This window comes from Triturus cristatus, chromosome 1_1 (genome assembly GCF_964204655.1).
Source record: "Triturus cristatus chromosome 1_1, aTriCri1.1, whole genome shotgun sequence".
In the NCBI taxonomy this organism is placed as follows: domain Eukaryota; kingdom Metazoa; phylum Chordata; class Amphibia; order Caudata; family Salamandridae; genus Triturus; species Triturus cristatus.
In genome coordinates, this window is record NC_140579.1 from 878,035,344 (window position 1) to 878,107,432 (window position 72,089).

Genomic DNA, 72,089 nt, shown 5'->3' on the forward strand with positions numbered 1-72,089 from the left:
AAGAAAAGGTTCCAAAAATTAGATTAGTTGTTCATATTTACTTTAAGTGGCCTTTCTTGCGTTGGGCGCCTTTTAAAGTAACTCATTTTTCACTTATCTCCTTCACTTGTCTTTCCTTTGTAGTTCCTGTCGTGAAGGAAGAAGACTGTGTCTACAGCGGAGGTCCGGAGTTGAGAAGCGGCATGAGCAGAAGTCCAGGTAAGCGTTTGTTTGCTTCTGCAATCAGGGAGTTCTCCGACGCGATCCTTCGCGGGAGACAAGCGGAAGGCAAAGCGCCTTCCAGAATGCTGGGTGCGGTTTAAATAGCTAACCGCACCCAAGCGTTCATACGCCTAACATCCTCAGCGCTCGCACGCTCCGTTACGTTTTGACGAGCGGTGCGAGCGCACAAACAGACCTTCGTTCCGACCTTCGTTCCGAGCATAAGGACAAATCCTAATCCCTTACGGCAAACTCAATGAATACAACAACCATGTATATCAGCAACTCTTACCACCCCCAGCTTACGAGAAACAGCTTACGAGAACAATGTATACAAATGAACAGCAATGCAGCATGATAATGGCAAAAAGGCATAAACCACAAATCAAATACACCTCATTCCTAAAAAATACACTACATACAATAACGAGGTGCTGGAGCACGGGAAAGGGGTGGGTGTTTAATACTCAGAAAGTACATGGAGTATTACCTGGGGTATGTACGAGGTGTGAGACCAGCTTTACAACTCTTGTGGTTTCTCTTGACAGTACTTCCCTCTCAAGAGCCCCCCTAACATCTTTGCAATTGGTTTGGGTTTGTTGGGGCACCTAATATGGAAAGCCTTAATTACTTTCGGTGCATTTTTAACATGGGTGAATGGTTCCCAAGTTCGTTCTTCTGGGCCATAACCTTTGCAGTCTATCAAATAAAACAGTTTTCCTTGAACCCTCTTTGAGTCTAGGATTGTCTTGACCTCAACTTCTGGATGTCCTTCAACAAAAATTGGAGGAGGAGGTCGAATGATACGAGTGTCAGGATGGTATGGTTTTACTAATGACACATGAAAGACTGGATGACATCGATATGTGGAAGGAAGAGTTAATCGAACACAGACCGGATTAATTACCTTGTCCACACAAAAGGGCCCGATAAACCTTGGATTACATTTCTTGCTTCCCTTAATTCTTAAGTTTCTGGTATTCAACCATACCTTATCTCCTTCAGAATATAAGGGTTGAACAGTTTGATGTTTATCAGCTGATTCTTTTTGACTTTCTTTAGCTCTGCCAAATGATACTGAGCTTCTGAATGAATTAAGGTCAATTTGAATATATAGTCATGTATAGATGGTACAGTGTCAGAAATTTTTACATCATCAGGAATATTTTTGGGATGGAATCCATAATTACAAAAAAATGGAGACATCTTAAGAGATGAGTGTTCTACATTATTGTATGCAAATTCTAGAGCACATAACAAATCTGACCAGTCTTCATCAAATGAGGTTAATGTACAACGAAGGAGTTGTTCTATGGTTTGATTTGTGCGTTCAGTTATTCCATCCGTTTGTGGATGATAACTGGAGGATAATCGCACTTCCATGTTCAAGAATGCACTCAACTCCTGCCAAACGTGAGAGATGAATTGGGAACCCCTATCGGAAATAATCACCAAAGGAATTCCATGCAGTCGAATTACATTAGACATAAGTACTTGCGCTAATTCCATAGCAGTCGGTAACTTCTTTAATGGGATGAAATGAGCCATACGAGAAAACTGGTCAACAACAGTTAAAATGGTGGAATACCCCTTTTTAGTTGGAGGAAGTTCAACCACAAAATCTAAAGAAATAGTATGCCAAGGTTGAGGTGGTATGGGTAACGGTCGTAAAAGACCACTTGGTGCTTGATGAGAAGCTTTATTTTGACAGCACACACTACATGTCTCAACAAAAGTTTGTATATCCTTGAACATGGAAGGCCACCAAAATCTTCTTTTAATTAACTCATACGTCTTAGTCACTCCTGGGGGAGCTGATAACAGGTTTTCATGATGTAACCGCATTACAGATTGTTGAGCATCAGAGGAAGGTACCAAGAGTTGGTCGTGAACAAACAGAAGTTTATCTCTTTCTTGAGCGAATGGATAGTCCTTCTTCCATTCTTTCAAGTCTTTTGATGCTAATACCTTCCTTACATCTGTAACTAGGTCACATACCAAAACACTAGCCTGAAAACAGGTTGTAGGTAGTACAGGATTAACAACAATCGTGTGTTCTGATTCCTTTTCTCCGATTCGAGATAAAGCATCAGCTTTCTGATTTTCTTTCCCTGGTCGATACGTGATTACAAAATTATAATCATTGAAAAATAAAGACCAACTTAATTGCCTAGCGGACAGTGCTTTAACAGATCTTAAGGCTTGTAAATTTCTATGATCTGTGTAGATAGTAATTGGATGACGAGCACCCAACAAGTGATGGCGCCATTCCTCAAAAACTGCTTTAATCGCCAATAATTCCTTGTCAGCTATGGCATAATTTTGTTCCGCTGATGATAGCTTTCTGGAGTAATAGGCAATTGGATGCATCTGTCCGGACTCTTGATCTCGTTGAGATAACACACCTCCAAGAGCGAACTGAGAAGCATCAGCTTCCACTATAAAAGGCTGTGTTGAATCCGGGTGACATAGAATCGGTGCTGAGGTAAATTTACTCTTTAAGACTTGAAATGCTTCTTCTGCAGAATCTGACCAATCAAATTTCACCCCCTTCCGTAAAAGTTTAGTTATGGGAGTGATTATTTGAGAAAAGTTCTGAATGAATCTACGGTAAAAATTTGCAAAACCTAAAAAACTTTGCACTTGTTTTACCGTAGTTGGACTGGGCCAAGAACGTACTGCATCAATCTTTTTTGCATCCATTTCAATGCCAGAGGGACTAATAATGTAACCTAAAAAGTCCACTTTAGAGACATGAAACAGACTTTTTTCCAATTTTACATACAACGAATTTGCAAGCAATTTTTGGAGAATGGCACAAACTTGTTTTACATGTTCATTCGGTTGAGTTAGAATAAATGAGAATGTCATCAATATATACGACACAACACACATCTATAAACTCATGTAATACTTCATTTATAAAAAACTGGAAAGGAGCTGGAGCATTACAGAGACCGAAGGGCATTACTTGATATTCGAAAAGGCCAAATTTTGTGCGAAACGCAGTTTTCCATTCATCGCCCTTTCGAACTCTCACAAGATGGTAAGCTCCGCGCAAATCCAATTTTGTATAAATGGTCGCCTGTTTGACTTGATCCAACAAAGTTGGAATAAGAGGTAAAGGGTACCTATTTTTAATTGTGATGTTATTCAGTGCTCGATAGTCGATGCACGTGCGTAACCCCCCCCCTTCTTCGGTATAAAAAAAAGAGCTGAAGAAACAGGGGACTTTGAATGTCGAATAAAGCCATTGGCTAAATATTCATCTAAGTATTGTCGTAAGTGTTCATTTTCCTTCTCAGTAAGAGCGTATATTCTGCTGCATGGTAACGTGGCTCCTGGAGTTAGGTCTATCCTACAATCAAAATCCCTATGAGGAGGGAGAGTATTCGCTTTTCCTTTATCAAAAGACATCAGTGAGGTCAGAATATTCAGATGGAATTCCTTCTAGGAGTAAAATGCTAGATGATTTATTTATAAAATCAAATCCTTGTACTACATCTTCTAAACGGTTCTCTGAGAAACAATGATCATGACACTGAACTGATTTAAAGGTGATGGTTTTTAATACCCAATCAATAACCAGATTATGTAAAATTAGCCATGGAATCCCCAAATTAACTGGAACTGTGGCGCGTGTATTATGTCAAAAGTGATTCTTTCTCTGTGTGTGGGGGAACAAATCATGTCTAACAATTCAGTCTGTTTTAAGATGGGTCCTGACGTGAGCTCGTTTCCGTCTACGGCTCTCACTATTTCTGGATGACTCTTGAACTCCGTTTTATATCCTAATTTAGACAAAAAATGAGTATCTATAAAATTTCCAGTAGCTCCGGAATCTATAAGAGCGTCAATGTCCCAAGAACAATCTGGATTGGATAATGCTGCCAACTTGACCTTCATGCACAGATGACGGCACCCAATAGGCGGCACTGTAGAGGCCAAACTAGAGTAATCACTCGACAAAGTGACCTCGTCTTTTATCGAGTGTTCTAGTTTTCCGACTGCACCTGTGCTAAAGCCACTTCGGAAACCTTTGTTTTTGGTTTATTGGGACAATTAGGACATTCTTTAACGAAATGTCCAGTCTTGCCACAATAAAGACATTGATTCAGTCTTCTCCACTTTTCTTTTTCTTCTCTAGAAAGAGGGCCCCGGATGGTGCCTATCTGCATAGGTTCTGCTGCCTCTGTTTTAAGAGGGGCCTCTCTGGAAGCTACTGGTTTGTCTTTACAAAGGATTAACTTGTGATCCGATTTCCCTCTTTCCCCTCTTCTTTCAGACAATCTATGGTTTAATTTTACCACTAGATCAATGAATTCGTTAATGTCCTCAGGAGGTTCCAGAATTTGCGTCACCATATCCTTTAACTCATCCTTTAAACCTCTATAAAAGAGGGAGACTCTTTTATCTTCTGTGGCCATCTTGCTTCAAGCACTAATCGATTGAATACCGAAATATAGTGAAGTAAATCTGAAGAACCCTGTTTTAAATTTAAGAGTTCGTTGTCTGCAGATTGAACAAAAACATGTTTTGCTAAAATCTTCTTCATAGCATGTTCAAAATTCTTGAAATTATATAAAATAGGGTCATTACTTTCAACCAGCGGAACAGACCAAAGAGCGGCATCTCCTCCTAAATATGATAAAACAAAGGCTACTTTTGAAGAGTCGTCGGGAAAAGCTGTCGTCTTGGCTAAGAAATGCAAATGGCATTGGTTCATAAATATGGAAAATTTACCGCTGTCACCATAAAATATCTCGGGTTGAGCAAGAGGTATTGGAACCGGTGTGACCACTTGAATCTGAGTTGGGGTGCTCGAGGAAGACGAGGCAGGATCAGAGAAGGCTTTCTGAAACTTTGCTGGTTTAAGCAGAGGCTTCTGTTGTACAGCACTTTGTATAACAGAGATGTCTCTTCGTAAAGCAGCATTTTCTCTTTTTAGTTCATTAAGCATGGCTGCAATGTCCTGTAAGGACACTTGTGAGTTAGGGTCCATTGCGTCCGGGTGAAATATTCTTTGTGGGCTTTGCCTTCTGTCAAAGCACTACGTCGTCTCTTACCTTGCGGCGTTTTCAGGGACGCAGTACAATTTCGCAGGGACGCAAGGGACCAACTTCCCTAATAACTAATTTAGAACTTGTAAGCTTAGAATATACTACAAGATTTTAGGATAGCTATTTGGGAGGAGGGCCGGATACTGGACGTGATGACGTGTTCAGTTGTCGACCTGCCATAACAATTACAGAAATTCTAAGTCTACTAGTTAGTCTCTTATATACAGAAGCATCATCCAACTATAGGGTTTTATCTGAATTAAACATGCCACTACAAAGCCTACCTGCGTACAACTCTTGTTGGGCCTACGTCCTAGTATTTTCTTTTGGAGTAGAAGACTGGGTTGGGCTTTTCTTTAGATGTTGTTCCAGCTTTAGAATCTTGATAGCATCTGCTGGCACTAAAAAATACAAGCACTTAGTAACCTTTCTTCATGACATATATATTTAGAGATCTAACTAAACGTTTCTCTTTTACGTACTCACTCTGTTAACAGGCACAGCATGATGAATTATTTTCTATTCTCTCCTGCATGTTCACTTCTTTTTCTTTGAGAACACAAAAGTTATTTTCTCTTAAAACAATATTTATCACCAAAACATTACAATGTAATCACCTATGCATTGTAGAGGTGTCAGCTGTTAAACAAAACCCTATAACATGTTTTTCTATGTCCATCACAATAATTATGCAAGTGTCCGAATTTGCAACGTCTTTTCTTGAAAGAAAAGGTTCCAAAAATTAGATTAGTTGTTCATATTTACTTTAAGTGGCCTTTCTTGCGTTGGGCGCCTTTTAAAGTAACTCATTTTTCACTTATCTCCTTCACTTGTCTTTCCTTTGTAGTTCCTGTCGTGAAGGAAGAAGACTGTGTCTACAGCGGAGGTCCGGAGTTGAGAAGCGGCATGAGCAGAAGTTCAGGTAAGCGTTTGTTTGCTTCTGCAATCAGGGAGTTCTCCGACGCGATCCTTCGCGGGAGACAAGCGGAAGGCAAAGCGCCTTCCAGAACGCTGGGTGCGGTTTAAATAGCTAACCGCACCCAAGCGTTCATACGCCTAACATCCTCAGCGCTCGCACGCTCCGTTACCTTTTGACGGGCGGTGCGAGCGCACAAACAGACCTTCGTTCCGACCTTCGTTCCGAGCATAAGGACAAATCCTAATCCCTTACAGCAAACTCAATGAATACAACAACCATGTATATTAGCAACTCTTACCACCCCCAGCTTACGAGAAACAGCTTACGAGAACAATGTATACAAATGAACAGCAATGCAGCATGATAATGGCTAAAAGGCATAAACCACAAATCAAATACACCTCATTCCTAAAAAATACACTACATACAATAACGAGGTGCTGGAGCACAGGAAAGGGGTGGGTGTTTAATACTCAGAAAGTACATGGAGTATTACCTGGGGTACGTACGAGGTGTGAGACCAGCTTTACAACTCTTGTGGTTTCTCTTGACAGTACTTCCCTCTTAAGAGCCCCCCTAACATCTTTGCAATTGGTTTGGGTTTGTTGGGGCACCTAATATGGAAAGCCTTAATTACTTTCGGTGCATTTTTAACATGGGTGAATGGTTCCCAAGTTCATTCTTCTGGGCCATAACCTTTGCAGTCTATCAAATAAAACAGTTTTCCTTGAACCCTCTTTGAGTCTAGGATTGTCTTGACCTCAACTTCTGGATGTCCTTCAACAAAAATTGGAGGAGGAGGTCGAATGATACGAGTGTCAGGATGGTATGGTTTTACTAATGACACATGAAAGACTGGATGACATCGATATGTGGAAGGAAGAGTTAATCAAACACAGACCGGATTAATTACCTTGTCCACACAAAAGGGCCCGATAAACCTTGGATTGCATTTCTTGCTTCCCTTAATTCTTAAGTTTCTGGTATTCAACCATACCTTATCTCATTCAGAATATAAGGGTTGAACAGTTCGATGTTTATCAGCTGATTCTTTTTGACTTTCTTTAGCTCTGCCAAATGATACTGAGCTTCTGAATGAATTAAGGTCAATTTGAATATATAGTCATGTATAGATGGTACAGTGTCAGAAATTTTTACATCATCAGGAATATTTTTGGGATGGAATCCATAATTACAAAAACATGGAGACATCTTAAGAGATGAGTGTTCTACATTATTGTATGCAAATTCTAGAGCACATAACAAATCTGACCAGTCTTCATCAAATGAGGTTAATGTACAACGAAGGAGTTGTTCTATGGTTTGATTTGTGCGTTCAGTTATTCCATCCGTTTGTGGATGATAACTGGAGGATAATCGCACTTCCATGTTCAAGAATGCACTCAACTCCTGCCAAACGTGAGAGATGAATTGGGAACCCCTATCGGAAATAATCACCGAAGGAATTCCATGCAGTCGAATTACATTAGACATAAGTACTTGCGCTAATTCCATAGCAGTCGGTAACTTCTTTAATGGGATGAAATGAGCCATACGAGAAAACTGGTCAACAACAGTTAAAATGGTGGAATACCCCTTTTTAGTTGGAGGAAGTTCAACCACAAAATCTAAAGAAATAGTATGCCAAGGTTGAGGTGGTATGGGTAACGGTCGTAAAAGACCACTTGGTGCTTGATGAGAAGCTTTATTTTGACAGCACACACTACATGTCTCAACAAAAGTTTGTATATCCTTGAACATGGAAGGCCACCAAAATCTTCTCTTAATTAACTCATACGTCTTAGTCACTCCTGGGGGAGCTGATAACAGGGTTTCATGATGTAACCGCATTACAGATTGTTGAGCATCAGAGGAAGGTACCAAGAGTCGGTCGTGAACAAACAGAAGTTTATCTCTTTCTTGAGCGAATGGATAGTCCTTCTTCCATTCTTTCAAGTCTTTTGATGCTAATACCTTCCTTACATCTGTAACTAGGTCACATACCAAAACACTAGCCTGAAAACAGGTTGTAGGTAGTACAGGATTAACAACAATCTTGTGTTCTGATTCCTTTTCTCCGATTCGAGATAAAGCATCAGCTTTCTGATTTTCTTTCCCTGGTCGATACGTGATTACAAAATTATAATCATTGAAAAATAAAGACCAACTTAATTGCCTAGCGGACAGTGCTTTAACAGATCTTAAGGCTTGTAAATTTCTATGATCTGTGTAGATAGTAATTGGATGACGAGCACCCAACAAGTGATGGCGCCATTCCTCAAAAACTGCTTTAATCGCCAATAATTCCTTGTCAGCTATGGCATAATTTTGTTCCGCTGATGATAGCTTTCTGGAGTAATAGGCAATTGGATGCATCTGTCCGGACTCTTGATCTCGTTGAGATAACACACCTCCAAGAGCGAACTGAGAAGCATCAGCTTCCACTATAAAAGGCTGTGTTGAATCCGGGTGACATAGAATCGGTGCTGAGGTAAATTTACTCTTTAAGACTTGAAATGCTTCTTCTGCAGAATCTGACCAATCAAATTTCACCCCCTTCCGTAAAAGTTTAGTTATGGGAGTGATTATTTGAGAAAAGTTCTGAATGAATCTACGGTAAAAATTTGCAAAACCTAAAAAACTTTGCACTTGTTTTACCGTAGTTGGACTGGGCCAAGAACGTACTGCATCAATCTTTTTTGCATCCATTTCAATGCCAGAGGGACTAATAATGTAACCTAAAAAGTCCACTTTAGAGACATGAAACAGACTTTTTTCCAATTTTACATACAACGAATTTGCAAGCAATTTTTGGAGAATGGCACGAACTTGTTTTACATGTTCTTCTGTTGAGTTAGAATAAATGAGAATGTCATCAATATATACGACACAACACACATCTATAAACTCATGTAATACTTCATTTATAAAAAACTGGAAAGCAGCTGGAGCATTACAGAGACTGAAGGGCATTACTTGATATTCGAAAAGGCCAAATTTTGTGCGAAACGCAGTTTTCCATTCATCGCCCTTTCGAACTCTCACAAGGTGGTAAGCTCCGCGCAAATCCAATTTTGTATAAATGGTCGCCTGTTTGACTTGATCCAACAAAGTTGGAATAAGAGGTAAAGGGTACCTATTTTTAATTGTGATGTTATTCAGTGCTCGATAGTCGATGCACGTGCGTAACTCCCCCCCCTTCTTCGGTATAAAAAAAAGAGCTGAAGAAACAGGGGACTTTGAATGTCGAATAAAGCCATTGGCTAAATATTCATCTAAGTATTGTCGTAAGTGTTCATTTTCCTTCTCAGTAAGAGCGTATATTCTGCTGCATGGTAACGTGGCTCCTGGAGTTAGGTCTATCCTACAATCAAAATCCCTATGAGGAGGGAGAGTATTCGCTTTTCCTTTATCAAAGACATCAGTGAGGTCAGAATATTCAGATGGAATTCCTTCTAGGAGTAAAATGCTAGATGATTTATTTATAAAATCAAATCCTTGTACTACATCTTCTAAACGGTTCTCTGAGAAACAATGATCATGACACTGAACTGATTTAAAGGTGATGGTTTTTAATACCCAATCAATAACCGGATTATGTAAAATTAGCCATGGAATCCCCAAAATTAACTGGAACTGTGGCGCGTGTATTATGTCAAAAGTGATTCTTTCTCTGTGTGTGGGGGAACAAATCATGTCTAACAATTCAGTCTGTTTTAAGATGGGTCCTGACGTGAGCTCGTTTCCGTCTACGGCTCTCACTATTTCGGGATGACTCTTGAACTCCGTTTTATATCCTAATTTAGACAAAAAATGAGTATCTATAAAATTTCCTGTAGCTCCGGAATCTATAAGAGCGTCAATGTCCCAAGAACAATCTGGATTGGATAATGCTGCCAACTTGACCTTCATGCACAGATGACGGCACCCAATAGGCGGCACTGTAGAGGCCAAACTAGAGTAATCACTCGACAAAGTGACCTCGTCTTTTATCGAGTGTTCTAGTTTTCCGACTGCACCTGTGCTAAAGCCACTTCGGAAACCTTTGTTTTTGGTTTATTGGGACAATTAGGACATTCTTTAACGAAATGTCCAGTCTTGCCACAATAAAGACATTGATTCAGTCTTCTCCACTTTTCTTTTTCTTCTCTAGAAAGAGGGCCCCGGATGGTGCCTATCTGCATAGGTTCTGCTGCCTCTGTTTTAAGAGGGGCCTCTCTGGAAGCTACTGGTTTGTCTTTACAAAGGATTAACTTGTGATCCGATTTCCCTCTTTCCCCTCTTCTTTCAGACAATCTATGGTTTAATTTTACCACTAGATCAATGAATTCGTTAATGTCCTCAGGAGGTTCCAGAATTTGCGTCACCATATCCTTTAACTCATCCTTTAAACCTCTATAAAAGAGGGAGACTCTTTTATCTTCTGGCCATCTTGCTTCAAGCACTAATCGATTGAATACCGAAATATAGTGAAGTAAATCTGAAGAACCCTGTTTTAAATTTAAGAGTTCGTTGTCTGCAGATTGAACAAAAACATGTTTTGCTAAAATCTTCTTCATAGCATGTTCAAAATTCTTGAAATTATATAAAATAGGGTCATTACTTTCAACCAGCGGAACAGACCAAAGAGCGGCATCTCCTCCTAAATATGATAAAACAAAGGCTACTTTTGAAGAGTCGTCGGGAAAAGCTGTCGTCTTGGCTAAGAAATGCAAATGGCATTGGTTCATAAATATGGAAAATTTACCGCTGTCACCATAAAATATCTCGGGTTGCGCAAGAGGTATTGGAACCGGTGTGACCACTTGAATCTGAGTTGGGGTGCTCGAGGAAGACGAGGCAGGATCAGAAAAGGCTTTCTGAAACTTTGCTGGTTTAAGCAGAGGCTTCTGTTGTACAGCACTTTGTAAAACAGAGATGTCTCTTCGTAAAGCAGCATTTTCTGTTTTTAGTTCATTAAGCATGGCTGCAATGTCCTGTAAGGACACTTGTGAGTTAGGGTCCATTGCGTCCGGGTGAAATATTCTTCGTGGGCTTTGCCTTCTGTCAAAGCACTACGTCGTCTCTTACCTTGAGGCGTTTTCAGGGACGCAGTACAATTTCGCAGGGACGCAAGGGACCAACTTCCCTAATAACTAATTTAGAACTTGTAAGCTTAGAATATACTACAAGATTTTAGGATAGCTATTTGGGAGGAGGGCCGGATACTGGACGTGATGACGTGTTCAGTTGTCGACCTGCCATAACAATTACAGAAATTCTAAGTCTACTAGTTAGTCTCTTATATACAGAAGCATCATCCAACTATAGGGTTTTATCTGAATTAAACATGCCACTACAAAGCCTACCTGCGTACAACTCTTGTCGGGCCTACGTCCTAGTATTTTCTTTTGGAGTAGAAGACTGGGTTGGGCTTTTCTTTAGATGTTGTTCCAGCTTTAGAATCTTGATAGCATCTGCTGGCACTAAAAAATACAAGCACTTAGTAACCTTTCTTCATGACATGTATATTTAGAGATCTAACTAAACGTTTCTCTTTTACGTACTCACTCTGTTAACAGGCACAGCATGATGAATTATTTTCTATTCTCTCCTGCATGTTCACTTCTTTTTCTTTGAGAACACAAAAGTTATTTTCTCTTAAAACAATATTTATCACCAAAACATTACAATGTAATCACCTATGCATTGTAGAGGTGTCAGCTGTTAAACAAAACCCTATAACATGTTTTTCTATGTCCATCACAATAATTATGCAAGTGTCCGAATTTGCAACGTCCTTTCTTGAAAGAAAAGGTTCCAAAAATTAGATTAGTTGTTCATATTTACTTTAAGTGGCCTTTCTTGCGTTGGGCGCCTTTTAAAGTAACTCATTTTTCACTTATCTCCTTCACTTGTCTTTCCTTTGTAGTTCCTGTCGTGAAGGAAGAAGACTGTGTCTACAGCGGAGGTCCGGAGTTGAGAAGCGGCATGAGCAGAAGTCCAGGTAAGCGTTTGTTTGCTTCTGCAATCAGGGAGTTCTCCGACGCGATCCTTCGCGGGAGACAAGCGGAAGGCAAAGCGCCTTCCAGAATGCTGGGTGCGGTTTAAATAGCTAACCGCACCCAAGCGTTCATACGCCTAACATCCTCAGCGCTCGCACGCTCCGTTACGTTTTGACGAGCGGTGCGAGCGCACAAACAGACCTTCGTTCCGACCTTCGTTCCGAGCATAAGGACAAATCCTAATCCCTTACGGCAAACTCAATGAATACAACAACCATGTATATCAGCAACTCTTACCACCCCCAGCTTACGAGAAACAGCTTACGAGAACAATGTATACAAATGAACAGCAATGCAGCATGATAATGGCAAAAAGGCATAAACCACAAATCAAATACACCTCATTCCTAAAAAATACACTACATACAATAACGAGGTGCTGGAGCACGGGAAAGGGGTGGGTGTTTAATACTCAGAAAGTACATGGAGTATTACCTGGGGTATGTACGAGGTGTGAGACCAGCTTTACAACTCTTGTGGTTTCTCTTGACAGTACTTCCCTCTCAAGAGCCCCCCTAACATCTTTGCAATTGGTTTGGGTTTGTTGGGGCACCTAATATGGAAAGCCTTAATTACTTTCGGTGCATTTTTAACATGGGTGAATGGTTCCCAAGTTCGTTCTTCTGGGCCATAACCTTTGCAGTCTATCAAATAAAACAGTTTTCCTTGAACCCTCTTTGAGTCTAGGATTGTCTTGACCTCAACTTCTGGATGTCCTTCAACAAAAATTGGAGGAGGAGGTCGAATGATACGAGTGTCAGGATGGTATGGTTTTACTAATGACACATGAAAGACTGGATGACATCGATATGTGGAAGGAAGAGTTAATCGAACACAGACCGGATTAATTACCTTGTCCACACAAAAGGGCCCGATAAACCTTGGATTACATTTCTTGCTTCCCTTAATTCTTAAGTTTCTGGTATTCAACCATACCTTATCTCCTTCAGAATATAAGGGTTGAACAGTTTGATGTTTATCAGCTGATTCTTTTTGACTTTCTTTAGCTCTGCCAAATGATACTGAGCTTCTGAATGAATTAAGGTCAATTTGAATATATAGTCATGTATAGATGGTACAGTGTCAGAAATTTTTACATCATCAGGAATATTTTTGGGATGGAATCCATAATTACAAAAAAATGGAGACATCTTAAGAGATGAGTGTTCTACATTATTGTATGCAAATTCTAGAGCACATAACAAATCTGACCAGTCTTCATCAAATGAGGTTAATGTACAACGAAGGAGTTGTTCTATGGTTTGATTTGTGCGTTCAGTTATTCCATCCGTTTGTGGATGATAACTGGAGGATAATCGCACTTCCATGTTCAAGAATGCACTCAACTCCTGCCAAACGTGAGAGATGAATTGGGAACCCCTATCGGAAATAATCACCAAAGGAATTCCATGCAGTCGAATTACATTAGACATAAGTACTTGCGCTAATTCCATAGCAGTCGGTAACTTCTTTAATGGGATGAAATGAGCCATACGAGAAAACTGGTCAACAACAGTTAAAATGGTGGAATACCCCTTTTTAGTTGGAGGAAGTTCAACCACAAAATCTAAAGAAATAGTATGCCAAGGTTGAGGTGGTATGGGTAACGGTCGTAAAAGACCACTTGGTGCTTGATGAGAAGCTTTATTTTGACAGCACACACTACATGTCTCAACAAAAGTTTGTATATCCTTGAACATGGAAGGCCACCAAAATCTTCTTTTAATTAACTCATACGTCTTAGTCACTCCTGGGGGAGCTGATAACAGGTTTTCATGATGTAACCGCATTACAGATTGTTGAGCATCAGAGGAAGGTACCAAGAGTTGGTCGTGAACAAACAGAAGTTTATCTCTTTCTTGAGCGAATGGATAGTCCTTCTTCCATTCTTTCAAGTCTTTTGATGCTAATACCTTCCTTACATCTGTAACTAGGTCACATACCAAAACACTAGCCTGAAAACAGGTTGTAGGTAGTACAGGATTAACAACAATCGTGTGTTCTGATTCCTTTTCTCCGATTCGAGATAAAGCATCAGCTTTCTGATTTTCTTTCCCTGGTCGATACGTGATTACAAAATTATAATCATTGAAAAATAAAGACCAACTTAATTGCCTAGCGGACAGTGCTTTAACAGATCTTAAGGCTTGTAAATTTCTATGATCTGTGTAGATAGTAATTGGATGACGAGCACCCAACAAGTGATGGCGCCATTCCTCAAAAACTGCTTTAATCGCCAATAATTCCTTGTCAGCTATGGCATAATTTTGTTCCGCTGATGATAGCTTTCTGGAGTAATAGGCAATTGGATGCATCTGTCCGGACTCTTGATCTCGTTGAGATAACACACCTCCAAGAGCGAACTGAGAAGCATCAGCTTCCACTATAAAAGGCTGTGTTGAATCCGGGTGACATAGAATCGGTGCTGAGGTAAATTTACTCTTTAAGACTTGAAATGCTTCTTCTGCAGAATCTGACCAATCAAATTTCACCCCCTTCCGTAAAAGTTTAGTTATGGGAGTGATTATTTGAGAAAAGTTCTGAATGAATCTACGGTAAAAATTTGCAAATCCTAAAAAACTTTGCACTTGTTTTACCGTAGTTGGACTGGGCCAAGAACGTACTGCATCAATCTTTTTTGCATCCATTTCAATGCCAGAGGGACTAATAATGTAACCTAAAAAGTCCACTTTAGAGACATGAAACAGACTTTTTTCCAATTTTACATACAACGAATTTGCAAGCAATTTTTGGAGAATGGCACAAACTTGTTTTACATGTTCATTCGGTTGAGTTAGAATAAATGAGAATGTCATCAATATATACGACACAACACACATCTATAAACTCATGTAATACTTCATTTATAAAAAACTGGAAAGGAGCTGGAGCATTACAGAGACCGAAGGGCATTACTTGATATTCGAAAAGGCCAAATTTTGTGCGAAACGCAGTTTTCCATTCATCGCCCTTTCGAACTCTCACAAGATGGTAAGCTCCGCGCAAATCCAATTTTGTATAAATGGTCGCCTGTTTGACTTGATCCAACAAAGTTGGAATAAGAGGTAAAGGGTACCTATTTTTAATTGTGATGTTATTCAGTGCTCGATAGTCGATGCACGTGCGTAACCCCCCCCCTTCTTCGGTATAAAAAAAAGAGCTGAAGAAACAGGGGACTTTGAATGTCGAATAAAGCCATTGGCTAAATATTCATCTAAGTATTGTCGTAAGTGTTCATTTTCCTTCTCAGTAAGAGCGTATATTCTGCTGCATGGTAACGTGGCTCCTGGAGTTAGGTCTATCCTACAATCAAAATCCCTATGAGGAGGGAGAGTATTCGCTTTTCCTTTATCAAAGACATCAGTGAGGTCAGAATATTCAGATGGAATTCCTTCTAGGAGTAAAATGCTAGATGATTTATTTATAAAATCAAATCCTTGTACTACATCTTCTAAACGGTTCTCTGAGAAACAATGATCATGACACTGAACTGATTTAAAGGTGATGGTTTTTAATACCCAATCAATAACCGGATTATGTAAAATTAGCCATGGAATCCCCAAAATTAACTGGAACTGTGGCGCGTGTATTATGTCAAAAGTGATTCTTTCTCTGTGTGTGGGGGAACAAATCATGTCTAACAATTCAGTCTGTTTTAAGATGGGTCCTGACGTGAGCTCGTTTCCGTCTACGGCTCTCACTATTTCTGGATGACTCTTGAACTCCGTTTTATATCCTAATTTAGACAAAAAATGAGTATCTATAAAATTTCCAGTAGCTCCGGAATCTATAAGAGCGTCAATGTCCCAAGAACAATCTGGATTGGATAATGCTGCCAACTTGACCTTCATGCACAGATGACGGCACCCAATAGGCGGCACTGTAGAGGCCAAACTAGAGTAATCACTCGACAAAGTGACCTCGTCTTTTATCGAGTGTTCTAGTTTTCCGACTGCACCTGTGCTAAAGCCACTTCGGAAACCTTTGTTTTTGGTTTATTGGGACAATTAGGACATTCTTTAACGAAATGTCCAGTCTTGCCACAATAAAGACATTGATTCAGTCTTCTCCACTTTTCTTTTTCTTCTCTAGAAAGAGGGCCCCGGATGGTGCCTATCTGCATAGGTTCTGCTGCCTCTGTTTTAAGAGGGGCCTCTCTGGAAGCTACTGGTTTGTCTTTACAAAGGATTAACTTGTGATCCGATTTCCCTCTTTCCCCTCTTCTTTCAGACAATCTATGGTTTAATTTTACCACTAGATCAATGAATTCGTTAATGTCCTCAGGAGGTTCCAGAATTTGCGTCACCATATCCTTTAACTCATCCTTTAAACCTCTATAAAAGAGGGAGACTCTTTTATCTTCTGTGGCCATCTTGCTTCAAGCACTAATCGATTGAATACCGAAATATAGTGAAGTAAATCTGAAGAACCCTGTTTTAAATTTAAGAGTTCGTTGTCTGCAGATTGAACAAAAACATGTTTTGCTAAAATCTTCTTCATAGCATGTTCAAAATTCTTGAAATTATATAAAATAGGGTCATTACTTTCAACCAGCGGAACAGACCAAAGAGCGGCATCTCCTCCTAAATATGATAAAACAAAGGCTACTTTTGAAGAGTCGTCGGGAAAAGCTGTCGTCTTGGCTAAGAAATGCAAATGGCATTGGTTCATAAATATGGAAAATTTACCGCTGTCACCATAAAATATCTCGGGTTGAGCAAGAGGTATTGGAACCGGTGTGACCACTTGAATCTGAGTTGGGGTGCTCGAGGAAGACGAGGCAGGATCAGAGAAGGCTTTCTGAAACTTTGCTGGTTTAAGCAGAGGCTTCTGTTGTACAGCACTTTGTATAACAGAGATGTCTCTTCGTAAAGCAGCATTTTCTCTTTTTAGTTCATTAAGCATGGCTGCAATGTCCTGTAAGGACACTTGTGAGTTAGGGTCCATTGCGTCCGGGTGAAATATTCTTTGTGGGCTTTGCCTTCTGTCAAAGCACTACGTCGTCTCTTACCTTGCGGCGTTTTCAGGGACGCAGTACAATTTCGCAGGGACGCAAGGGACCAACTTCCCTAATAACTAATTTAGAACTTGTAAGCTTAGAATATACTACAAGATTTTAGGATAGCTATTTGGGAGGAGGGCCGGATACTGGACGTGATGACGTGTTCAGTTGTCGACCTGCCATAACAATTACAGAAATTCTAAGTCTACTAGTTAGTCTCTTATATACAGAAGCATCATCCAACTATAGGGTTTTATCTGAATTAAACATGCCACTACAAAGCCTACCTGCGTACAACTCTTGTTGGGCCTACGTCCTAGTATTTTCTTTTGGAGTAGAAGACTGGGTTGGGCTTTTCTTTAGATGTTGTTCCAGCTTTAGAATCTTGATAGCATCTGCTGGCACTAAAAAATACAAGCACTTAGTAACCTTTCTTCATGACATATATATTTAGAGATCTAACTAAACGTTTCTCTTTTACGTACTCACTCTGTTAACAGGCACAGCATGATGAATTATTTTCTATTCTCTCCTGCATGTTCACTTCTTTTTCTTTGAGAACACAAAAGTTATTTTCTCTTAAAACAATATTTATCACCAAAACATTACAATGTAATCACCTATGCATTGTAGAGGTGTCAGCTGTTAAACAAAACCCTATAACATGTTTTTCTATGTCCATCACAATAATTATGCAAGTGTCCGAATTTGCAACGTCTTTTCTTGAAAGAAAAGGTTCCAAAAATTAGATTAGTTGTTCATATTTACTTTAAGTGGCCTTTCTTGCGTTGGGCGCCTTTTAAAGTAACTCATTTTTCACTTATCTCCTTCACTTGTCTTTCCTTTGTAGTTCCTGTCGTGAAGGAAGAAGACTGTGTCTACAGCGGAGGTCCGGAGTTGAGAAGCGGCATGAGCAGAAGTTCAGGTAAGCGTTTGTTTGCTTCTGCAATCAGGGAGTTCTCCGACGCGATCCTTCGCGGGAGACAAGCGGAAGGCAAAGCGCCTTCCAGAACGCTGGGTGCGGTTTAAATAGCTAACCGCACCCAAGCGTTCATACGCCTAACATCCTCAGCGCTCGCACGCTCCGTTACCTTTTGACGGGCGGTGCGAGCGCACAAACAGACCTTCGTTCCGACCTTCGTTCCGAGCATAAGGACAAATCCTAATCCCTTACAGCAAACTCAATGAATACAACAACCATGTATATTAGCAACTCTTACCACCCCCAGCTTACGAGAAACAGCTTACGAGAACAATGTATACAAATGAACAGCAATGCAGCATGATAATGGCTAAAAGGCATAAACCACAAATCAAATACACCTCATTCCTAAAAAATACACTACATACAATAACGAGGTGCTGGAGCACAGGAAAGGGGTGGGTGTTTAATACTCAGAAAGTACATGGAGTATTACCTGGGGTACGTACGAGGTGTGAGACCAGCTTTACAACTCTTGTGGTTTCTCTTGACAGTACTTCCCTCTTAAGAGCCCCCCTAACATCTTTGCAATTGGTTTGGGTTTGTTGGGGCACCTAATATGGAAAGCCTTAATTACTTTCGGTGCATTTTTAACATGGGTGAATGGTTCCCAAGTTCATTCTTCTGGGCCATAACCTTTGCAGTCTATCAAATAAAACAGTTTTCCTTGAACCCTCTTTGAGTCTAGGATTGTCTTGACCTCAACTTCTGGATGTCCTTCAACAAAAATTGGAGGAGGAGGTCGAATGATACGAGTGTCAGGATGGTATGGTTTTACTAATGACACATGAAAGACTGGATGACATCGATATGTGGAAGGAAGAGTTAATCAAACACAGACCGGATTAATTACCTTGTCCACACAAAAGGGCCCGATAAACCTTGGATTGCATTTCTTGCTTCCCTTAATTCTTAAGTTTCTGGTATTCAACCATACCTTATCTCATTCAGAATATAAGGGTTGAACAGTTCGATGTTTATCAGCTGATTCTTTTTGACTTTCTTTAGCTCTGCCAAATGATACTGAGCTTCTGAATGAATTAAGGTCAATTTGAATATATAGTCATGTATAGATGGTACAGTGTCAGAAATTTTTACATCATCAGGAATATTTTTGGGATGGAATCCATAATTACAAAAACATGGAGACATCTTAAGAGATGAGTGTTCTACATTATTGTATGCAAATTCTAGAGCACATAACAAATCTGACCAGTCTTCATCAAATGAGGTTAATGTACAACGAAGGAGTTGTTCTATGGTTTGATTTGTGCGTTCAGTTATTCCATCCGTTTGTGGATGATAACTGGAGGATAATCGCACTTCCATGTTCAAGAATGCACTCAACTCCTGCCAAACGTGAGAGATGAATTGGGAACCCCTATCGGAAATAATCACCGAAGGAATTCCATGCAGTCGAATTACATTAGACATAAGTACTTGCGCTAATTCCATAGCAGTCGGTAACTTCTTTAATGGGATGAAATGAGCCATACGAGAAAACTGGTCAACAACAGTTAAAATGGTGGAATACCCCTTTTTAGTTGGAGGAAGTTCAACCACAAAATCTAAAGAAATAGTATGCCAAGGTTGAGGTGGTATGGGTAACGGTCGTAAAAGACCACTTGGTGCTTGATGAGAAGCTTTATTTTGACAGCACACACTACATGTCTCAACAAAAGTTTGTATATCCTTGAACATGGAAGGCCACCAAAATCTTCTCTTAATTAACTCATACGTCTTAGTCACTCCTGGGGGAGCTGATAACAGGGTTTCATGATGTAACCGCATTACAGATTGTTGAGCATCAGAGGAAGGTACCAAGAGTCGGTCGTGAACAAACAGAAGTTTATCTCTTTCTTGAGCGAATGGATAGTCCTTCTTCCATTCTTTCAAGTCTTTTGATGCTAATACCTTCCTTACATCTGTAACTAGGTCACATACCAAAACACTAGCCTGAAAACAGGTTGTAGGTAGTACAGGATTAACAACAATCTTGTGTTCTGATTCCTTTTCTCCGATTCGAGATAAAGCATCAGCTTTCTGATTTTCTTTCCCTGGTCGATACGTGATTACAAAATTATAATCATTGAAAAATAAAGACCAACTTAATTGCCTAGCGGACAGTGCTTTAACAGATCTTAAGGCTTGTAAATTTCTATGATCTGTGTAGATAGTAATTGGATGACGAGCACCCAACAAGTGATGGCGCCATTCCTCAAAAACTGCTTTAATCGCCAATAATTCCTTGTCAGCTATGGCATAATTTTGTTCCGCTGATGATAGCTTTCTGGAGTAATAGGCAATTGGATGCATCTGTCCGGACTCTTGATCTCGTTGAGATAACACACCTCCAAGAGCGAACTGAGAAGCATCAGCTTCCACTATAAAAGGCTGTGTTGAATCCGGGTGACATAGAATCGGTGCTGAGGTAAATTTACTCTTTAAGACTTGAAATGCTTCTTCTGCAGAATCTGACCAATCAAATTTCACCCCCTTCCGTAAAAGTTTAGTTATGGGAGTGATTATTTGAGAAAAGTTCTGAATGAATCTACGGTAAAAATTTGCAAAACCTAAAAAACTTTGCACTTGTTTTACCGTAGTTGGACTGGGCCAAGAACGTACTGCATCAATCTTTTTTGCATCCATTTCAATGCCAGAGGGACTAATAATGTAACCTAAAAAGTCCACTTTAGAGACATGAAACAGACTTTTTTCCAATTTTACATACAACGAATTTGCAAGCAATTTTTGGAGAATGGCACGAACTTGTTTTACATGTTCTTCTGTTGAGTTAGAATAAATGAGAATGTCATCAATATATACGACACAACACACATCTATAAACTCATGTAATACTTCATTTATAAAAAACTGGAAAGCAGCTGGAGCATTACAGAGACCGAAGGGCATTACTTGATATTCGAAAAGGCCAAATTTTGTGCGAAACGCAGTTTTCCATTCATCGCCCTTTCGAACTCTCACAAGGTGGTAAGCTCCGCGCAAATCCAATTTTGTATAAATGGTCGCCTGTTTGACTTGATCCAACAAAGTTGGAATAAGAGGTAAAGGGTACCTATTTTTAATTGTGATGTTATTCAGTGCTCGATAGTCGATGCACGTGCGTAACTCCCCCCCCTTCTTCGGTATAAAAAAAAGAGCTGAAGAAACAGGGGACTTTGAATGTCGAATAAAGCCATTGGCTAAATATTCATCTAAGTATTGTCGTAAGTGTTCATTTTCCTTCTCAGTAAGAGCGTATATTCTGCTGCATGGTAACGTGGCTCCTGGAGTTAGGTCTATCCTACAATCAAAATCCCTATGAGGAGGGAGAGTATTCGCTTTTCCTTTATCAAAGACATCAGTGAGGTCAGAATATTCAGATGGAATTCCTTCTAGGAGTAAAATGCTAGATGATTTATTTATAAAATCAAATCCTTGTACTACATCTTCTAAACGGTTCTCTGAGAAACAATGATCATGACACTGAACTGATTTAAAGGTGATGGTTTTTAATACCCAATCAATAACCGGATTATGTAAAATTAGCCATGGAATCCCCAAAATTAACTGGAACTGTGGCGCGTGTATTATGTCAAAAGTGATTCTTTCTCTGTGTGTGGGGGAACAAATCATGTCTAACAATTCAGTCTGTTTTAAGATGGGTCCTGACGTGAGCTCGTTTCCGTCTACGGCTCTCACTATTTCTGGATGACTCTTGAACTCCGTTTTATATCCTAATTTAGACAAAAAATGAGTATCTATAAAATTTCCAGTAGCTCCGGAATCTATAAGAGCGTCAATGTCCCAAGAACAATCTGGATTGGATAATGCTGCCAACTTGACCTTCATGCACAGATGACGGCACCCAATAGGCGGCACTGTAGAGGCCAAACTAGAGTAATCACTCGACAAAGTGACCTCGTCTTTTATCGAGTGTTCTAGTTTTCCGACTGCACCTGTGCTAAAGCCACTTCGGAAACCTTTGTTTTTGGTTTATTGGGACAATTAGGACATTCTTTAACGAAATGTCCAGTCTTGCCACAATAAAGACATTGATTCAGTCTTCTCCACTTTTCTTTTTCTTCTCTAGAAAGAGGGCCCCGGATGGTGCCTATCTGCATAGGTTCTGCTGCCTCTGTTTTAAGAGGGGCCTCTCTGGAAGCTACTGGTTTGTCTTTACAAAGGATTAACTTGTGATCCGATTTCCCTCTTTCCCCTCTTCTTTCAGACAATCTATGGTTTAATTTTACCACTAGATCAATGAATTCGTTAATGTCCTCAGGAGGTTCCAGAATTTGCGTCACCATATCCTTTAACTCATCCTTTAAACCTCTATAAAAGAGGGAGACTCTTTTATCTTCTGGCCATCTTGCTTCAAGCACTAATCGATTGAATACCGAAATATAGTGAAGTAAATCTGAAGAACCCTGTTTTAAATTTAAGAGTTCGTTGTCTGCAGATTGAACAAAAACATGTTTTGCTAAAATCTTCTTCATAGCATGTTCAAAATTCTTGAAATTATATAAAATAGGGTCATTACTTTCAACCAGCGGAACAGACCAAAGAGCGGCATCTCCTCCTAAATATGATAAAACAAAGGCTACTTTTGAAGAGTCGTCGGGAAAAGCTGTCGTCTTGGCTAAGAAATGCAAATGGCATTGGTTCATAAATATGGAAAATTTACCGCTGTCACCATAAAATATCTCGGGTTGCGCAAGAGGTATTGGAACCGGTGTGACCACTTGAATCTGAGTTGGGGTGCTCGAGGAAGACGAGGCAGGATCAGAAAAGGCTTTCTGAAACTTTGCTGGTTTAAGCAGAGGCTTCTGTTGTACAGCACTTTGTAAAACAGAGATGTCTCTTCGTAAAGCAGCATTTTCTGTTTTTAGTTCATTAAGCATGGCTGCAATGTCCTGTAAGGACACTTGTGAGTTAGGGTCCATTGCGTCCGGGTGAAATATTCTTCGTGGGCTTTGCCTTCTGTCAAAGCACTACGTCGTCTCTTACCTTGAGGCGTTTTCAGGGACGCAGTACAATTTCGCAGGGACGCAAGGGACCAACTTCCCTAATAACTAATTTAGAACTTGTAAGCTTAGAATATACTACAAGATTTTAGGATAGCTATTTGGGAGGAGGGCCGGATACTGGACGTGATGACGTGTTCAGTTGTCGACCTGCCATAACAATTACAGAAATTCTAAGTCTACTAGTTAGTCTCTTATATACAGAAGCATCATCCAACTATAGGGTTTTATCTGAATTAAACATGCCACTACAAAGCCTACCTGCGTACAACTCTTGTCGGGCCTACGTCCTAGTATTTTCTTTTGGAGTAGAAGACTGGGTTGGGCTTTTCTTTAGATGTTGTTCCAGGCTTTAGAATCTTGATAGCATCTGCTGGCACTAAAAATACAAGCACTTAGTAACCTTTCTTCATGACATGTATATTTAGAGATCTAACTAAACGTTTCTCTTTTACGTACTCACTCTGTTAACAGGCACAGCATGATGAATTATTTTCTATTCTCTCCTGCATGTTCACTTCTTTTTCTTTGAGAACACAAAAGTTATTTTCTCTTAAAACAATATTTATCACCAAAACATTACAATGTAATCACCTATGCATTGTAGAGGTGTCAGCTGTTAAACAAAACCCTATAACATGTTTTTCTATGTCCATCACAATAATTATGCAAGTGTCCGAATTTGCAACGTCCTTTCTTGAAAGAAAAGGTTCCAAAAATTAGATTAGTTGTTCATATTTAGTTTAAGTGGCCTTTCTTGCGTTGGGCGCCTTTTAAAGTAACTCATTTTTCACTTATCTCCTTCACTTGTCTTTCCTTTGTAGATCCTGTCGTGAAGGAAGAAGACTGTGTCTACAGCGGAGGTCCGGAGTTGAGAAGCGGCATGAGCAGAAGTTCAGGTAAGCGTTTGTTTGCTTCTGCAATCAGGGAGTTCTCCGACGCGATCCTTCGCGGGAGACAAGCGGAAGGCAAAGCGCCTTCCAGAACGCTGGGTGCGGTTTAAATAGCTAACCGTACCCAAGCGTTCACACGGCTAACATCCTCAGCGTTCGCACGCTCCGTTACGTTTTGACGGGCGGTGCGAGCGCACAAACAGACCTTCGTTCCGACCTTCGTTCCGAGCATATGGACAAATCCTAATCCCTTACAGCAAACTCAATGAATGCAACAACCATGTATATTAGCAACTCTTACCACCCCCAGCTTACGAGAAACAGCTTACGAGAACAATGTATACAAATAAACAGCAATGCAGCATGATAATGGCTAAAAGGCATAAACCACAAATCAAATACACCTCATTCATAAAAAATACACTACATACAATAACGAGGTGCTGGAGCACGGGAAAGGGGTGGGTTTTTAATACTCAGAAAGTATGTGGAGTATTACCTGGGGTACGTACGAGGTGTGAGACCAGCTTTACAACTCTCGTGGTTTCTCTTGACAACCGTCTTCATACACAAACTGAACAGTCAGGGGTTCGATTGAACTCTGCGAAACACCACAGACCATGGGAGATCTTCGTGAGATGAAACCCTCCATCTTCAAAAGTTGATGATGGTTGACAGGAAGTGAGGAGTATCACAAAACCCCACACAGTATGTCTGGGTACAGCTAATCCTGTCTTGGTCAACTGTGTTGAAAGCCAAAAACATATCAAGAATAATGAGTAAAACAGAGTTCCAGCATCCACTATGCGATGGACATCATCCATGATTTTCAAAGTGGTTGTTTTAATTCTACATCCTGGGCGGAACCCAGATTAACAGCCAGTAAGCAGCCATTCTTTGACTGTGAAGTTGTCCAGTTGAGCTGCAGACCACCTTGCTATAGCTTTCCTTGGACAGTAGACATTGGAGACTATTCAATTGTAAAGAAATAGAAAGGATGTCCTAATGCTACCCTCAATTGCTGAGGGAAAATGTGTCATTCTTAGTTTGTCAAACAACAGAGGTAGCTGTGGCCATAACGGGCCATGCTAGTATTTTTGTAATATGTTCAATGAGGCCCATGGCCGCAAGTTTAACCATGATAGGATATATTTGTCTAGATAACGAGGGACCTTGTCTGTGCACATCTATGCGAACTCTGCTGAGAAATTTAAACTAAATTGTCTGGTCAAGGGGCAGCCACTGCATTGCACATCTCACTGGGGGCAGATTATCAGACTTGCCCAGCTCTATCAGTAAAAGGCTGCTGTGAGCTGTTCCCATAGTAAATGGGCACTATTATCTGGATTTCTACCATAGATGCAACAAAAACATAACTTCTTCCAGCCTATGGGAAATGTAAGAAATGGCAAGAGACATCTCAACACCTTCCACTTATGAAGCTGCTTCGGCTCTTGGGCAAGGTCTTGGCCATAAGAGGGAGTTAACCCTGTGGATCTTAACTTGGGTGACTAGTATGGTCACAGTTCCATTGATTATGGCCTATGTCTTGTTTACAATCTAGATTTCTATTTTGGTTGGATTACATTGTAACATAGTTTGGTTGATCCACAATCCAATCTCTGACACCTATGAGTACCTTTGCACTACCTAACTAGCACTTCCAGGGAACTCATCGATAAAGAGAAGGTGGACTTGTTGGAGTTGTGTGGTGGAGGGGAGGCACACTCATCTCCAGCTGGAACTGTTGAAGGTGATAAAAATGACTGGATCTTTGAGTCATGAACCTTGGGTAACAATAGCTAGCAAAACTGAAAGGAATTGCATCAAAGTACAGCATTTAGAAAACTTGTATAAACAAATAGCTCATTTATTTTAAAAAATAACTATTTACAAGTTCCAGAAATTGTTATCTGTGCAATTCATGGCTGTCTTCCCTTCACTAACTTGCGATGAAATTGATCTGAACCCGTATGAATGTACAGAGTACATTTTTAAAGTTTCTTAATAGTATAATCTGAATTCTCTCACAGGTGATGAGGATAGACAGCACAACATGTCTGCACAACACAGGAAACTTCACAGATTTCCATCTCCTAGGATTCTAGGTTTTTCCAGAACTAAGACCCTTCCTTTTCCTGGTCTTCCTTTTTGCGTACTTTGTTACAGGAAATGTCTTAATTGTAGTCAAAGTATCTACTGATCAGCATTTATATGTACCCATGTACTACTTCCTTCGGAACCTTTCACTCTTGGACATCTGTTACTCCACAAACATTGCTCCCTCTCTGCTGGGAGGTCTTTTGCCACAAGGAATCACTCTTTCTTTTAGTGGTTGCATTACTCAACTAACATTTTTTGGTTGGTTTGCATGTACTGAGTGCTTTCTTCTAACACTGATGGCTTATGATCGATCGATATGTTGGCATATGCTATCCTTTGCATTATACAACTCCAATGGACCATCAGTTATGTGTTTTGCTATCAATAAGTTGCTGGGTAGCTAGATTTTTCTTTTCTATAGTCTGCAACATTTTACTCTGCCAGTCAGAATTCTCTGGTTATTATAATCTTGAGCAATATTTCTGTGATTTGGCACCTGTCCAGAATGCTACTTGTTCCGATACTTCTGTGTTACAGATGGAAGTGTTAGTTATGTCTTTTCTACATATTCATTGCCATTCTTGCTAATCGTTGTGACTTACCTATATATAATTCTAGCCATACTAAGAATCTCTTCAAGCACTGGAAGACACAGGGCTTTCTCCACATGCAGCTCCCACATCTCTGTGGTGGCCATGTACTTTGGGACTCTTATTGCCTTGTATGTGGTTCCACAATTAGGACACTCACTGAGCCTAAACAAAGCCTTGCCTGTGCTTTACACTGTGCTAATACAACTGATCAATCCTATCATCTGCACCCTTAGGAACAAGGAAATAGTAGAAATTCTAAAAAAAAAACATGATCAAGAAAAAGCTACATCCAGGTTTCTGACAATGTGGAATTGATGTTCTTACATATTTTATGAAAACGATGAACCAGCAGGTGTTTAAATCTTCAGGTATTTAGGATTCATGCATTGATTACTCATGGCTTCCTCCCTCATGCGATTCTCGAGCTCAATCTCACGTGGGTTATGCAGTTCTCGATTCTGGAATGCCCATGTTTCAGCAACAGCCACTACAAAAGGCACTAAGTGCAACTGTTAGGCTTCTTGTTGATCCCTTCACGCAAGTTCCAGTGTCCACCTTGACAAACTATGCAAACCCAGCAATTGTAGATTGCTTGATCTTGTTTACAGTAATTTACCTGATATACAGCTTCAGTCTTCTTGAGCCATCCAGCTTCCAGTAGCATACAATTGCACTCAAGTTCATGATATTGCTTTGGCTAAAACCTATTATGGCAAAATTACATACACATAAATACATTAAATTACTACATGACAAATTACTGTCTTACAATTTCCTAGCCTATACAATTTGCAGTACACACTAGTGAGTGTGATACTTAAAAGTCAGAGATTGACCCTCATTGAAAAAATTATTAATTATAATTACCGTCAGACAGCAAATCTATGTTCACGCACAGGCACTACCTCCTGGTAATAATTTGCTATTATTCACACATCCTCACAACAGTGAACCCATCAAATCTGCTTGCCCGCTCTTTAAGCGCAACCAAAAATATACTGGTTACTTACCAGCAATCTTCATCACTAGGAATCCAGATATTCCCCAATACAGCCTTCATTAAAACCCCTCATCCCATCCCCCAGGGGAATGGGATTGATTATTCCATATCTTGCTATTTTTGTTTATTATTCAGCTTTTTCATCGCAGGAGGTTGTGGTGGAAGTGGCCACTTATCTAGTGGTTGCTTGGTAATAGCTGCCATATTGGGCGAACAAATTTCCATCAGCTAGGGAACAAGGTGTGCAAGCTGGAGATTTTGGGCCTGATTACGTCTTTGCCAAAGCCATGGTGCACCCGTCCACCAGATTAGGAGTTAAATCCTGGCCTGGCAGGCTGGGCTGCGGCAGTCTGACAGTGGTGGTCTGTTAAGCTCATAGAAGAGACTCACATGCAGGTCACCGCTGTCAGAGCACCAACTGCACCTTCCTGCATGGTGTGGCAACACTCACTAACAAATACACATACATTCATATGTACACGCACTCAAACCAAACAAAAAAACCCACATAAAACATACCTCACCAGCAGTTTTCCGACCGGGAAGCCTTGAAGGTCCAATGAGGGATTTCTGCCCTAAGCTCAGCCAATGAGGGGAGACAGCAGCCTCAATCTCATCACAGTGTGAGATGGTGTCAGTGAGGTTGCTGACTCCACCCCACTCGGTGAATGTGAGTGGCACTCGACCTTGGGGTCTTCAGTGATGCTTCCCCTTGTCAAGAGGGTGAGGGGGAGGACCTCGAGGCACTTTTGCTAGGCTAAGAAGGTCATTCCCACAGGGCTGTGAAATCATCAGCCATGCAAAGTTCAGCTCAGGCCGCCAGACCCCTGCACATATCTAGCTCCTGGTTGCCTGACCTAAACCAGAAAAGTGTTCATCAGGCTGACCTTTGTTCAGCATGACAGACACTCTTCTTGCCTGGAAAAAGGTGGGGAGCGTGGCCCCTCAGCCCATACAGATGAGCTGCTGCTGTTAACTGCTAGTCTGATGTTCAAATGTGTAAAATAGGGAACCGTCACTGATTACTCAAAATAAAGGAACACAGTAGAATCCGTGAAGGCTCTGAAAACATTCCACCTGTTACCTGAATGATATATGGAATTAATGGATCACCGTAGCCCTGTTGAGCCAATTCCTAGACTAACATATAAGACAAAATGGCAGGTTGGATATTATGTCCCTTGAGGAAGGTCGGAGGTAAATGGATGCTCTAGCTACCCATGCAATCTGGATCCTCTGTCATTTTCACATTTAGTACTTACTTGCCCAATACTGGCTGACCTGCAGGTATTGCTATAAAGCAATGATTTACTGGGCCATGGAGTTTATACCTTACCAGGAGCAATTAACGTGGATTATTTGTGTCTAACCAATAAACTATTGAGCAGATTTATCAATCTTTCACAAAAACACAATGCAGCAAGTCACCTTGCTACGCTGCGTGAAAAGGCAGAAATGCGCAATATTTACTATTATACAGCACATTCCTGTCCTTTCCTAGTACTGTCACACTTTTGACTGCCTCGCGTCAGTACGGGCACCCATGTTGCAAGGGTGCCTGCTTTGCAGGCAGGATTGTTTTTGTGTAGGAAGGAACACCTTCCTGCATAAGCCAATCCTGAGACGCATTTTCCTCTGTCTACGTGTGCTGCAGAATGCAGCACACATACGAATAGAAACAAGCATTTGCAATGCAATTGGTCTCGCCTTTGGAACCTTATATGTATTTAGCTATGCAGCACATTAGCCTGGGTGCTGAAACATCTACTGTTCGTTAACATGGAGGGAAAGTAAGCATCAAACTGCTTGCCACTTAAAGTATGGGAACACATGGAGAGAAATATTGCCTTTCAGCAGCAAATTGTTTAGTCCAAACCTCTGTTTTTAATATAAAATCAGAGCCTTCGGTGGTCATAACACGGAAAATACAAGATCTGAAAAAAATATTAATGTCCACGGGTGCTCGTGGAAGACAATTTCTATGGACTAGAATCTAGAGAATGCTAAAGTGATTGGTATTTTCCTGACCTCTGCTGGTCGTTTTCTATCAAGAAAGTTAAATAGAGGCAGTTGCCAGAAACATTTAAAAAAGAAAGTCCCTCAGCAGAAAGCAATTCTGGTATTTTACTGACCTCTACTGGTCGTTTTCTGTCAAGACAGGTAAATAGAGGCAGTTGAACAAGCAGAAAGCAATTCTGGTATTTTACTGATCTCTACTGGTTGTTTTCTATCAAGACAGTTAAATAGAGGCAGTTGAAGAGAAAAAAAGGTACCTAAGTGGAAGCAGACAAGCCCTAGGACTGATCTCCAGAGCCCACCAAGCACATACACATATAAGTATATACTAAAGTATATACAAGATGTTTCGAATGCTCTATCTAAAAAACGAGGAGAAATAAATATATTTCTTCTTGTTACTCCTCCTGTAGGGAGGGGTAGCATTTTGACGTGTTCCCACGTCTTCCACTAATGGTAAATCTGGGAATGCATCAAAATCCATGGGTGGATATGTGGGAACACCCACAGTCTAACAATGGAACGCATCCCTGCCACAGAGGAACGCAAGGCAGCGATTTACGCTGGCTTGCGTTACTCTAGATTTATCAAGCCATGCAGAGCCAAGCAAGGTGGCCTTGCGCGGCTTGATAAATCTCACTTAGGTTTTGCGTCACACTTGCGCCCCCATGTGTGGTGCAAGAGTGATGCAAAACCTTGATAAATATGGAGCTATGTGAGGCTAATGTGCAATTTATGTCTCAAGCACACATGGAACTGTTGAATAGAGGAGATGGTTGTGGAGTATATTGTACTGGACCTGTTTGGAGGGAAGGAGAGATGTTACAAGCTGAACATATTACCTCCTCATTCGTCTTCCCTGATCCAGTCCTTACATGCGAGATGGAGGGCCCTATTACAAATACAGCGGTCCATAGGACCGCTGTACTCACGGTGGCAGTCCTACCACCACCACACTGCGGGCCCGCCCACAGTATTACAAGTGTGCCGGTCAGACTGCCACAGAAACGCTGCAACTGCCGGATGTTCAGGATCCTGTGGCGGTCATGCAGCTGTCAGAGGAAAAATATGCTGGTGGGGCCGTAGTGGCACTGCCGAGCATATTTTGAGTTGCCTTTCTACCACCCTTTTTGAGCCTGCCATGAAAACGGTTGTGGAGAGGCAACAAACGTGTCCCTAATAGTGCCCCCTGCCGCTCCTGGGCCTGAGGGTGCATGTGGGGGGCACATGTAGTGCCCCCTGGATTTTCACCCCCAGTTCCTGTATAGGTGTGGGTATGGGTGTGTGTGGGTGAGTGAGTCAATGGGTGTGACTGAGGTGTACATTTGTGTGTGTGTGTGGGGGGGGGGGCCTGTCCCCTTCCCTGGTAAAATTACCAGCTGCGACTGGAAGTGAATGAATTTGTACCTTTCAAATGACTCTCCCAGATGGTTATCTAGCCTGCTTTTGAATCGCCTATTAATTAGCATAAAACCCCACCATTGTGCAGAAAGAGTATCCGGGTTACTATATTTTAATCTAAAAAATACAGTGGTACAGATTTAGCTAATAGTATTTCAGAACAATTTAATGGGGTAGGAAAGACACCATGAGTTGGTCTTACTGCAAGAAAGAAAATTGGAACTCCATCCTCTGGTTTGATTGGTTCCAATACACCTACTGCATTAATGATAACTATGCCCATGATCTAATTAGTGCTTATGAACTTGCCTCCCTAAAAGTGAGCATTAAATTATAAAGATTTTTCATTGAATGCCCCTTTGCAAACTATTGCTGAGTATGGCAAAATAGAGGTTATTCTACAGGAAACTGGCATTGTGCAAATCTTTAAATCCATTTCTAGTTTAATGAACCTTTTGTTTCTGCCTATTCCTGAGAGCTTCAGTTTAAAGTGGAGCGGCTACTACCTCCAAGTAACTATTTTCTTTGACTTGTTCTGCTGAAATTCATTTAAATGACCATGACACACCAGCCCCAAACAAAGTTCATAAAAACCTTTGCCATTCAGTCATTAATGAACCAAAAATTAATTCTAATCCTTTAAAGCAGTTAGCAACCTCTGTCGCCAAATAGGATTTGGTCTAGAAGGACCAAAGCTGCTCCATAGTGAGTGATAAACTGCTATTCCCAAGTTTAGGTGGGAAAAAGTGGAGTTTCTTCAAGACAGTGAAGTCGCATTGGTACTCACACCTTGATCTTTTTGTAACATCATTGAAGATATTTCCCCATTGGTCATATGGACATTTGTTTGCTGACTTGAAGCGATGTAAGGGAGAAATCCTTAGAAATACATTTCAATCTTGTGAAGCCAATATGACCCCACAATGAGGACCAGGAATCCCATGTTAAGATTAAAGGGATTCATTTTTTGAATATTTCTCAGCCCCGTATATAGACAAAATAAGGTTAAATTCACGAGATACAATAATGTAGTTTGGAGACTGAAGTATCTCAATAGGTTGAGGAGTAATAATATGAGATACAAAACAGTAACAGCCACAACAAGAATAAAGCACATGGTCGCAAACAGGTACTCCACAAAGAAACGTATCCCTTCTATTCTAAGAATAGATAGAGAACCAATTTACTAAAATTATTCCCACTCAGTGAGCATAGACAGTGTCAGCATGAAATCGAACTTCGATTGAAGTTCAATCGAACATTTAGAGGGTTCCACATAAAGCTTCACACTTCAGGGGATGCCCAACAAGAGAAAGATCAATTCCCTCTTAGAATTGGAAGAAGTCTGTCTAACTTGCTATGGAAGCACCAATTAAAATAACAGTAGCTTCAAAAACATCTTTACCTGTCCTTACGCCACCAGGAACTAACCAAGTTGTTGACTGTGGAAGGCATCAGCACACTCCCTTAAGGTTCTCATCTCATCAAAACTGAGACTGTAGCATTCAACACTGAACATCCACTATCTGGAAACATGATAAACAGAAGGCCTCCTTTGATCATTATTTCTCCAAGTCAGATGCCAGCTTTCTCTCTGCAGGCATCACTATCAGTCGTCTAATATAAACAATGAGTCTTTCTCTAACTTACGAGTAGCATGACAACGCACATGCAAAAAGAAAAAAACTGCCGATTTGCAAGTTTATCGTGGTGTTGAGCCGTCGAGTAAGTAACATCTGACATCTTGGGGAAGCCGGTGGCACTCTTTGTCTCGAGTCTCCTTCTAATGATTGACTTCTAGTGCCGAGGGAGAGATATAAGAGGCAGGACATGGGGGTCATTTAAAAACTATGTCCGTCACGGGTGATGCCTCACCTAAAGAGCTGTGTTCAGTTGTGTAGGCGGCTTTGGGAAGCTGCTAAGATGTGTAAATACACAGAAATATCTCCCAAAAGGAATGCTAAGGAAAAATCAGAAATACCTAACTAGACAGAAGTGTGCCTAGGTGAGAGCAATGGCAGTGGTGGGGTTCAGAAAGGCAGAGCCTGTGACAGAGCAGTGCCTCGGCAACGAGAGCACATTCTCTCTAGGGCACAGTGGGCAGTATGTATATGTTTACATGCACAACTTCACCTAAAACGTTGACAGCGCTGGGGTAGAGTCACATCACACTCGGGGTGGAACTTGTAGCGAGGAACATATCAGTTCGGTGTCTCTGATGGACATGCGGGGCTGGGACATCATCACGTGTTAGGTAAAGAGATTTTGTTGTGGTTGCTAAGTTACCAGGACTGCTTGTTTAGCAAGCATTCCTGGAATGTTTGTATTCCATTAGTCGGAGTTTGGCAAGAGGGCGGTTGGAAGAACACTGATGGAGCTGGTGGTGTTTTCTTGTGCTCAGGAGCTATAGAACCTCCGTGTGCAAGATTTTTATTTCAAGAAATGGTTTGCAGCTACTTTTAACAATTTGAAGAATTTCAGAGAAGGGGTTGGAGCCTAAGTCTGGCATGTGCCATATGTCATGGCATATGCCACAGCGTGTCACATTTTGTGAATATGTTGCTTGAGGTATAATGGTGTTATAAACCCCCAGAAAGGTTAGTTGATTATTTTAAAGATATCTCTTCCATCTTGGTTTAATTAACAAAAATCCTCATTCCACTAAATAAGGGATTTCCTTTATAGCAAACCTTTCCCCCCTTCCACATGCCACAGCATACCATCAATGCCTGACATGCACTATGAATAATGAGGCCTTAAATTTCCCAGACGCTGCTAGGGGGTGATTTACAAAGGCACAGCTTTCATTTGTGGACTTTAGAAAACAAATATAAAAAAAAAAAAATCGATTTTCCCCATCTGGGGTTTGAACCCTGGTCAAAAAGCACTCATGAGCCCTGTGAACTGCCACTGTACCATCTGCTTTGTTAGAATTTTGGTCAGCCAGAGGCTTTTTTGTCATGGAAAAACGGTGCTGGTCCTACTTCTGTTTTCATAGTGTTTGGATTTTACATGCCACAAATCCACTCTTGATTTCCATGCTTTTTATACAAATAGCCCTTCCTTTCTTTGAGTCTGACACTTGCCCCATGCATTTCTTATTCTTAAATAATCATTCCCAAATCCTCATACCACTAAATAAGGGATTTCCTTTATAGCAAACCTGTCCCCCGTTCCACATGCCACAGCATGCCATCAATGCCTGACATGCACTATGACTAAGGAGGCCATAATTCTCCCAGACACTGCTAGGGGGTGATTTACAAAGGCACAGCTTTCATTTGTGGAATTTAGAAAACAAATTTAAAAAAAAAAAAAAAAAACGATTTTCCCCATCTGGGGTTTGAACCCTGGTCAAAAAGCACTCATGAGCCCTGTGAACTGCCACTGTACCATCTGTTTTGTTGCACTTTTAGTTCGCCAGAGGCCTTTTTGTCATGGAAAAACTGTGCTGGTCCTACTTCTGTTTTCATAGTGTTTGGATTTTACATGCCAGAAATCCACTCTTGATTTCCATGCTTTATATACAAATAGCCCTTCCTTTCTTTGAGTCTGACACTTGCCCCATGCATTTCTTATTCTTAAATAATCATTCCCAAATCCTCATACCACTAAATAAGGGATTTCCTTTATAGCAAACCTGTCCCCCGTTCCACATGCCACAGCATGCCATCAATGCCTGACATGCACTATGACTAAGGAGGCCATAATTCTCCCAGACACTGCTAGGGGGTGATTTACAAAGGCACAGCTTTCATTTGTGGAATTTAGAAAACAAATATAAAAAAAAATAAAAAATCGATTTTCCCCATCTGGGGTTTGAACCCTGGTCAAAAAGCACTCATGAGCCCTGTGAACTGCCACTGTACCATCTGTTTTGTTGGAATTTTGATACGCCAGAGGCCTTTTTGTCATGGAAAAACTGTGCTGGTCCGACCGCTGTGTTCACAGTGTTTGGATTTTACATGCCAGAAATCCACTCTTGATTTCCATGCTGTATATACAAATAGCCCTTCGTTTCTTTGAGTCTGACATTTGCCCCATGCATTTCTTATTCTTAAATAATCATTCCCAAATCCTCATACCACTAAATAAGGGATTTCCTTTATAGCAAACCTGCCCCCCCTTTCACATGCCACAGCATGCCATCAATGCCTGACATGCACTATGACTAAGGAGGCCATAATTCTCCCAGACACTGCTAGGGGGTGATTTACAAAGGCACAGCTTTCATTTGTGGAATTTAGACAAAACAAATATAAAAAAAAAAAAAAAAACGATTTTCCCCATCTGGGGTTTGAACCCTGGTCAAAAAGCAATCATGAGCCCTGTGAACTGCCACTGTACCATCTGTTTTGTTGCAATTTTGGTCAGCCAGAGGCTTTTTTGTCAGGGAAAAACTGTGCTGGTCCTACTTCTGTTTTCATAGTGTTTGGATTTTACATGCCAGAAATCCACTCTTGATTTCCATGCTTTATATACAAATAGCCCTTCCTTTCTTTGAGTCTGACACTTGCCCCATGCATTTCTTATTCTTAAATAATCATTCCCAAATCCTCATACCATTAAATAAGGGATTTCCTTTATAGCAAACCTGTCCCCCCTTCCACAGGCCACAGCATGCCATCAATGCCTGACATGCACTATGACTAAGGAGGCCATAATTCTCCCAGACACTGCTAGGGGGTGATTTACAAAGGCACAGCTTTCATTTGTGGAATTTAGAAAACAAATATAAAAAAAAAAAAAAAAAACGATTTTCCCCATCTGGGGTTTGAACCCTGGTCAAAAAGCAATAATGAGCCCTGTGAACTGCCACTGTACCATCTGTTTTGTTGGAATTTCGGTCAGCCAGAGGCTTTTTTGTCATGGAAAAACTGTGCTGGTCCTACTTCTGTTTTCATAGTGTTTGGATGTTACATGCCACAAATCCACTCTTGATTTCCATGCTTTATATACAAATAGCCCTTCCTTTCTTTGAGTCTGACACTTGCCCCATGCATTTCTTATTCTTAAATAATCATTCCCAAATCCTCATACCACTAAATAAGGGATTTCCTTTATAGCAAACATGTCCCCCCTTCCACATGCCACAGCATGCCATCAATGCCTGACATGCACTATGACTAAGGAGGCCATAATTCTCCCAGACACTGCTAGGGGGTGATTTACAAAGGCACAGCTTTCATTTGTGGAATTTAGAAAACAAATATAAAAAAAAATAAAAAATCGATTTTCCCCATCTGGGGTTTGAACCCTGGTCAAAAAGCACTCATGAGCCCTGTGAACTGCCACTGTACCATCTGTTTTGTTGGAATTTTGATACGCCAGAGGCCTTTTTGTCATGGAAAAACTGTGCTGGTCCGACTGCTGTGTTCACAGTGTTTGGATTTTACATGCCAGAAATCCACTCTTGATTTCCATGCTGTATATACAAATAGCCCTTCGTTTCTTTGAGTCTGACATTTGCCCCATGCATTTCTTATTCTTAAATAATCATTCCCAAATCCTCATACCACTAAATAAGGGATTTCCTTTATAGCAAACCTGCCCCCCCTTTCACATGCCACAGCATGCCATCAATGCCTGACATGCACTATGACTAAGGAGGCCATAATTCTCCCAGACACTGCTAGGGGGTGATTTACAAAGGCACAGCTTTCATTTGTGGAATTTAGACAAAACAAATATAAAAAAAAAAAAAAAAAACGATTTTCCCCATCTGGGGTTTGAACCCTGGTCAAAAAGCAATCATGAGCCCTGTGAACTGCCACTGTACCATCTGTTTTGTTGCAAGTTTGGTCAGCCAGAGGCTTTTTTGTCAGGGAAAAACTGTGCTGGTCCTACTTCTGTTTTCATAGTGTTTGGATTTTACATGCCAGAAATCCACTCTTGATTTCCATGCTTTATATACAAATAGCCCTTCCTTTCTTTGAGTCTGACACTTGCCCCATGCATTTCTTATTCTTAAATAATCATTCCCAAATCCTCATACCATTAAATAAGGGATTTCCTTTATAGCAAACCTGTCCCCCCTTCCACAGGCCACAGCATGCCATCAATGCCTGACATGCACTATGACTAAGGAGGCCATAATTCTCCCAGACACTGCTAGGGGGTGATTTACAAAGGCACAGCTTTCATTTGTGGAATTTAGAAAACAAATATAAAAAAAAAAAAAAAATCGATTTTCCCCATCTGGGGTTTGAACCCTGGTCAAAAAGCAATAATGAGCCCTGTGAACTGCCACTGTACCATCTGTTTTGTTGGAATTTCGGTCAGCCAGAGGCTTTTTTGTCATGGAAAAACTGTGCTGGTCCTACTTCTGTTTTCATAGTGTTTGGATGTTACATGCCACAAATCCACTCTTGATTTCCATGCTTTATATACAAATAGCCCTTCCTTTCTTTGAGTCTGACACTTGCCCCATGCATTTCTTATTCTTAAATAATCATTCCCAAATCCTCATACCACTAAATAAGGGATTTCCTTTATAGCAAACCTGTCCCCCGTTCCACATGCCACAGCATGCCATCAATGCCTGACATGCACTATGACTAAGGAGGCCATAATTCTCCCAGACACTGCTAGGGGGTGATTTACAAAGGCACAGCTTTCATTTGTGGAATTTAGAAAACAAATATAAAAAAAAATAAAAAATCGATTTTCCCCATCTGGGGTTTGAACCCTGGTCAAAAAGCACTCATGAGCCCTGTGAACTGCCACTGTACCATCTGTTTTGTTGGAATTTTGATACGCCAGAGGCCTTTTTGTCATGGAAAAACTGTGCTGGTCCGACTGCTGTGTTCACAGTGTTTGGATTTTACATGCCAGAAATCCACTCTTGATTTCCATGCTGTATATACAAATAGCCCTTCGTTTCTTTGAGTCTGACATTTGCCCCATGCATTTCTTATTCTTAAATAATCATTCCCAAATCCTCATACCACTAAATAAGGGATTTCCTTTATAGCAAACCTGCCCCCCCTTTCACATGCCACAGCATGCCATCAATGCCTGACATGCACTATGACTAAGGAGGCCATAATTCTCCCAGACACTGCTAGGGGGTGATTTACAAAGGCACAGCTTTCATTTGTGGAATTTAGAAAACAAATTAAAAAAAAAAAAAAATGGATTTTCCCCATCTGGGGTTTAAACCCTGGTCAAAAAGCACTCATGAGCCCTGTGAACTGCCACTGTACCATCTGTTTTGTTGGAATTTTGGTCAGCCAGAGGCCTTTTTGTCATGGAAAAACTGTGCTGGTCCGACTTTTGTGTTCATAGTGTTTGGATTTTACATGCCAGAAATCCACTCTTGATTTCCATGCTGTATATACAAATAGCCCTTCCTTTCTTTGAGTCTGACATTTGCCCCATGCATTTCTTAAACAATCATCCCCAAATCCTCATTCCACTAAATAAGGGATTTCCTTTATAGCAAACCTTTCCCCCCTTCCACATGCCACAGCATACCATCAATGCCTGACATGCACTATGAATAAGGAGGCCTTAATTTTCCCACACACTGCTAGGGGGTGATTTACAAAGGCATAGCTTTTATTTGTGGAATTTAGAAAACAAATATAAAAAAAAAAAAAATAGATTTTCCCCAGCTGGGGTTTGAAACCTGGTCAAAAAGCACACATAAGCCATGTGAACTTCCACTGTCCCATCAGTTTTGATGAAAGTTTGGTCAGCCAGCAGCTTTAAGGAAAATCACCTGTCCGCTCTTTCACTGTGCCACATTCCCCCACCTTTTCAGTCTTAATATGTTTTTGCTTTTACTTTTCAAGTCTGTTAGCTGCAAAATTGTTATACATTTTTCTCTATGCATTCTCTACAATATGGTTTCTAAACATTTTCAATAATGTAAGAAAATCTCATTTGCAATATTCCACGGGTCAGTCTAGAACCCTGTATGACAATCAATCAGCTTTTCAGTTCCTGTATTTAGTCGAAAGGATTTTGTATGCAATAACATGACTGTAGTCCCTTTTCTATTTCAAGTAGTAGGGTTATTCAGTGATAGGCCCTCCTCTAAGCCATGTGACACCCCTGTTTAGCTCCAGCTCTTTTGTAAGGTTGTTTTCCAATATATTGCCATACAGTGGAATAATCTTCCTCATCAACTGTCCACTTCTACAAGCTTAACCAGTGAAATTTGCAGTTTGTGTCACTCATCCTGGGAGAATTGCTGACAGAAACAGGATTCTGACAAAGCCACTCCACATTTTGCCATTAAAATAAGGTAAGCAGAAGCATGGGCCTGGATCAGGGGCTGTTTGGGTCTTAAAGATTACTGTCCAAAACCTTCCAAATCACCAAGTTGTTTCTGTTTAATATGTAATGTCCTAAATGTGATCCTATCAAAGACAGTTTGTAAAACAAAAACTGAAATGTACTGGTCAGTGCTTAATTTAAGTTTATGGCATGAGGTGGTGCATAAAGCCACTTTCTCTTTGGTTAAAGGGAAAATATTTTTAATTGGGCTTTGACCAAGATAGAAATGTGAAAATCCAAGGAAGGAAGAGAAATACAGGAAAGAGTGGGAAAGAGAGAAAGCAAAAATCGAATTGTACCTGCAAAAGTGAGCATGAAGTGTATGTTGGTAGATGAAACAGGCATGACTTATAGTTGCCAAAATCACTATAGTATCAAGAAAACCTTTGGTATTCTAGTTGCTTAGCAAGTCTGCTTACATAAAAATACACAGATGAGAAAACATGGGTGCTCAGTCAGCGTAAATTAAGTATGACTACCAAACTCAATTGTTGTTTACTTCAGCTGTATTATGATGATACATGGTGCTGTACAGAAAATCATAAGAAGAGCACTAGTAGCATTGCATAATTTGTAAAATACTGAGTGCTGGTAACCGCAACTTTTATGAGAAGCCAGTGTGACGTGCAATTAAAAGTTGGTGCGTCGAATACTAAAGCTGGTAGTCTTAACACTCATGATACATCTTTATTTCACTGACAGACATATATCTGCCCATTTATTTTACTCTTTCCTCTCCTGCGTTTCCCCTTTGTGATGTTCTCATCTTTCTCTTTCTCCATCTTTCCCCTTTTTTCCCTCTGTTCCCACTTGAAATGATAGATGTGGCAAAATAAGTGCTGGTCCCCAAAAATAAGTGCTAGTGCCTCACACCGGCAACCACCATCTCAATTGAAGCACTGACTGGTAGAAGGATAGTCTTCCTTTAGGTATTACACAACTATCATGGGGCAATGAATGATTGAGGAAAAGCAGCTCTCAAAAAGCAAGAGCTCTGTAATATACTGCCCAAACATTGAACTTTATGGTATCTTACATTTTAAGGATGACACACAACAGTAGTTAGGCAGGTTTAGTATCTTATGTTGACACACTTTGTAGTGCATGGACACGGATTTGTTAATCATTCACATTCATGATAAAGTGTGCGATTAACACACAATATAGGAATGATTGCACACATTGGTATTTTCCTAGCATTTGTATTCTACTTCCTATTTGACTCATTAAATCTAGCTTGGCTGATTATTTATACCATGAGTTACGATTCTTGTCAACATATTTATGTAATTGTTTACATGTTTACAAGCTACATTCATATTGGAGCTTGTAATACTAAAGCAGCGCATAAAGATTCACACAAATACTGTCATGTTTGGAAATACAATTTCTGAAAATCAACTCTTTCGCAATAAATGCAGCATAAATACGTTTCACAGCTTGTTGTTTTCTTTGTTTACAGTTGAAATACTATCAAGGTAAAAAAGACATTGAGCTTGTGCTGAAATTCACAGCACAACACTGTCTTTCTTAATACACCTGGTATTAAGAAAGACAGTGTTGGGAATGGGGTCTCTAGTGTGCAGTGGTTTGCACCTGTCCAAGCAGAGACCATCACTCTAGTCAGGGTAGGGTGAGTACACTGCTAACATAACCCCTGCTCACCTCCTTGGTAGTTTGGTGTGAGCAGTCACACTTATATCTGAGGAAATGTGTAAAGCATTTGTACAAACAAACACAGTAGCACAGTGAAAACACTACGAAAGGACACCACACCAGTTGACAGAAATAACCAATATTTATCAGAATAAAACACCAAAAATCCTGCATATAAAGTAAAGATGTCACTTTTAAAAGGTTCCAAATCGTTCAGTGCATAGGAAACTATGTATGAGTCACTTTAAGCCGAAAACAGGCTCAGCTATGGGGAAGCACAGTAAAAGCAAAGGATTGCATTGCTTCCTTACTACCAGGGAAGGTGATGCCTCAGTTTCTTTCTGCCAGTGGATGTGATGTGTCAGTTTTTCTAACTGCAGTGCAGGGGAGATAATGCATTGGTTCCTCACCGTCAGGGAAGGTGATGTGTCTGTTCCTTACTGTCAGGGGAGGTGATGTGTCGAACACTGGATACACGGCCTCGGTTCCTTACTGCTGGGCCATGTTGATGAAGAACTTGGCTCATACAGATGATGCATTGAAAATCAAGACACGCTGTGTCGATGTGGAGGAACTGCATTGCATCGATATAACAGCTGAGAAGCAGGTGATACGTTGATTTCTATAGCCGCGTAGCAGGGCCATACTCGGAGCGTGCATCACGGACGTCTGTTATACGGTGCTCGGGATTCAGATTGCGGAGATCCTTTAATAGCACGGTAGGCACTGCATCAATTCTTTGGCCGCACATCAGTGATACGCTGCTTTTTCAATCGCACAGTGGTGCTGCTGTGGAAAAACGACTGTTGAGAGTCCATGCATGGAATATCTAGTTTCGTAGCAGCCAAACCACCTCCAAATGGCCCACAAAGGGGAATTGGCACCCCTTGTAAGGTCAGAACTCCCAGCAGAGGAGTTCAGGGGCTACAAATGAAGTCTTTGATGAACCTGAGACTTCTTAACAGGAGGCAAGCATGCATAAGCCTTTGGAGAACCTTGTGAAGTAGGATGTAGAAAGAAAATGTCCTCTTAGTCCAGAAGTGTTCTGAAGTTATGGTGGAACAACTCCAGTACTTATGCCAGTTTCTACCTTTGAAGTAGGCAAATTATAACAGAAAGTCTTTGTTGTGCACAGGACCCTACCTTACTCTGACCTGGCTCCAGACACACTACAGGGGATTGGAGACAGCTTTGTATGAGAACACACACAGTCCTATTCAGGTGTCATTGACAACTCCTTCCACCACTCTAGCTCAGGAAGACCTATCAGGCTGGTGACTGGCCATCAACATATGCACATGCAGGGCACACCTCAACTCCCTTTGTGTGACAGTCTAGAGTGAATGCGCAAACAGCCCAACTGTCACCCTTCCTCAGACGTGGATTTCACCCACAGGAAGAGCCACACAATGTTAAAGCAAGAAAATATCCACGTTCTAAAAGAGGCATTTTCAAACACACAATTTAAAAACCAAGTTCACTAAAAGATGTGTTTCTAAATTGACCCCAAACTCCAAAACTTGGTCTATTCTCAATGGGAAGTTACACTTGTAAGTGGGTGGAAGGCATCTTCAATAGTAACTTATGTGAGATATAGTCCTTGCAATAGTGAAAAAAGAAATTAGCAGTATTCACTATCGGGACAAGTAAAACACTCCAATCCATGTCCTACCTTTCATCTACACTGCACCCTGCTCATTGAGCTACCTCGGCCCTACCTTAGGGGTGTCTTACATGTAATAAAAGGAAAGGTTTGGGCCTGGCAAGTGCCAGGTTGACATGGCAGTTCTAAATGGCACACACAGACACTGCAGTGACAGGTCAGAGACATGGCTGAAGGCCTACACATGTTGGTGGCACAATCAAGGCTGCAGGCCCACTGGTAGCATTTAATGTATAGGTCCTGGGCACACACAGTGTACTTTAATAGGGACCTACCAGTAATCAAATATGCCAATCACGGATAACCAATTACAGATACAATTTTACACAGGGAGAACTTGCACTTTACCACTGGTCAGCAGTGGTAAAGTCCCCAGAGTCCTAAGACCAGCAAAAATGAAGTCAGACTAAGGCAAAAGGTTTAGGGATAACCCTGCAAATAGGGCAGGTCCTACACACAGTGACTATTGGAAATTGAATTAATTTACAAACATGCATTTATCACTAAAAAAACATGAACAAATCCTGAAGAGATGCAAATTATTTTTTGAAATACGTTGATTCCAGAATAGACAGAGTTAAAAATGTTGTTACTGGTTGACCGCAATGGAGCGTGGGCCGGCTACAGGGACCTCGTTAGGCCCACTGAACATAGTACTTTAAATCCTGGTGTTCATTGTGTGCGGCTTTGTTTTGCATGGCTTCACATTGTATGAAGTCTGTTCTGATGAAGCCGTACAGCGATGCTTTGTTGGGCTTTGCTTTGCTCTACACTGATTTAAATGAGGCTGGCAACTATATGGCGAGGATTTGTGGGGCTTTGTGTCGCTCTGTGTTGTTTCTGATGGGCACCACACCTGAGCTGGTAGAATTCCTTCAGGTCTACTCCCAAAGATCTAGGACTGAGTCCCACCACATGGTGCGCAGGACTTACAGCAATCAGAGTATAGGTCCGGTTTCAAGTTCATCTCTGTCCCTGAGGCTAAGATTAGGAGGTCAGCCAACTAGCTCTTGTAGTCACTCTAGTGGTCCTGCTTTCAAGATGTAGATCAAGACATTTTCTCCAGAAGCAGGGCAACAGGCACCAGGTCAGCCGGGCAACAGAGTAGTAGTCCTTCTTGCAGAGCAGCACCACAGTCTTTCTGACCTTTTCACAGATCCCGAGGTGTACTGAAGAGTTAGGTCTGAGGGTTCAATATTTATGTATGTTGCCCACTTTCAAGTTGGAAAAGTTTCTAGATAATTCCCTTTTCAAGTCCTTAAATTCTCAGCCTCTTCTGTCCTGCCTCCAAAGTGGCTGCATGAACAATGCAGTGATGACACGTACTTTGGGGTCATTTACGATCCCATTTAGAAGGGATCTAAATTGGATTCGGGTTTGCTGAATCCGATTCAGAACCCTTGCTTCCGACCGAATTGTACACAGTTGCGAATCACCAATTACGATGCTCTGAATGTACGTATTGGTTACAAAAGGCCTTTGGACAGGTCGACCCTTTCAGAGCCGATTCGTACAGCTCTATGCACACGGTTTCTGAGCGAGCGATTACGATGATTGATTCGGACAGCCGTTCCATTTGTTTTGCCAGAAATAAAACGGCTGTTGGAATCTGTCTTTGGTGGCCCGTGTCATGCCCCCCTTAACCTGGGGCCATCCAAATCGGGCCCTTAGGGGTACCCATGGGTCCCCTCCTCCCAACCATGCACAGTGTGGCAGGCACCATGGGGTGCCCAACACAGGGTGCACAATTTTCCCCAGACACCTCTTTCTTCAATGGGAGCCTGTGTTCTTGTTCGGAACAAAGGCTTCTATTGACGTCAATGGGAGTCCTGACCAAATCGTATCCAGAAGCATCCGGATGCATCCAAATCGCTCCACCTATCTGAGTAGTCCGGAAAGCATTCCGTAACCGAATTGGTCTGAATGCTTTCAGGACGAGATTGTAATCGGCCCCTTTTTTGTGAAGGCAGGGCACAGTCTGTTTAGTTCCAAATGAGTCTGTGCCCAGGTCCGTCCCCATCCTGCCAATTTGTGGCTAATCCTGGTTCACCTAATCCCTCTATTGTGTGACTATCTGGGAGGAATAAACAAAGTCCAGCTGCCAACTACACCCATTCACATGGCCCAAGAGGAGGCAGCAGGCATCAAATTCTGCAGAAAAATTTTGTGTTTCGAAAAGTTAAAGACACACAGATGACAGACGGAATGCAGAGCAAATCAAACATTCTCCCCCAGTCAATAGATCTGGGTTAAATCCATTGTTCTTTTGCTCCCTGTGCCACCCCAGTTTGTGCCCATCCAAATACAAATCAGTCTTGACCTTGTGCTTCATGGGAACAGTCCAGCATGAACTGCCAAGCCAGGTCCTCCCTGGACCAGAAACAACGCTCCTGGGACCAGTTTCGGGGTTTCACCCCATATCAGCCACGCTAGCTTGAAGCCAGTGGCACAGTGAGCCCAGGACCCACATCTGGGCATAGCCGGTGCACTTAGGGTGAGCCAAAAGACACACAGATCATGGTGAACAGCCGGTAAATCGGCACGGGTAGGAGCCCAAGACCTCTAAGTCGTGTCGGTGTTGGGCAGGACGACCCTGGCCCAAGTACTCTGCTGTGGTGTAATCCAGACAACTGCGCAAAGGGAGGCACTCCGTTCTCGGATGTGGGTTGATGCTGTCACATGGCAAGGGCACGGTCTTGAGGTGATCCACAGCATACTAGGCCCCTTGTGCCTGGACAGCACGGAAGCTGACATCGCGAGCAAGACTGGCAAGGCTGTTGTGGTTCCGAAGCCCAGTTTGGTGAACAGGGGCAGTTGACAAGCCCCCGGAAGTCACTCTGGAGGCATTTCTTTGTGCTTTGCTTGCAGGGCAGATGTCAGTTGGCAGGAGGGCGGCCCCACAAAGCAGGACACCAGTTCCTGGGAATAGTCAGGCACAGCAAAGAGGCAATCCTTCCCACACAGCAGCCTTTACTCTAGCAGAGTTTGGTGCAGGTCCAGTTGTGACACACAGATGTGGGGTCAGGTCCCTATTATTATACCCTGGTGCCCAGGTACTAGAAGGGAACAGAAGCTATTGGAGAGGGTTTTGAAGTTTTGGGGGTTCCCTGTTCCACCTGACTTGTCTGAACTGACAAAGCAATGTCGTTAAGCCTATTGTGGGGTGGCCGGCTCAGCCTATTCAGATGTGAGTGTGAATCACTAATCCCTGCTCTCAGCCCAAGATGGCCATCAGTATGTTGACGTGGCAGCCCTTCCTGTATTTGGGGGAGCCTAGGGAGTATGCAAGTATAGGACTGCTACCCTGGGCCAGACGTGGATTGGGCCAGGCAGCAGGTACACAGAGTTTATGGAAGGACAGAGAAATGTCCACTTTCTGAAAGTGTAATTTCTGCCAGTAAGGTTAAAACCCAATACACCAACAGGGAGGATTTCTCATGATGAATCTAACCATACTAAACATGATATATATCTACACCTTACTATGCAGGAGTTATCACTTAAAGGGATATAAGGGCATTTCTAATGCTGGACTATGGTGGGGTCAGCCCCACTGCAATGGCAGAGGCCTGATGCAGGATGCAGGATGCAGGTTTGCCAATGTCACCATATTTTAGGGGGCAGCACCCGAACCTTAGCAGTGGTAAGGTACCCAGAGTCCTAAGTCCAACAAAACGGGATAGTCTAAAGTTGGAGGTGATAGGGCAAAAGTTAGTGGGAGACCAGCCTAAGGCTGATAGGTCTAACAAATTTCTCAGACACAAAACATGAAAAGTCTTACTCTTCCCAATCAAAAGTTAGCATTTATTACATGTAATAAGGCAACCCTATATTATCCTTTAAAAGAGGTATGCCTCACAGTAATGAAAATTGATTTTAGGAGTTTTTTTACTACCAGGACAAGTAAAATGTAAAAGTACATGTCCATCCTAGCAATTATAATGAACCTTCCCCTGTGGGCTACCTAGGGCCTACTTTATGGGTTACTTATATGCAATGAAAGGGGAGCTTGAGGGTAGAGAGGGCTTATAAAACCACAATAAGGCTGCAATGGAAGGCCTGGGACATGTTTTAAGAGGCTACTTAACTGAGTGGCACACTGAGAGCTGCAGGTCCTTGTAGCTAGAATGTGGATTTACCATAAAAAAAAAACACAAGAGGCATTTGGCAAAACAGGAAGAGTTGTTTTAATTAAACGCAGCAGCAAGAAGCAGCATCAAAGTTGGGGTCTGAAGCAGTCTGAAAGTACATTGGTCTTGGCCGTTATTTTATACATTTTACAACTTGTCATGAAGCGATTTGTACATTATTTTTTAACAGTAATTGCTGGACTAGTCACAGGACTGTATATTTGATCACCTGATAAGGAGTACAGCTGGGTCTCAACCTTGCATGGACACAATGCGGGTCAGTGGGTAACATGACGAGATGTCCATCACGGGGAGCGCATGTTCACTGTGTGCAGTGTAAATACGGTGTTCTGATTGGCTGGGTGTTCCTAACTACATGTGGCATTTAACTTTTTGGTTTTTTTGGAATGCGCATCCCTCCGGCCAAACAAATGCTATTGGGGCCAATCTTCTTGGACCTTTGTGGTGTTGCTACCTTCTGGCAGACTGATCGCGGTTGTCCCTGTTCAATCATTTCTCTATGGGCTACGTGTTACACCACCTGTGATCTGTCAATCAGTTAATCCAGACCTTGGTTGCAGGGCCTTCCTGAACATGTATTTCTGACTCAGGGCTGATGGGGAGGTCATAATGGGTAGATTTGGCGACAGCAATGTGAGTTTGCTGTTATACGTAAATATATCATGGCGTACATTGGCATCGTATTTTTCTTTATTAACATTATCCTAGTAGCATTTCATTTACAGGCTTTAGGTATATGGTATACAAAGTTACTAGTGAATTATAAGTAAATTAATTATGTCAATCAAGGGACTCCTGGCCTCTACCTAGCCAATAGAGCTAAAGGTCCCAGGAGCATCCATACCCACTTTTGTAGCAGTTCACTCAAAAGTGGTTGTAGAGGCTACTTTTCTCCCACTGGGATTAGTGTCTGGCTTATAAGATGTACACAAGAGGGGGCAGACCAAGTGTTATCTACCTCTGCATGTGACATGGTAAACCTCCTGGAAGATTATTAGATTCATAGGCACAACCCAGGTGGTCATCCGGTTAAAGGCACAGAACACTTTCCCATGTACAAGGTATTTGCTTCCGCTTTGGGAGGAAGTTCACACTTCATCAAGGGGCTATTCATCTCCTGGTTCGAAGTACATGCAAATGAGCTTCTAGAGGGTTTTTGTCAGGGAAGCTTTACTAAAGTACCTTTCCCAAAATTGTTGTCACTACTTTGACTTTACCAGTGAACTGACATTGTGATAAATATTTTTGATAGTCCAAAAATAAACTTTGTAGCTGGTTCCTCTGCTGAGGTAACATGATTAAATGTAGTATTACATTACAATGCTTTCCCATGGAGCAGCTAGCACTGCTAATGTAAAATATGGATTTTGAGCCCTTTTCAACATAAGGGCATGTTTGAAAGGTAATGTTTACATGTCCTGACTTAAATTCATGCACACTGCCTAATGGGCATTACAGCCTAGTTAGGGGTGATATTTATATTTAAAAGGCATGGTTAGGCCTGTCAAGTGGGGTTATTTTCAGTTTGGAGTTTACAAAATGTCCAGGCAGGCTACAGTCGTAGGCCTGCTATTGTTTACACTGCTACTGTAGTTGGTTGGAACAATTTGTGCTTCAGTCCACTAGTGACATTTACCTTAAGGGCCCTGGTACACATTGTACCACATACTTGGGACTTATAGGTATGTTTTAAATTCTAATTTAGAGTACACCAATTCAATATATTTTAGAGGTCATAGCACATTCACAGATGCCTGCTTAGCAGAGTCCCCATTCACAGAATAAAATAAAATAGTGCTGGACCGTGTCCTTTCTGCAGTGTCATATATTTTTGCCTTCCACATTCGTTTGCTCTTTTTTTTTCCTTTCTCATCTCACCAATAGGCTTCTGCAGATCTTACAAAGCCGTTGTTTTCCAACTGTGTGCCCTACGGCTTACCGCTCTTACTTAGGTTGACCAGACCGGCCCCATTTGATATGAGCTTGGTGTAATCATAGGACCGGCTATTTTGATCTCAGGTCTCGACCCCAGCTCATAAGGTGCTGCCAGATATTTATCGGACTTTCCCCAGCTCCGTCCTGATCGAAACGAGCCATAGCAAATATGGCTTTGAGCCAGTCTTTGCTCTTCGGGGCAGAGGGTCTTTCCATTTCCTCCAGATCTCTCTCCGAGTAACACCAAGTATAGCAACAGCCCACTATAAATCTGTGAAGCATTCAGACTGAACAAACCATCATCACCAAAAAACACTAATGACAGGTTAACCTCGATGTTTACTTTGAAAATGCCACAGAGGTCTCCCACCCCCTTCCAAAAGGTTCTTAATTCGGAGTACACATATAAGATGTGGATGTCATTGTCATCGGGAGTCATACACCTGGGGCATTTTGGGATAGGTAGTGGGGTGAACTTGGCTATCTTGGCCGATGCGTAATAATCTGTTGATAACAAAAAAGTGATTCTTCTTTAGGCTCGCTGGTTTAATAAGTTTGTATATTTAACTACAAGTAGGGCTCAAACAGGGCATCTATGTTGGGCTCAAGGGGGGATTGATTCCAAACCGAGGACTGTGGTGGAAATTCCAGGTCTTCTGCTTCTAAAAACTTATTATACCAAATAGAAATCTCTTTCTTTTTTGGATCCACTTATTTCGGGGAGTGCTCCGTTTCCCAATCTCCTCTTACATCCCCCTTTTCTGCTTCAAACCAGGAAACAAGTTTTAGGTACTTAAACCTGGAAAACCCTGTACCGATATTGGCCCTTAATGACTCCCAAGGATGGATCCCTTCTGCATCTAACAAGTCAGACCAGATGCCTGCTTTCTTAATTGGTACAGCCAAACTATCCCTAAGACATGGAGGTGTACATGGGGAATCCCAAATAGGTGCAAAATCTGAATAGTATCCGATTCCCTATCTATATCTCACTTTGTACCAAGTTTCCAGGGCAGCCCTAAGGACCTTCATGCGTACTCGTTTAAAATACCTCGGAGCCCCACACTTGTATAAAAAGCCTTCTCCGCCTCCTCCACCCTCCGTCATAGCCATTTTACCCAACAGCCTTCCCCACGCTGACTCCTCTGGTTTTAAGAGTAACATCCAGACGCCTTTGAATTGGAATGCGACCGAGTACCAGCCAATATCTAGAAGAGCCAAACCCCCTTTGATAAGCCTACGCCTCAACTTCTTCCAAGACAACCTTACTCCCTTGTTTCCCCAAATAAATCTCCAGATCTTACTCTGAACCTTACGAATGCTCTTACTGGGGAACACCAAGGGGACTGCGTTAAACAGTTAGGTCAGCTTGGGGAGGATAACCATCTTCACCAGGTTTACCTTCCCATAGATTGTCAAGGGAAGGTTCCTCCGTCTAGCAAAGAGGCGGGCTATTTCCTTGATGACTTTCTTGAAATTGATCAGGGGGATTTTATCCAGATCTTTAACAATGTATATGCCCAAATATCTTAACTCTTTGCTGGTTGTGCCCTCCCATTGGTCGATGTTTCAACACTTCATCTCGGTTTTTGAAGTGTTAGCTAAGTAGCCTGAGATGGAGCAAAATTCTTCCTGAAGGGCTTCAACCCGTGGGATAGCCGCCTCCGGGTTACTGGTGAAAAACATTAAGTCGTCAGCGTACAGGGCTAGCTTACATCGATAAAGTTGAGACTTAAAAGGATGGATTGAGTCATCTAGTCTGATAGCTTGCGCTAATGGCTCTATGTAGATGTTAAACAGGCGGGGGTAAATAGGGCAACCCTGTCGAGTTCCACTCTGGATGTTAAAGCTAGAGGTCAACATACCATTCAGGAGGATCCTAGCAGAGGCTCCTTGATAACATTTCCTCAAAGTTTGAATAAAAATGGGGCCAAGGTCCATTACCTCTAGTACTTCCCAGAGGTACACCCAGCAGACCCTGTCGAAGGCCAGAGGATCCGATCTTTCCACGGCCAACTCGATATTACCTATTAACAGTTGTGTCTGCTCCTGGATTTACCTCCCAGTTACGAAGCACTTTTGATAGATGTGAACCAGGTTAGGGACCAATTTAGCCAGTCTCCCCGCCAAAATACCCATAATGATATTATAATCGGCATTCAGTAGGGAGATTGGACGATAAAAGTCAGCTTTTAATGGGTCCTTTCCTGGTTTTAGAATTAATACGATGGTAGCCTCCTTCCATGACCTGGGGACTTGACCTGTTGGGCAGTATACTGAATTAAACATGGTACCCAGTACCGGTGTCAATTCCTCTGCTAGGAGTTTACAAACTTCATTCGGGAGTGCATCCATTTCTGCTCCTTTTTTGTTTTTACATTTCTATATTTGATCTTTGATCTCTTATGGGGTGATAGGGGCATCTAAGATATCACGGCTATCATCTATTAGACTTGGCAAAGATTTACTCCTCAGCCAAGTTTGTATTTGACCAAGGGAAGGGGCCAAGTCCTCTTTATAGAGGTCTGAAAAAATGGAAAGCAGGCAGGCTTGCATGTCCTCAACACTACTTGACTTATCCCCATTGTTGTTTACTATCAATTCATTAATGTTATTTTTGGAGCGCTCAGCTCTTGCTTTCCAGGCCAGTAAAGCACCCACCTTCTCCCCATACTCAAAGTTTTGCATACTCTTAGTGAGCCATTGTGCCCTGCAATTCTGGTCTAGTTTACCCCTATACTCCTGCCTAGCATCTTCAAGGTCACCCTGAACTTGTGCCAACTTTCCTGGGCTCCCGTCGATTCCTCTCATTCTCTAACTGCAGTATTCTCTCCTCGATGATATGTAACACCCAGGCATCCGCCCTATTCTTAGAGCATATGAGGCCATGGAGCCTGCCCCTCAAATTAGCCTTAAAGGTGTCCCAAACGAAATCCATGGTCGTAGAGCCCATGTTTAATGAAATACATTCTAGGGAGGATAACTTAATGGCCTAAATGATCTCAGGATCCAACAACATGGCTCTATTAAGCGTCCATCTAGGTTGTAACATACAAGTTTTACTATGGGAAGAAAAAAATGGAGCATGGTCCGAAAGGTGACTGGGTAAAACTGAGATCCCTGTCAGGCCAACCAGAGTGGACCTATCAGTTAGAATGTAATCGATCCTAGATGAATGACAATATTTTGTACTATTAAATGTAAACCCCTGAAGATCTCCCCTCTTTGCCCTCAAGACGTCTACCAGGTCCAAGTCATGCAACAGGTTTTTCATTGCTCGACGGATTCGAGGTGCCCCTACGTAATGACTCTGATTAGACCTGTCTTTTAGGGGACCCAGGAGGACATTCAAATCACCACCTATGATCAGGGGGGTTTGCCGTCATTAATTTAGATTGTAACTTGCAGATATAAGTCGGGTCATCAACATTCGGTCCATAGAACAAGGCACAAACTGACTCTGAGCCTCCAAAATCCAACTGTGCTACTATCCACCTCCCTGTCTGGTCAGTCTGCACAGATTTAATAGAACAAGAGACCCCCTGCTTTATCACAATTGCAACACCTCTACTATTGATCATCTGTTGTTAGGTACAATAACATTTTATCCAGGGGACTCTAGAGAGGATTAAACGACTTTCTGCTGAACTTAAATGCGTTTCCTGCAAAATACAGATCTGAGCTAGGGAGAGTTCTAAATACTTCCGTATCAGCCATTGCCTACAGGGGCATATTAACCCGTTTGCATTCCAGGAAATAAAGCTGACCTTGCTATCAAGTACCTGCCATCGGCCTGCAAACCTTTGATGCCAACTAAACGGACCTTCCTAAAAATTGAAGTGAGATGAGTTTTCTATTTTTTATTTTACCCACTGCTCCCCACCCAGTTCACCCCTACCTTCTCCCCCCTACCCTGTGACCCCTTCCCCCATGAGGAACCCTCCCTTCCAATAGGCTAAGCCTATTCAATCTCAGCTCCCTTGGGCATTATAGGAAATACTCAAATATAACAGTTAAATCTAGGGTCTTGTAGCCTAAGAGCTCACATTACCTCAACGGCCACCCTCTCTACCCCCCAAATCCTTTTTGATTTTAACAATAAGGGCAACCACCTCCTCGGTTGTGCGGATCTGATGCATATGATTGTTCCACATTACGCAAAGTAATGCAGGAAACTTCAGCTCAGCCTTGGCCCCCAGGTTATTTAACTCCTCGAGCCTCTTCCACAGCTCCCACTGTTTTGTTGCAGTGATGTGGGAGATATCGTATCTTATATAGAAGGAGAAGGGTTTAAGACCCATGGATGTTATGATGCCTTCCTTGAGAGCAGAGGATAACAGTCGCTCCTTAACAGAATATGACAAAAAGTTAACCAAGATATTCCTAGGTTTTTGCCTAGTTAAGTTCCTCTTGAAGGGGCCGCGGTGCACCCTTTGTATCTCCTGTACGAGATCTATGCTGTGTGAGTTCTTCAACACTGTCCCTTGTAATAAGGAGATCATGAACCCCTTTATGTCCGACCCCTCTAGAGCTTCAGGTACATTTAGAAGCCTCACATTATTCTTCCTGGAGTGGTTCTCCAAACGTTCAAGGTCATCTTTAAGTTCTTTGTTCTGTGCCGATAGATTTGCCAATTCCACTGAATTAGTACGCATTGCTTCTTTAATTTTGCATCTGTTCTTATAGTGACTTCTTCCAGCACCTCGCAGGAAGCTTGAATGGCTGCCTGGTTTGCTTCTGAAACAGAAAATCTACTAGCCATTTCGCCCCTGTTCATCTCTGACACAGTGAACCTACTTTTCATCTCGTCCTTCAGGGCGAGTAGTATATCTGCCAATGAGCGTGTCATGGAGTCTGTAATTACACAATCATCTTTGGCCTTAGAAGCATATTGCGGCGTTTCCTGGGTATCTTGAGTTGCCAAGACAGAATATCTATTAGAAAGGCTCAGTGCTGGGTGAATGGCTGATGCACCATCAGGACTTATGGCTGGATATTACAGAGGGGCAGGGTATCTTTGTCCCTTTGGGTTACTCTGCGGGACACTAAGCATTCCATCGGGTGCTGTGCTATTTCCGTCTGGAGGTTTACTTATGCCTACGACTGGGGAACTCAGTGACTTATGCACATCCACGGAAGGGCTGTCCTGACCAGCACTCTTTAAAGAATCACAGGCAGTGGTGGTTTATGAGGACATAACTTTGTAATATGTGTTCAGTGAAGGGGTGATTTTCACTTTTACAGGCAATGGCTTTTTGCCCCTACCCCTTCCCTTACCCTTACCAGCCTCTTTCCCCTTAGAGATAACTCCATCATCCGTTGTATCCCCTCTCCGCTTACGCTGCTTAACTGATGCTCTGACATTTAGAGATAGTTGGGGAAACTCGGGGTAGTAGGATAGGCTGGGTGATATCAATGTTGAGGGAGGTATGTGCCACTCTTGCTCGCAAGGTATACATGTTAATTTTAGGTGGAGAGGCTCCCGCTTTCAATGTCTCACTTGTCTCCAAACAGTTGAGGTGGGCCCCTCCCTCTGCCAGTAGCTTGTTAATTACTATAACCCTCTTGTGGTAGGGCAAAAGGACATTGCCGTTTAAACTGCTTGAAGAAAACGTGTGTCCCCTCTTACCTTTCTCCAAGCTAACAGAGCTTGCTTACTCAAGAAAGATGTAACTCCAACTCCGACTCCGACCCCCTACCTGGGGGCCGGATTCTGCTGCCCGATCTTTATTGCTCCCAGAGCCAGTGCTAGTGCTGGCCTTGCCTCCGGCGATCCGGAGCTGGAAGCAGGCAGAATTCTGACGCTGCCGCTTCCGTGTGGCCTCCTCCCAACGCCAGTCACCTGTTCCCGGCAAGCCGCTGCAAGCATCCGGGTCCGTGTGCCCGTCGGCCTGGAAAAAAAGGAGCTCACCGCACATAGCACCCCTAAGGTACGAGTGGGGGAGGGGGGTAGCCTAGCTTCGATTCAGGGAGGTAGGGATTCCCACGGCAAGACCCATCAAAGGACCCGAGGGAGCAGGACTGCGGCCGTGTATGTGACCTGCATGAACATAAAAAAGTTTTCAGAGGCCTTCCTACACCTACCGAGCTGACCATCTCCAACTAGATATGCCTGAGCCCTGTTGCTAGCATCTGCAGGAGTCAGTCAAGATCCTCAAGAGGTGCCTTCCAGGTTATAGAGTGTTTTCTAGCATTAGAGAGAGATCTTCTCTTTGAAGTGAAAGATTTATCAGTTTAAAAGTGAAGCATCGTAGAGCATAGCTGAGTTGTTCAGCTTCCACTTGAAGAATTCAACACATCTGACCCCAAGTGATGCAGAGCCCTGTAGAGCCCCACTGCACAGCTGAAAGTGCATTAGCTTGTACTCCAATAGATACAAAGCCATGCAGCGCCATGTCATACCATCCCATCGGAAAGCTGGACCACAACAAGTGCAAACCGATGCAAGGTCCCACAGAGATGCCCCACTCCTGCCTGAGGGCTTAACTGGATCCGTCCTCGATTGGTCTGAAGCCCTGTAATGCCATGAAACACACATCTGTATTCGATCTTAGACCAAGCAACATGAATCAATGCAAAGCAACTCCGCATAGAACTTGCATTATTGGCATATATTTTTGGGATATTAATGTCTATCAGACTTTTGGAAACAGAGCAATATCACAGCCTCCACTTATTTTTGTGAAATTGAATAATCGCATAACTAAAATAGAAAAAAACAGCTGTTTCTATTTGGACCAAAGTGTTACACATTCTCTGTGTCTAAATGTATGCAGGCACATTGCAGATAACGGACATTTTCCTTCAATTCCAGTATTATTGTTTTTAAATGAGTACCACGTATAGTCCATATGGCTCAACTTCAAAGAAAACCTGTTTCTTTAAATACCAAATCGATGCAGTTTGGATGTCATCTATTTTGCTGCCTCTACAATACAGTCCATGTACATATTCTCATGCTCATACTCTATGGGAGAAACCAGTTCTTGCTATGATGATATGGTAAGATACATCAGAAGTACACATTATAAAAAATAACTTCAATGTTACGAAATTGATGATGGTACAGGCTTCAAAAATTTAACTTTGAGATTGAAATTGAGATTTTGTATACTGGCTATAACTTTGTACTCTGGAAATGTACACAACAAATCAAATATTGTTGTCTTTGTGTGTCAATCAGAGATAAGTCAGTAATAACAAAGGCAGTCATTTGTTTTCTCATTGTGCCATAGGTTTATTTCGGTACATTCCAGCAATGACAGGATTAAGTGCCTTGAAAGAAGCTAGAAAAAGAATAATATGAACAATAATGCTTTATAACAATTACAATACAGATCATGTATATCTGGAGAACAAAAAGTCTATGAAGGAGAAGACGGGTGTAAAGGAGAAGAGGGAGAGAACACCACTGCTGCAAATATTCATTTGTGGTACTTCACCAGGTGAATGCTACTGTAAAGATTGTATGTTCTTACAGAACAAAGTATAGATTTTTGTAGTGGTTCCGTAGGAATGACAAACATGAGCTCTCATGAGACATTAGATTTACCTGCAAGTGGCAGGCTGTAAATATCGTGGCCCTTACCAACATATTCTCTCCAAGTCAGGAGGGCAGGAAGCAGCAGGGTAAATGCCAAAGGGAACATCAGTGGGATGAAAAATGAACTACATGAATGAAATACAAAAGGTGTGCCAATAAAAATAAAGCTGTTAAAACACTGACCTGAAGTAACAGAGAGACCCAGGAACCGTAACTTAGGAAGTGTGTTGCTTGGCACCAAGTAATTCAAGCTGCTTTTACTCAAATTCCACTGGAAGTGGCTGTCCCATCCTGTGACCTGAAAGGGAAATTCTTTTTGTTCCTTATGCTCTGCAGTATGTATTACTTGGTCTCAGCCACCATAGGCATATTCTCAAAGCTCTTCAACGTGGTCCTATTCTTTTCTCTTTGTACATTTCTTGATATAACTATCTGATTCCTGATAAAGTGGCACTGTAACTCTACAAGGCTCCGACTTCTACAAAAGTAGAGGTTCCCTCGGTGGCCAATTAACCAAGGAACCAATAGGTTTGAATGATGGTCATCCTGCACTATTAACTGCAGGGCGATTATCAATCAATTTCTATACCTATGTTTGATGTATGATGCACAGTGGGTATGTGTAAGAAAAATGAATAATGGCCTGGATGGCCAGGGAGCAAATTCGCTGGTATCATGGCCATTAGGTTATTTTTATCAAGAAATAAACTACTGCTATGTTTTTTTTTTTTTTTTTACAATTTTTTCGGGGTCGAGTGAAGCTTTAAATATTGTGCCCACTGTGAAAAAGCAGTGCTATGAATGGTATCATCACTGTGATTGCTACCTTCACAGCTGACATAACCCCTTCAGGCAGTGAGGATCTCTCATTATGGTGGACATTTCTCTAGCTCTATGGAAAACTGGTGGATCATTTGGCTTAATGATCTTCTGAAGATTAATCAGGATGGTAATTCAAAGGCTACATGGATTCTTTTAAAATACATGAGTTTTTATATGTTTGAACTGTAGTATGTTTTTGTCTCATAATGTTTTGTTGTATGTTTGAAGCAGTTACATTTGTATTGGCAGGGAGGTCCTGACTTAAAAGGTGCTATTGAGTGCTTACAATAAAAGATTTACTGCATAACATTGGCCTCCGGGTCTTGACATAACATTTTTATATTTCATTCTTTATTTATTGCCCGGCACTACAGCTTTCCAGTTTTGATATTTCATTATTATGTTAATTATCACGCATATTTGTTATAAGGACGGTAGAGAGGTAAATATGAATTATCTCTCTTATTATTATCTCAATTAAAAGAAAAACTGAATGGACATGAAGTTCCAATTTTCAAGCAAACAGGAATTTCTCCTCAACTGCTGTGAAAGTGATTTTTGTCCTTATTGCCCAAAGAAAATAAAATGCACCGAACATCATCTTCTTACAAAGCACTGGAAATGGGCAACTCTTCTTACTACTGGATCTGAAGGTATTGTAAATTTTAATGCATATGTACAGAGCCTTACCAATGTCATTCTTGCAAGGAGAATGTCTTACAACAAACAAAAATGAGAATGCAACATGCAGGACAAATTTAGGTGGGAAGATCTGCGTAATTACTGTGCATAAATAATAAAAGACAGAGCACGTTTACAAACAGGAATATATTAATAATTTTTTTTCTGGGAGTAATTTTTGTAAAATTTGTAAATTACATCAGAGATTATGTGACATATGAGCAGATTCCAAAATTTAGCATTAAATGCAGTAGCTACAGAAATACATAGATCCACTTTACTCATCAAGTTCCAATTTTTATTACAGTTTGTTGATGAAATGTAAACAGTACTAAGCAACTTAACTCTAATGATTGACTACTGTTAGCTGCAGTTTCAATAAAACATGTTTCCCAACCTACTCTTTCTAAGAATACAGGTTATATATAAAAATGCATAAAACATAATATGTTCAAAAAGTTCTTATATTGAAATCTTGAGGTTCTGGTAATATTTAATATTCACTTGTCTATCTGGCTTTTGGTTTAAGATGTCAGAAGAAGCCCAATCCATATAAAATGTAATACAAATTGATAAATGTGGAAAGGTAACATGACTCATGACAGATGAAGCATAACTTTTTGAATGAAGCTCCTCACATGCCATCCTAAAAATGTGGAACATATATCACTTTGTTTGTCTGCATAAATAGTTTAAGGCATTGCTCTTTTTTGTGTTCATATGTTAAACAAACATTTCAAGAGTGATTATGTTTGTGCAGCAAGATAAAATCAAATTGATGAGGCCTTCTGGTTCTTAGTAGGGTTGTTCCCCAAAGTGAAGTGGCTGTGAATGCAATGAGCGAGGTAAGAAATATTTTTAACTTGTATCACTGTAGCTGTGATATGGTAATAAAATGAAGCTCTAATGGACAAGCAACAATACATTTGATTTTACACATGCACTAAATAATGTGTTATTGATGCACGTTTTTGCATCCCCAGCCAACTCCCTCAAACCTTTTTCAGCATACAGTATTAGTACAAAAGCTTAGTTGTGGCTTTATGGTGGTGCGACCTGTCTAGTCGTACCGGGCTCGAGAGTCAATGGAGCACCCTCTGCATAAAATGCAGAACCGAGATAAGAACAGGCCGGAGAGATGTTTGTATGCATAGCATTTTTCAAGGGTTAATTACAAAAGCATGATAAGTCTGGTGGTCACTACACTTGATGGCGAGATTTGTGGATAAAGGGTTTAATAAGCACAGTATGCGACATGCAGATCAAAGACTTGTATTTTATGTAGATAAGCAACATCACCAAAAGGTAAGAGATATGGTGCAACTCTGCTCTTTTTCAAGCAATGTAGCACACCAACTTTGTTTGTTATGCATTTAAAAAAATTTATTAATCTGTCCCTTTGTTGCTCAACACAGTATGTTTAATGTAACTCCTAGCCATTGTATTCTCATTGGCTTGAGTACATTTTCCTATACATTGATTTACACACTTGTATGGCTCATTATCGTTTTATAATATGTTTTGAATGAAAAGCAGTTTGAAAATATAAATTTGGGATAAGTAGTGCTATAAAAAAATAAATGCCAGAAAGGGGCGAAAGAAAAAAGAGGGGCATCATTACTGGATGGTTGTCAGGGAAATACATGCAGAAGGAAGTCATGGGGTTGTGCTAACCTAGTTAAGGGCGTCCCTACAAGAGCCAATTGCTCCCTTTCCTGCACATGGTTCCTGTGTGTAGGAACTAGCTGTATAACACCAAACTGTCCCCCCCCCCAATTGCGGCACAGAACTACATTTTGAGAGTTTGATTTCTTATAGGCTACATGTTTTTTCATTTTTCTTTACAGATAAATACATAATTCCATGTAATTGTCTACAATTACAATCCAGCTCATCTAGAAATCATTGGCACTGTCCTGTTTGTCCGATACTTATAACCCGTTCATTAAACTTCAAAGGCCATATGGATAAACAACATGGTATGTTATTTTTTTAATGATATGGATTTTAAAGGTTAAAAAAAAAAAAGCATTATTAACTTCTTTTTCTCAGAGTTTTGAAATACCCAACATGTTATAAATCTCATTTTTCTAAGCTCAAAGGCATGGTGTTAGTATGTGGTTCCGAAATATCTAAACTTTATTAACAAAAGGACTATACCAGTAATTCATGGTACATGTTTATAAAATTTCTTACTGCTGTGCTGAAAAAGTGAAATTAAATATGATTAACAAAATATTTATACTGTATAATGTTACTGATTTTCGGATCTTCTTACTTTTTAGGTTATATAGTCAAAGAAAATCAGAATACCGAAGGCAAGATTTTTTTCAAGTACTTTTTTTTAACTAATATTAAGAAAGGGTTATTTGATATAGTATGTAATGACAAGACAATATATTAATTAACTTTTAATAGCTTTCCAAAATTATTTTATTTGTATTCAAAAAGGGTAAGCCACTAAATGGTCTAGTGGTATTTAAATGTATATTGCATATGTTCAGCAGCATATTAAAGTTGATGGCCATGCCAATAAATGTTTAGCTTTCAAATAACATTATTATTCCATTTATTTTAGTGAAGGATATACAGAAATTAGATCAACCACTTCAATTATTACCCACTGATGGTGTGAGAAATGAGGATATTTCAAAATCAATAAAGTGTAGTATTTGCAGTACCACGTTTGTAAATCATTCAACACTACGGCGTCATCAACAAAATAGTCACAGCATTTTTTCAATTCCAGTGTATTGTGTGGATTGCAAAAATGGAATATATTTTATGCCCCGTTGTAAAAATGGACAAAGAGCTCCAATTCATGTTCAAAAAACTATTTCTAAACAACAATACAATTGTGAAATTGCTCGCTGTAGGGAATTTATGGCAATGGCTAGCCGCAGTGGTCATCCAGCACTCGAATGCAAACACCTAGAAATGGCCAAAAATGCTAAACCATTTCAATTTCCAAATGAACTTCAAGAGTCATCACTAAATCAAATGCTTCAGAAAAATTTGATTTCTTTAACACGAAAAATCGAATGCAAAGAAATAATTGAATCTGCTTCAAAAGCAGGTGTTTGTGCAGTATATCCAGTGTTTCTTTCAGAACATGGTTTTTCAGGAAGATTTGTATATTTTTCTGTATACACTGGCAAACAGGACTACTGGTGTCTTTTCTTAAGGACACGTGTTACTTTTGATATAAAATCAGGACAATGGCACTGCCAATGTAAGGGCAGCCACAAATCATGGATATGCACTCACAGATATCTTTCTATGTGGTGGCTATTTCAAGAACGCCCCGAATTGTTAGAGAATGAACTTTTAGAACAGGAAGAAGACAACATATTTAAAGAGGGCAGTTTTGATATCTCCAGTGACTCAGAGTTTGAAATGTCTCCAGCAGCACTCGTGGAAGTGAGTGAGTATCCACCAGACAAAAAGCATGTTAGAAAAATGGTGGAATACATACATGCTAATAAGCGTATTCCAGAATACATTCCTGAAAAGTTGACCATGGAAGACCCAAAAATTCCACAAACTTTCATTCCAATTGAAAAACATTGTCCTTACTGCCCTGGCCCCACACCACCATTACTGGGTGAACCTAAATTAATCTAAAAAAATGCAACAGTGTACGGCATGTATAAGATTCATAAAGGTGAGTTTGAAATAACTGTGTTTTAATTACTGTCACCATAACTACCACTTCATGTTGTCTCACTAATTTCTAATATTTCTTGAATATATAGTTATGATTAGATTACTATTTGAAGTCTGTGAATTTGGCAGCTTTCATGAGGCGCTCAGCTTTCTAACTATCACATACAATAATGCGTACTGTGCATTCATCAATATTATGCCCTTATGTATAATTTTGGCTTCCTTAATGTTTTCTCCTAGACCAATATATGATTTCCAACAGTAATAATTCTTCCACTAAAGGTTCATTGATAAATGTTAGTGTATTCTAACCAAGTTCTCTCTCTCTGTTTTTATAATGTCAAGTACACATGTTAGTTTTAATTATTTAATTTTATGTAGTGTGTGAATTGCTTCATAATTGTCATCAATATCACAAGTTGCCTTTGATTACACAAATACCTACCTTAAACATTATATACTCCTGGTGTGATTTTATTTGGAGTTAAGGTCATTTACAAGTGTGAATTTGTACTAAAAAAACAAACAAACATACAATTATAATCATAAATGCATGCATTTGCATGCCTAAGGTCAACGTGATTTCCCATCTCCCTTGTGAATTGTGCCTAGTACAATCTAGGTAAGTTATTGAATATTAGTTTATCATTTTATGGCCTTTTTGCATGTGAAATTTAACACATTGACATTGTTTTAGCAAACCTTTTGATTTTTATATTTTTAAATAATAGGTATATTATATATATTTTATAATGCTTTCTTTTCTTTCAAGGTCCTAATGAGATGCACTGTACTGAGGCATATTTACCACAGAGTAAATTTGACTCCCAATTTACTGCTACTATGCAGTAAATCCAGTGGTGGTGAAAAGTTCTCAAAAAGGTGGTGATGGTCAGTGGCATGATGTCACTAAACTCATAGGCTGTTTAGAATAACCATTCTGGTTAACGAAATTATCTAAAAAATGATAAAATCCCCTGCAGTAGGAAAGTATGGTAAGGCCTTTACATCCATCTTCGTAAAATGTTGACCCTATTGTGTATCTTGGAGAACAGTTTTCACAATATAATGGTAAGTCATGAACACGTTTCATGGTATCTTTTGTTTCTTTATAGTGAGTACATTAAACATCAACTTGGTGTAGCAGTGAAATTTAGTCTAAATGGAAAGTCTTTGTTGTGATAACTTATATCTGTTTATTGGAAAGCTACACATGGGAACTTTGATTGCTCCCGTAAAAGAATTGACATGGATTCAAACAGAAAATTACTGGTCCATAAATAACATATTGATAATAAATGGAGTAAGTTTGTTTCCCAGATGTTAGTTCCATTTTTTAAATTGTACGAATGAACAAACATAGTATGAAAACTGGTTGTTTAAAGATATAGCCTGGTGCAAAATGTTATTTTGGAGCAAATACCCTTCAGACTATTTACTACTATGCTAGTACTCCAAGCGATGGATGCAGATGTGCCCTGTCTTCTTTTTTGTGCATCAGTGCAATATTTCTAAAGTAAGGTCCATAATATGGATCTTATGAACTTATCCAAAAGTCACAAAGTTTGATAGACCACTGTCACTATAAAACCATAGTTTCATTAAAGAAAAGATGAGTGGCCATTTGGTACAGCAGGAGGGGTTTTTAACATACACTAATACACTCTTAACTTGGTGTAAAAAATCGCAAAACACATGCAGTTACGTTAACTAATATTTGTATGGAAGGTGTTTTGCTTTAATTATCCCTATCCAAACATAAGAGTAAGGAATATAATATGTTTTACATATATTCTAAAAGTATTTTTTCTAAGCACTGTGATCCTGAAAACTACTATAGCAGTTCTGGGTGATGAAACTGTGTAAACTATACAGAGACCATTTTTTGGTACTGTGCTCTATACAAAGTTAAGTGTGCATATACACCACTTCTCAGAAAACACTATACCCCTCACAGAAAGTAACATGAATACCACAAACAAAACTATTTTTCAATTAATTAGCAATAGGACTCACAAAAACAAGGTGTAGCATAGCGCACCATGAACAGCTCTGCAGGCCCCTTTCTGCTATTTCTTATATTTATAGTCTAATTAGTTGTTTAATGTACTACAATATTCATCTTCAAATATTTTGTTTAAAGTATACAATCATGCTTAGGCATATTTTAAAGGAGAAGATTGGGAAGATCTGCTGGGATGAATATTGTTAATATTTAACATCTGATTGTCATTGTGAGATGTCAAGGAGCAGTTGTATGTAGCCAGTCTGACCCGTAGTGGTGTTCTATACTACACTCCTATATAGGCCCATGACATGTGGCAGAGCTGTTTAGTTATTCCACGCCTGTTTAGTAGGTAATGGGTGGTTAATTGTTGAAGACTGGTTTAGTAATGGGGGAGGGACATGACCCCTAGCAGTTTCATTGTATGTGAGTGTAAGAGTGTCAAGCAATGAAAGTGAATTTTTATACAGCCTGTATGACCTAAAATTGACTGACTAGTCCGATGAGTCTATGGTATTACTATTATTGTGGGTTTATATCTTGTATTGTATTGCAAATGGATTTATATAGTACCTTCTACAGCTGACAAGGCTTTGTGGCTTTTTTGAATAGGCAGGACGTTGCTTGGTCATCTGGGCTAGTACGGTTAATGATTGGCACTCTCAGAAAATGGCAAGAATGTGGTTTTATGGTATTTGCTACAGCCAAATCCTCATACAATTCTACTGTGTGGACTTACTGCACTGTAAAGTAGCTCTTTTAAAATACCCAACGTGAAATAGGCAGAGCAGTATTTAATCATGTCATTCTGCTTATTCTGAATAATAAAACAGGCCTAATTATCCTTACTAGCTCTTGTCTCTGTTACAAATCAGGGTTCATTGAGCTCTTAAATGCCCTTGTTCAAAACCTTTTAGGACCTATTAATTTTCATATTCCATCTTTGTATCTATGATTGCAGTTTTCAATAGAATAATTGGTTTTTAAGATAGGGGTGTGTATAATAATTTATATCTTATTTTTCCCCTTTGAATCAGGTATATATGTTTATGTAAAGATTTGTCCAATTTGTGCTAGCCCGGTCCGGTATCAAGAATATACGTCAGGATTTCACAATTTTAATGACAAGACATTTTTGACGATTCCTCTATGTGTTCTTATGACCTCGTCATTTCAGGTACTGTGTGTGTGTTTGTGTATATGTATCCTTGTGTGTGCATATGTGCCTCTGTGTATGTGTGTGTTTTTTCACTAGTTGATAATATTTGAAGGCTTCAACAAATACATGCTCATTTATTTAAATTTTACATTGTGAGTAGTAATACTATTTTTCAAAATTAATGGACGATTTAACTTTATAACAATTGTAGTGATTGCAATATGTTTACATGTGCACTTAATTCACTGTGGACAGGATTCCCATCCTCTGACTCAACATTGGTACTCTATTGAAATTTCGATTTGGCAGATATGTACATGTGTTTAGTTCATCTGCTTATAGGTTTTATGATAATACTGAATATAGTAATTTTAGCCTCTGTAAAATTAGTCATTCAACAGGTATAAAATGATTAGACACAATTTAACTACTTAAAATTTGATTTAGTTTAATGTTCTAAAAATCAATTTCTCTCTTGTTGCAGAATCATTTGTTTGTTATAAACATTCCCAGCAATATTATTACAAGCCAAATAGATTTAGAGCCCTCTTTTATGAAAAAAATTAGGGGAAATTGATTGTGGTTCTCAACTTTATTTTCTCTTTAATAAAGCAAAATCATTAAGTTAGAAAGGCGTTTGGCAAATACTTCAAACCATGCTTATCAAGACGCTGATTGTTGTGTGTCACCAACCGTTAAAGATCAAAAAGTTCTTATTAGGAGGCAATAGTTTTATCTTTAATTCAAAGGCAAAAACCTTTGCATTATCCTTCAATATGTTGGTGAGGATGTGCGTGATAATTAATACATTTCATTACTTTTGTTTTATTTAATATTAAAGTGTGATAGTCTGTGGTTACATTTAAAAAAATATGAAAAATACTAACAGATTATGTTTGTAATATTCACAATGCTTTATACTCAATAGAACCACACAGCAATTGGACGTTTCTTAACTACAATGGAAGATTTCATGGGGATGAAATTTCATCATGACACTCTTAGAAAGGCATTCTTTCATTTCTCAGCAATGAGGAAATATTCTTATGACTTCTATTGTACATACACGGGTGTACATACACGGGTGGGGGTTCGACTCGTACGGGTGTACATACATGGGTGGGGGTTCGACTCGTACATACACGGGTGTACATACACGGGTTGGGGGTACGACTCGTACATACACGGGTGTACATACACGGGTGGGGGTTCGACTCGTACATACACGGGTGTACATACACAGGTGGGGGTTCGACTCGTACGGGTGTACATACACGGGTGTACATACACGGGTGGGGGTTCGACTCGTACATACACGGGTTTACATACACGGGTTGGGGGTACGACTCGTACATACACGGGTGTACATACACGGGTGGGGGTTCGACTCGTACATACACGGGTGTACATACACAGGTGGGGGTACGGCACGTACATCCGTGGGGTCTGGGGGGGGTTTGGTGCGTACCAGGCCCCCAATTCCGCTCGCATCGCGCCGTACTTCGCTTTTCCGGCACTTTTTGGGTGCCGTAAAAATATTGCCGTCCGGACTGGTGTTGGTATGATTCGTACTTCCTGGTTCGTGAAATGCAGCCTGCATGCGTCTCGACGTCACGTCGGCGCTGTCCCGGATCACATTGGTATGTGTTTTTACAGTCGGTCGGTGTTTTTTCCGACTCGTACGGAAATGGTGTTTCCGTACGAATCGTACTTGCAAGTTTGTAGGGTTATTTTACCGGGTACGAGTCGGACGGAGAAAACCCTCCGACCGACGGTTCGTACCCGGTTTTCCAGGATCGGAATCGGCACCTTAGTGTCTTCATTAACATTTAGGTCACTTTCTAAAAGCAAGTAAATGCAAATTTAGTGTCCTGTTTTTTGTTTTTGGGGTGTTAACGTAGGCGTGAAACCTAGTCCTACCATTCTTTCCCGGGTAGACTACTGCAATTCACTATATTTTTGGCTTCCCTCTTTAAAAATTTGGCCCTGCTTGCAACATGTTCAGAAAAGGGCAGTTAAGATTCTGCTTGCTGTGAATTGAAACAACACGGTCACCCAGACATAGTCCACAGTTTACACTGTCTGTCATGAAATAAGATACATTCCAAACCGATCTTCAATATCTGCTGATGCCCTTCTACTTGATGTTTATCCACTTATGTGTGCGCGTAAGGGGAGGAGATCATTTGCTTTTCTCACCTATAAGGTATATAATACCATTACACCGGCAGGGTGAGCCCAATCACCTACAAATGTTTAAGTTTCTGAAAACTTGTATCTTCAAAGAAGTATTTGTGTCTATAGTCCCAGGCATTCTTTACTGGGTATATGTTGGCCACAAAACATTTTCTCCACTAACAAGACACCAGCAGAATCCTAGAAAATGTCAAAGTAAAGATGATATACTTTAATTTGTAACTATTGACAGGTAATTAGAACTAAATTCATGCAAAGATGTTCCATGTTTTAAAAAAAAAAAAATACATTGATAATACCTAATACTTAGCAAATATTTATTTAAAGTAATATTTAGAAAGTTACCTGTTCCCTGTCTAAAACTGTGGGATGCTAATTTGCATTTGCTCTACAGCAGATGTCAAGCCACTCCTTGGCCTTTATAAACTGTGAAAACTTCTCCCAGTGCAGTAATAATGGCCTTGCTCTGTGGAGGTGTTTTTCTTCCCCTTACCGGAAGGCTAGTAGGGTTGGACCAAAAATGTACCTAACAAGTAAATGAACGGTGGAGCCTGGAGAAGGCTGGCCTTTGTCAACCAGCCACGTTTTCACAAATACAATGTTGGAGGGAATCTCATCCCTGTAATGGTTTAGAGTGATCACAAATAAGAGTCATGCTGAATTCCCTAACTAGCCCCATGTGTAGATAAATAGGATCTGCACAAAGGAGGATGAATGAGAACAATCTCAAGCTCAATGCAGATAAGACCAAGATCATGCTGTTTGGTAAAGCCTCTCCCATCTGGGCAGCTGATTGTTGGCCTCATCAACTGGGTGTCACTCCTATGCCCAATCAAGCACTTAAGAATCTTGGGATAAAACTAGACCAATCCTTAATTATGAGATAGCACATTATAGCCACCACTTGCTCATGTCTCCACAACCTACGACTACTGTGCAGAATTTTCCCTTACCTCCCTATTTACTCCCGGAGTACTTCTGTTCAGTCCATCGTAATAAGCAGACTGGATTATGGCAATGCCCTGCTGTCAAACGTTAGTGAAACGCTGATCTCTAAACTTCATGTTGTTGAAAATACGGCAGCGAGGTTTGTGATTAACTGCCCTTCTATCACTTCCTTGGAGCCGTTGCTGAAAGAACTATACTGGTTGCCCGTGAAGAGACGCTGTAATTTTAAAATATTGTGTCTCACATATAATGCCTTAAAGGGCAAAGGCCCACTTTATCTTCAGAAAAGAATAAAAGCATATGCTCCCTACTGTATTGCAAGATCTGGCTCGAAAGACCTGTTGTGGGTGCCCCCGCATTCGTTTAACACACAGCAGTGGAAAGGCTTTTTCATATCTCACCCCTGTGTAATGAAAAAAGCTCCCTCTTCTTGTTCATTCATGTCCAAATTACTGTAAATTTAGGAAACAACTCAAAGCCCACTTATTTTAAGCACCCTCATCGACTCTTGTTTTTGTTTCGTAACAGCGCCGAGATGCCCTAGGGTATCAAGTCAAATTAACATAACATCTTGAATTTTATTGTTAATGGGAGACAGAGAATGTCCACTGCAAAAATGGGACTTTGAAAACATTTGGACTTCCAGACCTCTGAAGGACTGGGACCTACCACCATAGCAAAACTCGTGAAAATGTGACCTTCCTGGCATGGAAAGTGTTTCCGATTCGGCCGGAAACAAGGGTTTCCGGATCTGATTCGGCAAACACAAATCCGATTCAGAGCCCTTGTGAACGACTTCAGAATTGGGCCCCTAGGCCCCATTTCCTGTTGGAGTTCTTGATGTCTCTGCCAAGGACTATAATATTTACCTTGCTCAGGTTGGCCTATAATAATTTATTGTTGTTGTAGATGTAAAGGGAATTCAATGCCCTTTGCAGGCCTATCGGATGCAGGATAATTAGATGAACTATATAATGTGATATTTAAATATGTTGATTGTCAAATTTTGGGGTGAATACTCAGCCCTGAAGTAAGGTTATACCAATGCCACCTTTATAGAGAGAGAATAGACAGCAGCATTGTATCCAACATCTGTTAGTAGGTCCCTGGTTAGAAATTCATGTGCCACCACCTACTTCAATTATGACCCAAATGGTGTTGAGTACAGAAAGGATTTCACTGAGTAACTGTGTTTGGAATTCCTCAATCTTTCAAATTAACCATAAAATCCTTCTTTCAACAACAATAAATGCTACAGTATATTCAATAAAACATACATATAAACAAAATGCATTGCTTGTCAATACAGTGATAGACATCAGAATAAGAGCTATAATATTATCTTCATTGCAGCAATTTTGCCCAAACCATTTTTGATAGAAAGAGATATTCTGTTTCTCCTCATCCCAGTTTTTAAGCTCAGTGAGCGGATTGGATTCAATCCATTGAATCCTAGCCTGGAACTCATTTTAATCCAATATTAAAAGGGGCAATTGGGTGCTAATTACATGGATTGGCTCTGTGTTCCGTTTGAGAAAAAACGTGTAAGATAGAGCCTTCCCATGTGTCAGGGACAGAGCTCAATTGAAAGCAGACATTAAGTACTGGGTGTGACCAAAAGACCAAGAATTCTGTATCATATTTACAAACTAATTTGGATGATGGTGCATCATTGGATGTAATTTTCTGATTGCTTAGATGGATAGTAAACAGGTAAAAAGATAATTTAAAGAAATGGAGGATGTAAGACAAGTAAAAAAAATTGACCTTCGTTGTTGTGTTACAAAAAAGCGGGCATCCCTCGACTTGAGTGTTTATTGGTAATTTTATGCGGCATGGAATTCATTGTAATAAAAATCAGTGTTTTTGTTCAGTAATTCATGTTCAATTTTTTCTGTCAGGGCTATTGATATCATTTGGTGGAGTTCTAAAATGACAGAATTTGTTGAGAGTGTAAATTAAGACCAATATTTGATTAAAAAGTACCTCTTTGGAGCCTCTATCTTTTTCTTGTAATTTTGTTTATCATTTGTACTAAATTATTTACAAGTGCTTCATACCTGTGGCTTATTTACTATTGTTGATTATCACTATTAACTGCACTCATTCTTTGTCTTAGTGAATCTGAGAAGCAAATATTTCCTACTTGGGGTCTAAGTCATCCTATATGCTGGTGTGTGCTAGCTAGATTCTTTTTCAAGGAATGATGACACTCAGCCATATTTAATAAATGTAGATAAACGTATCCTGGCTATCAGGATGGTTCACAATCTAGGGTCAGGCTGGATTCCTACCAATGTTTACATTTATCAGGGACTAAGGAACCTTTTGATCATATTTAATAATAAAAACATTTGGTATTTCCAATATGTGGCTAATAAGCAACAAATGGAATTTCACATGACATTGTGCAAGAGTATGGAAGTTGTCAATGTTGTTACTCTGAACCACAGTACATTGAGAACAGAATTAATATAGTGAACATGAACCAAATATATAATCTTGTGTGGGCCAGCTACAGGGGTGAACAATTAAATGAGGGGCTGCCATTTAAAAGGAAAGGGATTCAAGTTGTGAAAGAGACCTACAATTTCCATGCCCTCTGTCTTATAATTTTTACTGGGGGATACCCTATTTAATTATAAGTAGTAGCATGAGTGTAATCATTATAACATTTTCCCTTTATTTTTAAATACATTTAAATTAAAATCCACCGCTGTAATCAATGCTGCTCCAAGACATATGGTTTTCAATCTGTCGATATTACTAAAAACAAATATTTAAATAAAATGTTGTGGACGCTTCCATACATAGTTACATTGACAATTATACTAATAAAATGTGGGATATTTTTCCTAATATACTACATTTATACCAAAAAACTGCTTTGAAATCAATTCAGAATTATTTTAATGTGTAATAGTGATATGGATAGCTGTAGATATGTAAATTGAAAAACTAGGTGGTGAGGGACCATGTTTACATGCCATTGTATCCAGGAAGAAGGTTTTATGGTAGCCATTTACGGCATGAGATTTTGTGCTAAAAGTCTAATGCAAACATAAAAGATACCAGTTTATTTAGAAGTAAATTGTAATGGGTTGTTGAGAAAATCTCCTTCGAACCGATGCATTGTAGGAGATTAAGGAACATGATAGTTGACTAGGTATATCTAAGAATTGATAAACGTTAGTAGGAGTGTTGTTTAAGCTGATCCCCAAAAATGTTTATAAGCCACAGTCACCTTGTTATCAAAGCCTATGGAAATTAATATTGAATGTCTATGGTATGGGAAAAGGTTTGAGTCTCCTATTGTTCCAATCGATGCTGCAGGGGCCTAAATTAAAGATCTTGGTCTGTGTACAGTATTCCTAATTATGTATGGATATTTTTTTACATTATTTTTACAGCACATCTATGCCATAAGTATGACTGTTTGTGATTAATGGAAACTTTTTCTTATTATGTTTGCAATGGCATAATGAAGTTAAATACTGCTTAAATCAGGCTTCCGCAAACTATTGGATAATGGCAGCTTTAAATGCCACATTGTTAGTAATCATGGTATATTTGTGGCCATTTGTCACATTATTCTGGCTATTCTTGGAATAATAATGTCTATGTGTTGTGAAGGTTGTTAGGATTATGGTGTACATCCATTGAACAGTTGTGTTCCTGGCAAAACAGTGGGCTTCCTTGCATAAAGTAGTCATCTTTAGCATTATGGTAGGCAAATCTGGAATGTGATAAACAAAACCTGGTCAGGCTGAGCAGAATATTCCAATGAGATTCATTTGCATTAGGAGAATCACAAGGGGGCATATAGGGTCTATGCTTGAAAAAAAAATTTGAAGTAAAAATTGATTTTCCTTTTGCGACAGTTTTTTTTTTATTTGAGTGTGTTTACCCATTATAAGAAGTTCATATATAAAAAAATAAAAAGACATGCATTTTTCTTAAAAGGGCTAAAACTGTGGGTTGATGTTTAGCCATCAGCGGTGATGAAGTGGCAAGTGTGAAAACGTGGGCATGTGGTGCAGGAAAATGTGGTTATACACTTGCAGAGGGTATTTGGAAAATTTACATAAAAATAAATAGACACAAATGAGTAAGCCCTTCTCTTTACAACACATACCTTAT